Below are 72,089 nucleotides of genomic sequence, written 5' to 3' on the forward strand. Positions count from 1 at the left end.
CGTCAATCAGCAATCAGCAAGAAGACTAGAAACCCAGGGTCAGAGCACACATATTTATACCCCCCCAGAAATAGACAACACAATAGAGGAGTTTGTTGCTGATCCCATTGGTTCCCAGTGCGGGTGCATTTGTTACAGGGCATTTAACAGGTTGGTTCAAATGGACACAGAACAGCCTCTAACAGCTTGTTGCCTCCTCTATTTCCCCTACAAGCACAAAAATACATTTTGGTTCTTTATGTCTTTACGGTCCATAAGTTGCGAACGCATGTTCCGATCTTCACACCGTTGATACCGGAAAGCTGTGGATAAAGTGCGGATCAGTATAATATCAAACATGGCTTACTTATCATGTATTAAACCTTAGATACCAAAATAGTCTTCATTTCACAGCATTTGTAATAAATGAATAAAACTTGGATCTTTTACTTTATAGCTATGGAACCTTTTGTATTAGTGTGCATTATGTAAGTATTAGGGATATGGGAAAAGACGCTAGTTAGGTTTATCTGATTTGGGGCAGATGTGCATGCATGCAGCTAATAAACAGCGTTCGCATGCAGGATATTGTGCATTCGCTACTGAGCGTCATGTTAGCAGCTCAACTATGCGTAATGTGCGGTGTTTATGCATGAGATTCTATCTATGATGGACTTAACATATACACATATATATATATATATATACATACACACATATCTCATTCCTCACTCACAGTTTCAAACTGCAATGCAAATGTGTTACCCCCAGCTGTGAAGCCGGGGCCATTCTGTCTGGGTGTGGGACTAAAACCTGTTTAGGATTCAGACAAATTCAATTGTGTAGATCAATGTCTGGGTTATATTACAATTGGCACAACTATACTTGTCTATATACAGGGATTCCCAATTTGTATGTAAAACACTCACAGTATTCTGGTGTATTGTCTATTCTATTTACTTTTCTCAGGGGCTGTTTTTCTAGTTGTTTTTGGTAGATTATCAAAAACATTGCCATCTGTACTTAGCTTGTGAGTTGTAACTTAAAATGGCGCTGGTCGCAAATTGGCGTCTTGCAGATTCTTGTTTCTAAAATGGAGTCTAGCTGCCATTCGCAAGATGGCGTCGCGCACGCTAATTTTTACGCTGATTCTGTCCCAGCCACTAATCCAGCTTTGACACTGTGGTCAGAGACTTTGCAAAAACCTGTTATGTTTGCCAACAGCTGGAAATGTGGCCTACCTTGCTTGCTACTGATAAAGGCCTCATATACTGTGAAATGACTGTGCAAGTCTGGCAATTTCAATTCATCGTTTGCCACCAAGAAGATGAAGGACGAGTGTTGTGCTGAACAGCTACAGAACACTGTCATTCAGGAGTGAAGTTGTCTCACGCAGAGTGATACAAGATAAGAGACTTTCCTGAACATGTGACACAGACTGATTTGTTGATATTATGGGATGTCTGAGAGGATTCAAGCAGACAAAGACGCCCATTTTACAGACAACATGGATTATATTGGGTTTTTCTATGCTTCATACCATTCACAAAACTGACATCAGTATGATTGAATGAGTTGTTTAGGAGACAGGAATGTTATATATATATATATATATATATACATATATATACAATGTTGGGGTTTTAGAGCAGGCTGTATACACTATACAGTATATATATTTTGATAACTGGAGGGTGGTAAAAGGTTGAACTTTTAAGTAAGATGTCTGGTGCACAGACACAAACACTTATGATAAGGTTGTTGTGAAGAAATGTTTAGTAGGAAGAGAATAGAGACAGGTCTAATAGATATTTGCAGCAGGATTAGTAAATGCTTATTTTGTTTTGTTGTTATGGTATCTCACACTGTTTCTTTGTTTAAGCCAACAGGTTGCTGGTTGGAACCGGAGATGAGAGATAGTCGCTGGAGGAGTGTCTGAGATGACGATGGTCTGAGAGATTTATTTTTTATACAGGAGAGAGTCCAGGAAGACAACAGAGTTCTAAGATCTGACAGCACAACCATTACATACATCTATGTGTATTGTGTAAAACTGAACTTGTGCCTTATATTGGTTGGATCCACACTCACCAATATTCTCAAGACTTTTTCAAGATTTCATTGAACTGAACTGAACTTTACTGATATCATCTTATAAGTAACTGATATATTGATATAATCATATGTATTCTTCACTGTTTTATTAGTATATCCACATGATATAAAGGAATATATATATATATAGAGAGAGTTAGAAATGAAACAAGAGTTCAGTGATGCTTATTGACAGATTCTACAATACAGCCAGAGTGGTCAAGTCCTGAATGGAAATGTTGCTTACTGGGATTATATGTAATCATGATATTAACCTTGTTATATGATATGTTGTTACATTGTATGTAAGGACAAGTAGTGAAAGTACAATGGAGGTTTAGATTATGCAATGGGGATCATGTTCCTTATATTTGATATGTAGAAATCAAAGGGTGGAATGTAACCAGTGGTGAAATAATTAATTTCTACATAAGTATATAAGATATAAGTTGTAACACACACATATACCCCTTGCTAGGCCTCTTTGAGGTTTAGAATGAGATTGTCGTAATACAGTTGCAGTCTTTCCATAGAATGGTCAAATGACCTTTTGGGGTCAAATAAGACATAAATTGAGGCCTAGCTGGTACCTGCCACTGCTTTTAGTAGAAGTATAATGAGCCATTTATAGCCTACATGTTCTTATCAGTTATCTACAATGACCACTGTAAAGCTGTGTAGAGATGCTAAGCATTATGGGTAACTGTTAGTGATGTCCAGACTCTACACACAAAAGAGGTTTTGAAAGAGGTTCATCTCCATACATTAGGATGCATCATTGCTATATCTCTTTGTCTGAATATCTATATGCTTACGGAGCATGTGCAATAGAGATAAGCTTGGTCAATGCTACGCTGGACCAATCAGTGGATACCTAGTTTGTAACTAGTATGGGGTTAATATCTGGACAGCCAACACCCATTACTAGGGTATATAAACCAGATTTACACAAAGGCTCTTAGCTCATGCTAGGATCTAAGACTGCAGTAAGGATGCCTGCAATGTAAATTTAATTATCTGGGCGTTGTAAAATGATGGGCTCCCCAGAGAGAAGAAGATGAAGTACATCTTATGTTGGAGATGATGATTTACCGGTGTTATCTGAATACATAGACAAAAGTTGAGTATACAGTATACTTTGTATTTTGTTTGTTTATTGTTTGTTACTTGTAAATAAATAAATAAATAATAAATAAACAAATAAAGTGTGTTCATTTGTACATCACTCATATTGGTCACATGTGTGTAACTATTTCATTTCGATTAGAACGAAACCCACCGTTATGCAGCATCATCACCCTTCCGGGTGGGTAGTCATGTTAGAGGGGTGAGTGGATACCTTTTTGTTGGCAGTTGTTTAGTCACCGGTTGTTCTGCACCTTAGGCGGTTTCCGCTTGGTATACATGTCTGTGTGCTGCATGTCTGTGTGCTGCATGTCTGTGCGCTGCATGTCTGTGCGCTGCATGTCTGTGCGCTGCATGGCTGGAGTAAGCTGAATGTTGCCATCCTTTCTGTGCCACCATACTTTCGATCAGTTAGATTAATTTAATATTCACTAGATAATTTTAATAAACAGCTAACTAATTATTCTGCCAAATTTCATGTCTCCAAGTCTTTATTTCATATAATTTATTAAGAAGGTGTCTTATTACATGGTGTTACACAAGGCACCACCTCTGACGATAGAAGGTTTATTACTTACAGAGTAACATAGAGATGTTGCTGGGAATATCAGACACATGGAGGCCACAGTCACATACATTATTACATAGGCTTCTGTATACCCTCCTGTGACTGTTACTGATGTCATTGTCTATATTCCCCTCAGCCAGGTGACATGGGGCAGATGTGTTATTACCATTACCCCTGTATAGGACACCGCTATTCTGTGCTCTCCACTCAGACTATAATACAGAGAGCAGGTGTGTAATTTACCTCAGAACAACAAAAACATCTAATGATATAAATGCATGACTGAAAAGCACAGAAAACAATTAAAAAGAAAAGAAAAAAAAGGGGGTAAATGAAATAGCTTGTGCGCATCATGTGAGCTGCACTGTAATCATCAAACACAGCAGAGTCACCTGGACATGTCCCGTTCCATTAGGTACAAAACACTCTGCTTCTGGATTTCTCACCTAATGTATGATTGCAGTCACCTGTGTTGAACTAGGTAATTGATGAGACAGGTGTCTGCAATCATAAATTAAGAGGGAAGTCCAAGAGCAGAGTATTTTGTACCTAATAGAACAGGTCATGTTGGAGGGTCTGCTCATATACACATAACTGCTTGCACCTCCTAAGGTCATGAACAGCGATCAACACAGAGTACACACTGCAAAAAACTAAATAGGTTTCAGGGCTTAACATGTGTAAGCATCAGAACATCATAGCTAATTACATCCCCACCCTTGTATTTAGTAACAGTAACTGGAGGGGACACCAGCCAATGGGGGAGATGTATGAAGCCCAGAAGCGGTAACAACACACGTTATGTGCGCTGATACCGCTTCTCCCCGATGTATGATTGGGGGGTCTGGGCCATAAATGACAGGGGCACTATGCGCCCCTGTCATTATCAGCGCTGCTATTTACAAGTTAGCAGCACCGATAGCCTGGGCCATGTATGAACAGACAGATTGCCTGTTTGGCCCGCTGTTGCTGTCGTTATTGACAGCTACAGCCTGGTGCTGCCCTATACCCACAGCAGGGACAGCGCTGTCGCTGAGGTGGCTGCCGGCTCCAGGCCACACGCGGGGATCTCACGAATACTGTACTTGTGAGATCCTGCGCATGCTCAGTGTAGCTGGCCAAAACTGAGACACAGGGCATCAGTACTAGGCTGATGCGCTGTGGTCTCTAGCAGGTAGCACTGGAGGGGGGAGTTATCGCTCCCCCTCTCTGGCTGATGAGATGTTTATACAGCTCAACGGTACTGCTTCCTGCTTCACCTTGGTAAAGAGGCAAAGCAGGAAGCATTATAGCAGCACAATAAGTTATAGGTGACTGATCTTATATTATTACCTCATGAATGTATCTAGTTTCTAATCCTGACCCAGCCATCTTTCCATACCATAAAGGCAGCATGCAGGGGCTCAGTGAAGGTGGCGGTGAAGGTGTGTAAGTGTCTGATGGGGTCACACAGCTGATAGAAGGACAGACGCCCGGCCTCATAGTCCAGGTATATTCTTACTACCTGCACAGGAGACTCCAGCTGCAGTTTATTGTGCACTGAATTATGTATCACTGTGTAATCTTTACCTTCCATATGCAAACACCAGGACTTGATATTGTATCCAATTGCTGACTGCTTTCCTGTCCTTTCTATACTATAATAAGCCACTCCAACCCGCCAATACTCTGATGTGCTGACTCCCAATTCCCAGCAATGTTGTCCTGAGCTAAAACTTGTGCTGCTTAAGACCACACGATAATCTGTAAACCTCATTGTACTCTGTGGGTATTTTAGGTCTATTTTAGAGGAGGATGCAGATTTTAAATCCTCTGATACAGAGATGTAACGATTTGCCGTGTTTATATCAAGTATCATATCTGCAGCCTCAGGTATACAGGACCTTCTCTTTGCAGCAGTCAGAATATCAGATAAACCTGAGTACAAGGTCACTGAGATCAGACCCTCGTCCAGATCACCCACAGGATAAACCTCATTGTCATCACTTTCTGTTTCATTTTCCTTCTCATAAGTGTCTGATTCTCGCTCCTGTAAGACAGTTAGTGGGTCAGTCACGTTACACAGCTCCTCAATGTGACCCATCTTCCTGGACAGCTCGTCCTTCTGTGCTTCCAGCTGCTGGATCAGATCAGAGATTTGCAGACAAATCTTCTCAGTCTGTCTGGAGACCTCACTCAGGACTCTCCCCTCTAGGACGTCCAACTTCTTCCTGATGTCCATAAACATGTCAGTGACTTTCCCTTTGACAACAGCCGCTCTCTCCTTTACCTCTGTCCTGCGATCCTGCAGACTCTGCACTTCTTCCTCAGCCTCTGCTCTGTGTGTGGTCAGTTTCTCCAGGAGGTTTCTCAGCTTCTCCTGCTTGGTCTTCATGGCCTCATCCAGTGACTCCACCTGGTGTCCTTTGTGTGATCCTATTATACAGCAGGAGATACAAATATAGGCAGCGTCTTCACAGCAATGGTACTCAAGAGGTTTCTTGTGAATTTGGCATTTTCTGTTGCTCAGTGATGACGTTGGGTTAATTAAAACATGATCCACTGACTTGTTGTGTACACTCAGGTGGTCCTCACACAGGGACATCTCACACTGCACACACATCTTCACAGCCAGTACAGGAGCCTCCACGCAGTAAGTACAGAAGCTCCGGGTCTCCTCCTGCTCTGGCTGATTACATAGGAACCTTTCCACAATGTTACTCAGCTTCCTGTTCTTCTCCAGTGCTGGGCGTTCCTGATACTCTGCTCTGCATTCCGGGCAGGAATAGCCCCCAGCCCCTCCTGTGTATCCAGCACACTCACAATACAGAGCTGGCAGAAGTTGTGCCCACATCTCAGGGATACAGGGTCTGTATAAAGGCTCAGGCAGATGGGGCAGCTCAGCTCATCTCTCAGACACGCAGACGCCATTCTGGAACAAAGGAGAGAAAGTGAAACTAGTGTGTGTTAGGGGGAAGGAGGAGCAGGTGTGTGTGTGTGTTGGGGGGAGGAGGAGTATTTGTCACTGTGTCCTAACTTCCTGGCTTCTTATTATTATTAACCCTATGTTCAATCCAGCAAAGATCTAAAAGCAGATCATTATCTGCCGAAATAAATCACTAGTGCAAATCTCTATCACTAAGCCTGTCACACCTGTAACACTCGTATAATATAAAATAGTACAGTGTGAAATAATAATACAATCTCCCATCATTGCAGTGACAATAATAGCAGTAAGCTGTTACACATTAGCTCTGTAAATGAGAAGCAGAATTGTTTCCTGGAAGAAACCGGCAGCCCGAGTAATGACTGGCAGAGAGCGGCAGTATTATGCTGCCATACACCTGCACGACCAGCTAAATCAAATCCAAGGCGCTTCCCAATGGAGCAATCTAAGCACCTGTCAGGTCCAAGAGACCCTGCAGCAGATCCGAAAAACCTCCGGTGCAGGTTTAAACATACAAATAATAATACATGATAATGATCCACGCTGGGTATCTTTGTAGATATTGTATGATATCTAACATATATTATAGAGCCATATTATGAGGCCACACATATTTAATATCTAACATTACTAAACAGTAAAATACACAGTGTTATCCATAATCTAAAACTTATAGAATAAACATAGTATGAAAGGGAGGAAGGGTAGAAGAAAGCCATAAATGATACATAAATATAAACAGTAAAATAAAATTAGAAGGCCTTCTAATGTAAAAAAATTGAACACAGAAAAAAAAAGGAGATTTGCCCCCCCAGCACACTGCAGCAAAAACAATACTTAAATCCTACATGATAATAGCGATTCAGAGGTATTAGTTACATACATTTGCAAATATATGAATAAGCGCCAGGCCAATCGTCAAGGCTCCTCTATACTGGCGTCCCTAGCATTTGCAATGTAAAAAAATTGTAACAAATTGAAAGCTAAAAAAGAAGAAAAAGAAATCAATCCAAGATGTTGCAATACGTAGCAGTCAAGTCTAATTGAAAAACCTTTCTGTTTAAAAGTATCAATGTGATCCCCACAATGAAGGATTCACTGTAGAAATATAGCAGTCAGCACATAAAGTCATAGAGTGTAGCCTGGGTAATCCTGAAAACATGCAGTGTATGCCAAAAAATGGATTATGCAAGCAGGATTTAACTGAATTGTTGTTTAATAGGGAAATTCCCAACAGTCAGTACAAAGGACTTGAATATCCAATATAAGTATGCCAGCATGCATATTTATAGTCCCTCTTATGGTATAAACCGCTTGGTAAATGTGTCTGCTTCTAATGAAAATAAGGCAAGCATGCACCGCCTGGCATTAGCCGTGTGCCAACTCATGTTACTGTGGTCTTGAAATGCCTGGACCCTCCGTCTGAGCATCCTCGGAATCTGCAATAGAGGTCCTCCTGATGAATGGTCCCCGGCCGGGTGAAAGCACAATGGGAAAGTCAATGCTGCTTAGTTGTTGCCGTGATAAGATGAATTGATGTGGGAGGAGTTTCATTACAACCCACGAGACTTTTTCAAAAGGTGCACGACCAGCTAAAGATAAGATTCACATATAATTCTCCAGAGCTCCCTGGCAGTCCTGGCGGCACGATTTGTTGTTTTTCATTGCACACGATCTGTCGTACGATTGATCATGTGCCTCACGCGCTTATAAGGGAAAAGTCATTGAAATGGCAGGAATGGACACACGATGCATCGCATGCACAAAATACACGGTACGATCTGCACACGATATGATGGATAATATGGGCTGCACATCTGATCATGCGATACGTTTTAGGAGCTGCGGATCGTATCCTACAACAAAATACACGATTTCTACATGATTCATCGAGAGACTCGTCAAAAATCGGGCAATCGCCCTGAAATCATGCAGGTGTATGGCCAGCATTAGCTATATAGGTTATTGTTACGGGGATACAATAATACTGATAAGAAATGATAGACGCATGAATAAGGCGTCAATAGGGGGAATTAAAGTTGCGAGTTTTGTAAATTCATGGCAAATTCGCATTGCGAAGTATATGTGCAATTCAATTCCAAACTCCCATTTCTTTTTAAATTCGCTTGTTTTTGTGTGCACCCCCCTGAGCAGGTGATAAGGTGGGGAAAATCTTATTGTAAGCTAAAATTGTCGGGACTTGCTTCAGGACCTCCCATCCGCTAATGACTAATTAGGTATTTGTCATTTTTCAATTAGCTTAATTGGGCCAATAATTACAGTACATCTAATTTTTGGGGTAAAATGGCCTAAAATTACCCCAAAATAAGCTTTTTAGCTAAATAATGCACCCCAACATGAAAAATGATTGCTTTTTATCATTTTGTTAAAAAAAATGTACATTGTCCATTTAATTCCTTTGCAATTAAACAAAATTCTTCTGCTTTTCACATTATTTTAATAAAAAAAAAACACAAATCAGCCATTTGACACCTTTTAAACACATAGAGCACTTTCCTTCTGGCCACTGACAGTCTTCTATACAATTCTGATAACAAAGTTTTAACGTTTGAGGTCCAGGAAAGTCTCCCCACTATTTTTCCTGTTTGCTTTTGGACAAAATGTACACAGTCACTGCGAGTAGTGTGAATTGGCATTTCTAATTAGATTGTGCATATGTCAGGTGCACACATGGAGGCGAGCAGTGCGAATTATAAGGCGAAGCGTGTGAACTATAAAGGTGAGGCGTGTGAATTATAAGGCGAAGCGTGCAAATTATAAGGCGAAGCGTGCAAATTATAAGGTGAAGTGTACGAATTATAAGGTGAAGTGTGCGAATTATAAGGTGAAGCGTGCGAATTATAAGGTGAAGCGTACGAATTATAAGGTGAAGCGTGCGAATTATAAGGTGAAGTGTGCGAATTATAAGGTGAAGTGTGCGAATTATAAGGTGAAGCGTGCGAATTATAAGGTGAAGTGTGCGAATTATAAGGTGAAGTGTGCGAATTATAAGGTGAAGTGTACAAATTATAAGGTGAAGTGTATGAATTATAAGGTGAAGTGTGCGAATTATAAGGTGAAGTGTACAAATTATAAGGTGAAGTGTGTGAATTATAAGGTGAAGTGTATGAATTATAAGGTGAAGTGTACGAATTATAAGGTGAAGTGTGCGAATTATAAGGTGAAGTGTGTGAATTATAAGGTGAAGTGTACAAATTATAAGGTGAAGTGTGTGAATTATAAGGTGAAGTGTACGAATTATAAGGTGAAGTGTACGAATTATAAGGTGAAGTGTACGAATTATAAGGTGAAGTGTACGAATTATAAGGTGAAGTGTATGAATTATAAGGTGAAGTGTACGAATTATAAGGTGAAGTGTATGAATTATAAGGTGAAGTGTGTGAATTATAAGGTGAAGTGTGTGAATTATAAGGTGAAGTGTATGAATTATAAGGTGAAGTGTATGAATTATAAAGTGAAGTGTATGAATTATAAGGTGAAGTGTGTGAATTATAAGGTGAAGTGTGTGAATTATAAGGTGAAGTGTGTGAATTATAAGGTGAAGTGTACGAATTATAAGATGAAGTGTGTGAATTATAAGATGAAGTGTGCGAATTATAAGGTGAAGTGTACGAATTATAAGGTGAAGTGTACGAATTATAATGTGAAGTGTGAAGCTGCATACACACACAACAATTTTGTTACCAACGATTTTATGAACGATTTTCTGTCAGATTTTTTAAAGTGTAATGAATGATTTTTTTGAACTACAAACGATTTTTGCATATTCCCTTACTGAAAATCGTTGAGTTGACAAGTCTGACTAAACTACAAACATGAACGCGCATGAACGATAATCGTTCATCGTTTGACTCAGAAAGTGAACGATTTTTTCAAACGATTATCGTAAAACAATATTGTTTAACGATAATCGTTAAAAAAATCGTTGTGTGTGTATGCAGCTTGAGAAAATCACCTTTTGCGAACTCAGAAATAATTGAATTTCCCCTCCATCTCATTAAACCACGATAACGACAATAGGAATAAGTTTTTATATCAACATTTATTTTTATAAACAGCAGCGACATCCATGGTAAGTGGGAGGCAGCTGGGTGATATTCAAGAATGTGTCCAGAATACAAACGGGCCGTATTCAACATAGCCCTAAATGGGGTCATTTCCTTTAGAGCAGGTGGCGCACATATATTATGGGGGGGAGCACCCTTTGGGGGTGGGCAGTTTATTGGGTAAAAACAAAACCAGTGTACCATGATCCAAGGGAGCGATCACTAGGATGCTTTCTCTATTGTGCACTGGTCTGATATGGATTTTCTTATTGCCTGCTATGGATCATATAGGGCCTAATGTATTCTAAATGGTCTAAATTGTATTATAATTATGTTATAAGTAAAAGGAACATGCTGCATACTGTACATCCCAGCTTTTTAAACTGGAGAATTTGGGACAATGTGCACATGAGGGGGAATGTTCATACATCATGGGGGTGTTGTCACATCCCACCTTGGGATTGTCCAGGACTTCACCAGTGCTGAGCCACAGTCAGCCCCCCTACCCTAAATACACTCTTCAATGCCATCATTAGTGACATGTGCACATAGCATTGAATGGGACAGAACGGCTTGTTTCCAACCATGGTTTCACTGGCAGAATAGACAGGCAGAGTCTAGTGTACCCCATGGAATTCACTAGGGACACCCTCCCAGAACCCATATTGGTGGCAGAGCAGGTGGTGATGTTTTTCTCCCCTTGGTTCTTAGTCCTGCCCAGATATGCACCTCCCCCTTTAGCGATTGGCCCACCAACTGCCAATCTCTACTGCAGAGATATTCATTAATGGTGAGTGGCGGATTCAGGGGGGGGCACCAAGGCATGTGCCACCCCTGTCTGAGCAAATTGCAGCATGACAGTACTGTCCGGTACGAAGTACAATTAAGAACTTGGTGGCTGGGTACGGTGTACCGGTTGCCACCATTATGCAGGAACTGCACCACTGAGCAAAACCATGGTGCTCAGCGGCATGACAGTCCCTCCTACCTGCAGGCAGCAGGACTGCTGAGAGTGCGATGCTGACCTCGTGACATCATGTCACACTCCCTGCCACCGTAAAGAGGAGCCGCTGGCCACATGGGAGAGGACCTTACAAATGGTAAGAGAGGGGTACAGCGTCTGTACAAACAGAAGGGCAGGAGGCTGCAGAGACAAGGGGGCAGAAGGAGGTTAAAAAGATAAAGGGGAAGGAGGCTGGAAGCTCAAGTGAAATGGGGCAGGAGGTGACACAGGGATCAGGGGGCTAGAATAACATGGAGTAGTAGGCTTGAATGACACAGCGAGCTGGAGGTGAAACGGAGCTCTAGGTGACAGAGAGCAGGGGGAAGGAGAGACACAGGAGGCTGGAGTGACACATGGGCAGGAGGCCAGAAGGGACACAGGTGGTGAGTCTGGTTGAACCTCTGTTGTATGATAATAACATTAGTTATATTCCTACACAAACAGGCATCTACCGAACAATGCGATTTCCTACATAAATAGTGAATACTGAGTGAAGACACCGTCTGCCCAGGGAGGATCATATTCTTCAGAGGTTCACCATCGCATAGAAACCACCATATAGGTGAGGTCAGGTGTATTTTTATTTTGTAGTCACACGCTGTGCCAAATATACTAGAATTGCACATAGTACATGTGCCAGGATTTTGGAATTGCAGAAATAGAGTCCAATGAGCTGCAAAACGAAAGATGTGGAAAAGCAATTCCATAGAGAACATCCTTTGTGTTACAGATTATTGCTCTATTCTCTCTCTGCAATTCCAAAGCCCCAGCACATGTACTATGCAAACAGTCTAGTCACAGATATCCCCCTCCCATCCATTTCTCACTGCCCCCTTCTTACCCTGCCCAGTGCTCCCTGCCCCCACCATTTCACTGACTCCCCATCCTAGAGTCTACCTCCATGCTTCCCCAATCAGTCCACTGCCTCCATCTAACTGTCCCTCAGCAAGAACCCCCCAGCCAGTCACTGTGTCCATCCATCATTCAACCCCTTCTCCCGCCTAGCATTCCCCCCTCCCACCTCCATCTCACTGCCCTCTTTCCATCAGCCCAGTGCCCCCTATATATCACCCACTGCCTCTCCACATTATCCTCTCCCTGTCACCCACTGCCTGTCACTCTATCCCTGGCATCACCCACTACCTCTCCCTGACACCCTCTCCCTGACATCACCACTATCTCCCATCACACTCTCCCCGTCACCTTCTGTTTCACGTGGGAACTGTCAGTAGCCGGAGCCAATCAGCGGGCGCGGCCGCTGATTGGCTGACGGGACGTGCAAGCCCTGTGCAGTCCCATCAGCTGGCATTTGGGAGGGATCTGTATGTGTAGCAACACACATACAGATCCTGGGTCCATGTGGTCGTCAGACATTTGTTTGTTTTGGCATGTCCCGGGGATGCTACGGAGACCAGCGCCAGGATATAGGAGAGTATGAATTTTGTTTTGCAGGGCCATTCATTATGGATTTTCTACTGGAGAAGAGGACAGACTAGCTGGTATAGGTAAGTATGTGTGAGTGGGAAGGGGTATGCAATAAAGTTATACTAGTCACGGTGTCTGTGTTTTGTCTTTCTTTAACCATTTATTTTACAGTGAAGTTACAGGTGCCGCATGTCTGCTAGCACTTGTAGTTCTACAAGTGCAAAATGGCAGGCATGCTGGTACTTGTAGTTCCACTGTAAAATACAATAGTTTTACATTATTTGGCTCCCCATTACCCCATACCCACTGCTCCAGGGGTATGGGGAAGAGCCCCAGGCTTCAGCGTGTGGTGCTCAGGAGGGGGGGGACCCTTCTTTGGGGGGTCCCCGACTCCCCCGAGATCACTGGCTTGTGCTGCCCTACTTGGGGTACTAATGCTTTAGACCTGGAGCCCTGGTGATTGGGTCTCTGTGCTGTGGCATTACACCCCGGTCGGTTGGGTCTGGTGCTGGTCTTAAATATAGGGGGAACCCCATGTCTTTTTTTCCCCCCTATATTTAAAACCAGGTCTGGTCCCTGCAGCCTGGTGTTGGTTTCTAAATTATGGTGGAACCCTACAAATTTTGTTCCCCATATTTTTAGAAACCAGTACTGGCTGGCAAGCCTGGGGCTGGTTAGGCTTTTGGGAGGGGCGGGGCCTTATGTCTTTTTTTTTGACCAGTTTTTTTTACAGGTACAACACAACAGGAATTTTCGGGAAATATTCCAGACAACCCCCTAAAGATGTGTAGAAATGGGGGAATCATTATGGGTACCCTTCATTTTTATCTCCTGTAGGAAGTCGGGGTTTCTAATAGCCGCCGAAGGTGCATAAATATGGCTTTAACTATGCCCATCAGATTTGGGGTACATGAAAATGGGTGCAAGCATATATTTAAGTCCCTAAAATTATGTTTTCATATTCTACAAATATGCACCTGCTGCTATCACCCGCATACTTCCGACCTCCTCTGCAATCTATAGAAGTGGTTTTACATTTTATTTTATTTTTTTCACCAAAATTTTTTTTATTTTTTTTGGAGTGTCCCAATTTTTTTAAAAAAACTTTTTTTGATACAGATCATTTTACGGGGTCATTCTCAAGGGTGCAGGCTAATTTTTTTTTTTTAAGTCTGCACCCCTAAACCCCAATTCTGCATTTTTTTACATTGACTTTTCAACACCGGCAAAAAGTCAATGTATTTGAATATAAGGATAATGAAAATAGGCAAAAATTACATCATTAGCGATAAATTTTCGCCGATTCCAACTTTTTGCTTCTAATTGAATATGGCCCTATGAGTTCAGTATTGAGTGTGCAGGTTATCCAGTCAGCAGGTGTTTGTGGAGGAGCATTTGTGAAGTCACATTTGTCGTTTCAAAGCTGTCCTTCTGTAGTAGAGATTGATGATAGAATGTCTTGGTTCTGTTTTGCTGTACAGAGAATATTTGGTCCTTCACGGCAGTCCCTGTCCCAGTGGAGCTTACAATCTATATTCCATAACACACACACACCACACACCTCCCCCCCTAGGATTAATTTTTTATTTTTTTTGATGGAAATCAATTAGAGGAAACTGGAATACCTGGAGGAAACCCACGCAAGCACAGGGAGACTATACAAACTCAACACAGTTAGCACCATGGTGGGAATCGAACCCACGACCTCAGTGCTGTGAGGCAGTAATGCTGACCATTATACCGTCTGTGCTGCCCATTACGTCAAACCATAGTACCCACAGTTCACATAACACAAATGGTAATACATATATAAAATAATTACATGGCCATTTATACGCAATTTGGCTCCCAGTGCAAAAGTTAAAAATGTGCCTCCTCCCCCCCCAGACAGTTTGCAGTATTTTTCCTCCTTGTAGTAATTCCCCTTACACATTATACCACACACTGTAATGCCCATTACACATTATGCCACACACTGTAATGCCTAGTTGTCCCCCCCAGCAGTGCACCCAGTAATTGTCCCCCCAGCAGTGCCCCCAGTAGTCATCATCCCCACCTGCAGTACCCCCAGTAGTAGTTGTCCCCCCAGCAGTGCACCCAGTGGTTGTTCCCCCAGCAGTCCCCCCAGTAGTAGTCATCCCCCCCAGCAGTGCCCCCAGTAGTCATCATCCCCACCTGCAATACCCCCAGTAGTCCTCCCAGCAGTAGTCATCCCCAGCAATGCCCCCAGTAGTAGTCATCCCCCCAGCAGCGCCCCCAGTAGTTGTCCCCCCCCAGCAATGCCCCCCAGTAGTAGTCCCCCCCCACACGGCAGTATGTCAGGATTTGTTATATCAGGTGACTAAGAAGGGCGAAGATATTGTGGAACAACTAATAGTTCTCAAAGTTTACAGAAGAACAGTGTTGGATCTGGCCCATGGTCATATAACGGCAGGCCATCTAGGGGTAGAAAAAATCCACTGAGCGAATTATGCTCCATAAAGAGGTATCTGACTTTTGCGCATCCTGCCCTGAGTGTCAGTATCATGCTCCCAGACCACATTTTAAAAGTCCGCTAGTTCCACTGCCTATTATAGAGGTGCTGTTTGAAAAAATAGCTATGGATTTGGTTGGACCCTTAATGAAGTCTGCCAGGGGCCTCCAGTATATTCTGGTAATAATGGATTACGCTACCAGGTACCCGGAAGTGATCCCGTTGCGCAATACGTCAACAAAGACCATTGCCAGAGAGCTAGTTCATGTCTTTAGCAGGCTGGGTATACCTAAGGAGATACTGACTGACCAAGGTACCCCGTTTATGTCAAAAGTCATGAAAGAGTTATGCCGCCTGTTCAAAATTGAACAGTTAAGAACTTTGGTCTATCACCCCCAAACCGATGGGCTGGTCGAGAGGTTTAACAAGACGTTAAAACACATGCTTGGAAAAGTGGTCGATAAGGATGGTAGGGATTGGGATTACTTATTGCCTTATTTACTGTTGGCCATGAGAGGTTCCCAAGTCCTCCACCGGGTTTTCACATGGGAACGCTTCCGTTTGGGCAGCCACTCCCCCGGCCCACCCACCAAAGGTACGAGACCCGGAGCGACTGTTTGCCCGTTGCTATCCGAGTCTTGCGCATGCGCACAACTGAGCCAGCTCTGTCGTGTGCATGCGCACTGGGCCACCATCGACCCGCTTGTGAGCGCATAGCGCTCGAGGGTCTGAACCAGGCCCAGAGTGTTAGTGTTGGTTCCCACTGTGGAAAGTAAACTTTTGGCTAAATGGCAAGGGCCCTTTGTAATTGACCTGTACCACTTTTTCTAAGATTTCAAAGTTTACCAGCCAGGGAAAAGAAAGCCGGAACAGATATACCATATAAATCTTTTAAAGCCCTGGAAAGATAGAGCGGTACTGTTGGTCGTCCGAGCCACACCAGTAAACCCAGGACCCTTAGTTCCTGAAGTGATAGTGGCAAAAACCCTGTCGGCAATTCAACAACAAGAGGTCAAGGAGTTTCTGATCAGAAATAGGGTGCTGTTTTTTGACGTATCGGGGAAAACCTCGGTCATTAAGCATGACATAATCACTGACCCAGGGGTTAAAGTTAATCTAAAGCCCTATAGGTTACCAGAAGCACAAAGGGAATCTGTGTCGTAAGAAATTAAAAATATGCTAGAGTTGGGGGTTATTGAAGAATCACATAGTGAATGGTCAAGTCCCATTGTGTTGATTCCAAAGCCTGATGGGAGTGTGCGTTTCTGCAATGACTTCCGAAAGTTGAACAGTTAAAAAATTTGATGCCTACCCGATGCCAAGAGTGGTTGAATTGATTGCCGTCCCTAGTCTCTCAAGGTATTTAACCACTCTTGACCTAACCAAAGGACATTGGCAAGTGCCGTTAACAGAGAGCGCCAAAGAAAAGACAGCTTTTTCAGCACCAGAGGGCTTGTTTCAGTACAAGATGTTGCCCTTCGGGCTACATGGGGCACCTGCTACCTTCCAAAGAATGATGGATTGGATTCTAAGGCCACATAGACGGTATGCGGCTGCTTATCTGGATGACGTGGTCATTCATAGTCCTGATTGGCAGTCTCACTTACCCAGAGTACAAGCGGTGTTGGACTCCATCTATAAGACAGGTTTGACAGCCAACCCAAAAAAGTGTTGTCTAGGGATGGAGTAAGTAAAATATCTGGGATACACCATTGGCAGAGGCCTGATAAAGCCTCAGCTCAATAAGATTGAGGCCATACAAAACTGTCCACGGCCTCTGAATAAGAAGCAGGTGAGAGCCTTCTTGGGAATTACGGGGTACTACAGGAGGTTTATACCCAACTTTGCCACCATGGCAGTCCCACTGACTGACCTGACCAAAGTCAAACAAAAAGTCATGCTGGAATGGAGTCCTGAGGCAGAAAAAGCATTTCAGGAGTTGAAAGTAGCATTGTGTTCCCAACCAGTCCTGATGACTCCTAATTTTGACAGGTAATTTATAGTACAAACCGATGCATCAGAAGTAGGTATAGGAACAGTCCTGTCCCAGAACCAGGAGGGTGAGGAACACCCTATTTTCTATCTGAGCAGAAAGTTGAATGTACATGAGAGAAACTATGCCACAGTGGAGAAGGAGGTGTTGGCCATAAAGTTGGCGTTAGAGGCTCTCAGGTACTACTTGGTGGGAAGAAAGTTCAGATTGATCACTGACCATGCCCCTCTGAAGTGGATATCTGAAAACAAGGACAGTAATGTGAGAATAACGAGATGGTTCTTGGCGTTACAAACTTTTAAGTTTTCAGTCGAACACAGGCCAGGAAGCCAGCTGGCTAATGCAGACACGTTGTCACGCATTCATTGTTTGGGGGCTTCAGTTGTTCCGTCCCACAGGTAGAAACAAAGGGAGGAATATGCGATAGGATTACTGGTGAAGTGGTCAGTAATAGATACGTTTGCCCTAGGTTTTTGTCCTATGTGTTCTAAGCCCCCAGGAGAAAGTCTGCAATCTAGCAGACTTGAGTCTCTGCTTTTTGAAAAGCCGGTTTGGGACCTAGGAGTTGTGGGTGAGAGGAGAGGGAGGGCTCCACCCACGGCCACTCCAGCTTTTGGGCCTTTCAGCCTGGTAACAGGCTCATTAGGGCTTGTAGCTGGAGATGGCTTTGATATGCTTGGTTTGTGTGAGGCTGAGTGTCTCACCTGGGAGAGCAGGCAGGGAGTTTGCTCAGAGACACTTGAAATCCTGTAAGTGCTGTGCTTTTGTTGCTGGTCAGGGTGTTAGGCCCTACCAGGCTTTGTAGAAAGGGAAACTAAGTTGTGTAGTTAGAGCCCAGACAGGGCCAGGATTTATGTTTGTGGTTTCTTTATTTTACTACTGTTTTGCACAATAAAGACTGGCGCCGACCAGCTTATACTCTAATCCAGACTGGTGTGCTGTTTCCCGGCTGCTGTGTGTGTAAGGAAGGAGTCCATCTACCCCAGGAGAGGGACCCCTAACCAGACTGTCACAATAATTATATATATATATATTATATTATATTTGTCTATTATTGTCATCATGTTAAGTTTCCTGAAAAATACCTGATTTCTCAGAGTCCTAGGGGGGAGATGGTGAGGTACATAGTGTCTAGGGGGGAGATGGTGAGGTACATAGTGTCCTAGGGGGGAGATGGTGAGGTACATAGTGTCCTAGGGGGGAGATGGTGATGTACATAGTGTCCTAGGGGGGAGATGGTGAGGTACATAGTGTCCTAGGGGGGAGATGGTGAGGTACATAGTGTCCTAGGGGGGAGATGGTGATGTACATAGTGTCCTAGGGGGGAGATGGTGATGTACATAGTGTCCTAGGGGGGAGATGGTGATGTACATAGTGTCCTAGGGGGGAGATGGTGATGAACATAGTGTCCTAGGGGGAGATGGTGATGTACATAGTGTCCTAGGGGGGAGATGGTGATGTACATAGTGTCCTAGGGGGGAGATGGTGATGTACATAGTGTCCTAGGGGGGAGATGGTGATGTACATAGTGTTCTAGGGGGAGATGGTGATGTGGTACCATCTGTAGCGGATGAGCGGATATAACAACTACTATGACAACCACAGTCACATGACACGTTGTAATGAGCAGAAAGCTTTGGAACAAACCACTAGCCAGCAGGGGTGTATCTAGGAGTCCGTGCACCCCTGGCAGTATAAGGGACTGGTGCCCCCCTCCTTCTATTACAGTGAAGCAGCTGTGGGGTTGACGGAGCAGCCCACACTGGAGGTGTGTGGGGGGAGGGGGGTCTGGGACAGTAAAGGCAGCATACACTGCAGAGGTTGGAGAGGGGGGTTGGAGGTGGCCGCTGCAACAGTGAAGCAGCTCAAACTGCTGTGGGGTGGACAGGCTGGCAGAGCTGGAGCTGCATAGTGGCAGTGCACATATCATAGGGCGGAGCTTGTTAGAAGTGAGGAGCAGGATTGGAAATGAAGCCGCTCTGCAGTTTTGACTAGTCCGGTCCTACCTAATCCAGGCACTGCTGTTTTTACACAGCTGGCTGTGCGGGCAGCGATCGCCCCCCTTCCACGTCATCGTGCTAACAGATCAGCAGCATAGACTTGTCAGGCAGTACTGGCCGCGGGTGGCAGTACCAGCCGCGGGTCGCACCACCAGCGCCCCCCATGGCCGGGTGGCCGTGCTGAGTGCCATTCTGGCCAATAGGAAGATACGCTCCTGCTAGCCAGCAGGCTTGCTCACAGCACCGAGCAGATTGGATTTGTTTGTGGAAGACACAACCAGTTCTCGAGGACGTTAGAGATGGGGTGATAGGAAGGTAATGTACAAGCAAGCAGGCAACAGCTCATGCTGAGGGAAGAGGTGGTGCCGGCTAGAGCCATGTTTAGGTGGGTGCTATGCAGGCTAGAGGAAAGCCTGGGGATTTTGCATTTGGCACCCTGGGGAAACAATGAAATCCTCCTATAATTTACTAGGTTTGTCCAATTTCCATTTAACCAACTGCTGATTCACCTAAATTAATACGACCACATTCCTATAATAGGTTTTGCATGGAGTAAAAAGTGTGGGGGGTTTTATAGACTGATTAAAAGATGTTGTGAATGCCCCAGTTTTCTGTTTAAAAAACACAGGATTCCTACTCATATTGCAATGGAGAGCATACTGTATTGTCCCTGCATTGTCAAAGTCATATACCAAACAACAATAAACAACTTTCTGTATTTATAAATAATTTTATATACTTAAATATTGCTTTTCAATATCACGCATTGTTATATATTAGTGTTTATATCTATACGAACGTTGCACAATTAATATAACAGTGGGTAAATATTAGGGGTGTGCACCGGCCACTTTTCGTGTTTTGGTTTTGGATCTGGATCTTTCTTCGTGTTTTGGATCTGGATTGCTTTTGCCAAAACCACCCTTCCGTGTTTTGGGTTCTGGATTTTGGGTTTTGTGTTTTGGATCTGGATTTTTTTGAAAAAAAAAGCATAAAAACAGCTAAAATCACAGAATTTGTGGGTTTTTCTGCTCCTATGCTATTATTAACCTCAATAACCTTAATTTCCACTCATTTCCAGTCTATTCTGAACACCTCACAATAGTGTTTTTATGTCCAAAAGGTTGCACCGAGGTAGCTGGATGACTATGCTAAGCGACACGAGTGGGCGGCACAAACACGTGGCCCATCTAGGAGTGACACTGCAGTGGCAGACAGGATGGCAGTTTGAAAAACTAGGCCCCAAACAGTACATAATGCAAAGAAAAAAAAGAGGTGCAAGATGGAATTGTCCTTGGGCCCTCCCACCCACCCTTATGTTGTATAAACAGGACATGCACACTTTAACAAACCAATCATTACAGCGCCAGGGTCTGCCACACAACTGTGGCTGAAATGATTGGTTCGTTTGGGCCCCCACAAAACAAGCTGGCAATTAATCTGTCCCTGCACAAACTGGCTCTATGGAGGCAAGATCCTGACTAAGGAGGAAATTGACGAGGAGGGAGTTGACGGTGTGGTTTGCAGGCACTTGGATACAACAGGACAATGGGATTTAGGTGTCTCTGGACTGCTTACGGTCTTAGCCAAAGTTTCTGAACTTGACAGTAACTTTTTATGAATGCGCTGCAGGTGCCGTATAAGGGAGGATGTTCCTAGGTGGTTAACGTCCCTTCCCCTACTTATTTCACCTTTACATATGGTACATATGGCAAGACAGTTGTTGTCCGGATTTGGATAGAAATATTGCCAGACCAAAGAGGTGGAATGTTTGGTCTTCTGCCCAGGCATGACCGTGATGGGCTTTTTCATCCCACGGACAACAACTGTCTCCCCTGGAGCCTGATTTAAACAAACCACATCACCATCAGAATCCTCCTCGCCAACTTCCTCCTCAGTTGTACTTCAACAGTGACATCTTCAATTTGCATATCAGCAAGTGGACTGTGGGTGCTCCTTTCAGCACTTGCAGGGGGCGTGCATATGGTGGAAAGAACCATCTCTTCCCGTCCAGTGCTGGGAAGTTCAGGCATCGCAACCGCCACCACACTTGGACTCTCCTTGGGGATTTGTGATATCTTCTTAGAACGCAGTTCTTCGCTGTGCTTTTGCCAGCTTAACTCGTTTGATTTTTTTAGCGGAAGGAGGGCTTCCGTCGTCATGTGAAGCTGAACCACTAGTCATGAACATAGGGAAAGATCTTAGCCGTTCCTTGCCACTCCGTGTCGTAAATGGCATATTGGCAAGTTTACGTTTCTCTTCAGATGATTAAATGTTTTTTTTAAGGTCATTTTCCTAAACTTTGTCATTTGGGATTGTATGTGCCCTCTACTATGACATTGGGCATCGGCCTTGGCAGACGACGTTGATGGCATGTTATCGTCTATGTCATGACTAGTGGCAGCAGCTTCAGCACTAGGAGGAAGTGGTTCTTGATCTTTCCCTATTTTATTTTTATCGGAGAAAGTTTGGTCCTCCATTTATGTTATATTGATATATACGTGCGGCTAAGGCGCACACAAACACAGAAAATAATTTTTTATTTTTGTTGGAGACTAGTGCACTTTGTGGGTTACACCACCCTTTAAGAAATGAGCCAGCCGGCTCTTTACTTATGGGACACAGGCGCACGCTTGGCGCTGCTCCTTTGTTGATGCACGTGCAGCCACAGTGCACACAATTCACAAACACAGAAAAAATATTTATTTTTTTTGCACTTGGGGATGGACAGAGCACCCCTTGGACAACACTACAGCACCCCTTTAGGACTGGGACACTGCACAGGACTTTGGAGTGGACACAGCCCCTATGGACAACTGACTGCACAACACAGTCCAGCCAGCCCCTATGGACTTTGGAGGAGAGGACACAGCCCCTATGGACAACAGCAGCGCAACGCAATGCTACACTACACTACACTACGCTACACTACACAGCCCAGCCAGCCCTAACTCCCACCCTCCCTCTTCACTGTCCACAGCCGAGAGAGAAAATGGCACCGACACGGGTACCTTATATAGGATCCAAAACCCACAAGACCCAGAAGGTGGGATGATGACGTTTTGCCTCGATTTCAGATCCGAGTCAGGCGGGAAAAGTCGAGCCTGACTCGGATCGGCATCGGATCGGGAGGGCTCATGGGGGGTTCGGATTTCAGAAATCCGAACCCGCTCACCCCTAGTAAATATAGCACTGCAATTCTATGTATGAAAATATATTCACAGATTCTTTGATCACTTATTTTATTCAGCGTTGCTCGTAGTTACAGCGTGTTTGCTAGATGCGTAGGCTTTCCAGAAGAACCTGTTTTTAACTGTCAACTGTTACCTGGACTTTTCCACTCTGAGTGACGAGCGCCTGAGGACATGAGCGCACATGGATACGACAATGATGACAAGCAAGAGGTTACCACCACTCAAGGAGACAGTGTGACAGCCTGACCAGTTGCATTGTGTGACCTGTAATCTATTGTGTAGTGACCAGATTATCTAAACTGTAAAATGTGTTACTAAGGTTACTACTGTATTGTTTGCTGTGTATAAATTGTACCACACTGACCCTGCAAGTCTGTGTGCTCAGAATTGAAGCATTATGTTGGTGCCAACAGTGCATGCACATTATATGGGCGGTACTCTTTGTATTTCTTTATGCAAATAAATCTTTTGGACTCTGGAACTCCAAGAAGCTGAGCGGACTTCACAATTATTTTATTATTCATAGTATTGTAATGCTATATATGCAAAATGAAGGGAGTTACCAAGTAAAATTAAATGTTCTGTTAGGTAAGCAAGACATAGTATTGGGAAAAGGGAAACCATACTCCGCACAGACTAGGCAGTAAAGACAATGCGAATAAATGGTGGGTACACACTAGACAATAGGTCATCCAACCCGGCCCGACATAAGGGGCACAAGGCCTAGTACCCGCTATGTCGCTGACTATGCGCGCTCCCGTGCGTCAATGAGCGACATAGTAATCGAGGGCCATGCTGCCGAATGTCCCAGTCGGGTCGCATCACTACCTAGGTCGATATACAATAGACATCATCTAGTACAGTGGTCTCCAGCCCGTAGCAATCTTAAATTTTGGGAACTCTCCGAGCTGCAGTACTGCCAAGTCAGTAGGAGCCCACTAGGTGGAAGTAACCTCTGATGCATGCTCCCTTGTGGCATCAACACATAGGTGAAGCCACAGGGAAGAGAGTCAAGTGATTGCCATAGCTGCTGCAGTTACCTGACGTGGTTCCACCGATGGTGTCTACAACTGGACAACTCCTGCCCAGCCCTCTCGAAAAATGACTGCATCCCTGCCTATATCTTTTGCACCTCTACTGCACTTACCTCCTTGGAGCCCGTAATGAACAGTGAAATGTGCCTGTTCTTAAAGTTTATTTACAAATTGCAATGATGTCACTGTATTAATTAAATTCATTATTGTTTTCTATGAAACATTTTTTTTCAATTTTCATTAAATGACCTTCAATTGTTCTGTTATTAGGCAGAATTTTTTTTTCTATAATTTTAGCTCTTCAGGAGATTTAATTAGTCTCGAGTAGCTCACACCCCAATTAAGGTTGGTGACCACTGGTCTAGTGTGTACCAGCCTTAAGCGATGTAAAATAATTATTGACACCATTCCTTCTCCAGAAGCAATGAAAGAGATTTAGTTTAGTTCACAGGTTCTCAAACTTGGTCCTCATGACCCCAAACAGTGCATGTTTTCCAGGTCTCCTCACAGAATCACAAGCGAGATACTAGCTCCACATTTGGCTCTTTTAAATTGGGTGTCAGTGAGTAATGACTGTACCTGTGCACCTGCTGTGTGACCTGGAAAACATGACCTGTGTGGGGTCCTGAGGACAGAGTTTGAGAACCACTGGTTTAGTTAACTTGGTCAAACAATACACCACTAAATAGGGCAACCCTGTGACCGAAATTTCACAGCCATTCGAGAGAAAAAGAATAGGGAGAACACTGCCCCTGGCTTATGGCCACCTGGGGTTAGCACAGGTACAATAACTGGTAACACTCCCCCCTCCTCCTCTCTGAATACTTTACTGCCTATTACAACCATACGTTCATAATAGAAAATAGTTTCCGTGCTGGCTGGTGCTGCTCGCTCCCTTCTCTACATTCTCTCTGACTGTGAGGTGTCAGACTCAGCACTCATGCTGGGAGCAAGCAGGGACAGTCTACAAACTACTTGCCATTATACAAGTGTAATCAACAATGCTTCCATACACTTGTATAGTGGCAAATAGTTTGCAGACTGTCCCTGCTTGCTCCCAGCGACATCTTTCAGACAGGGAGAGACCTGACAGTGCAGAGGAGGAGGAGAAGCTCAGCTGTCATCAACCCCGACTTCAGGCTTGATAGTCTTATCAGTTAATCAGTCCTTCTGCCTCCGGCATCCCCCCAACTCTATCCCCGCTGTTGCAGCAGCTCCCACATCAACGTTGGCAATTCTAAAACATGATAGACACAAGGGCCAGCTCAGCACTGTTCAATATAGAAGGCAGTGGTCCTTCTGTCATAATTTACCTCTCTTCTCAATGGGTGGTCCAGTGCATACCTGGACCACCACCCTATAGGTTAGCCTATGATGGCAGGTGCAGTTTACCAGTATGACCACAACGTTCTAGGCTTGCGGCATTGCATCTGAATGCAGCCTATTGCATTGACACCTCAGTAACACCCGCATAATACGCCCACTAAATGGACCATTTCTGCAGGCACTACTAGACACGTCCCAGTCACTGCCCAGGAACGCCCGTCACTTCTCTGCCACCTTTATAATATTGTCTAAGTCGATCACAGCATCACGCAATTGGTGTAGAGCAGGCACCGTAGGGTTTTCACAAATTTACACGCATGCGCAGTTGCAAAAATCACAACTAAATCACAGTCTTAGGGCAGCTTGCTGAGGGTAGTAGCTTGATGTGGTTATGCATTAAGTGGTTAAAATCAAGTGTGCTTCCTGAACAGTTAAATAACATTTATTCTACATGAATCTCACTGAATATGGACTTATCTGTCTCTTCTCATCCCAGGTATGTGATGGTCGTTGCTGAGTACAACTGCCAGAGTTTGCATTAACCCCCATGCACCATCAGCTGTCTAGGCAATGTATTATTTGACATCCTGCAAACCACAACTCCTAATCTATAGTTGCATTAATGCAAAATTAGCTGTGTATTTAAAGTATGTGTTTAATGCTGTACATGTTTGTAATTAGTATTGTTTAAATGTCTGTGAATCTTTTATGACTTGCTAGCCATAGTCATGACCTGTGTTTGGATGGGGATCACTGAAGCATAGTTTATAGTGCCATACTGCCTGTTTACTTAAACTTAGTGCAATATATGTCCACTGATCAATCTTCATTTCAACCAGCTGACCAATTGGCTCAGATGTAAGCCGGTGTCTTAATCAGGCATACTATTTCTTAACATTCAGTCTTAGGGTAGCAGCTTGATGTGGTTATGTATTAAGTGGTTAAAATGTAACTCTTCAGAAAGCACGCTTGATAGCAGTTGAACAACATTGAAGACCAGGTAATTACAAACCCATTACTGAGAAAATTTTATTTTTTCCAAATACAAAAAAAGACAATGTATCAAAAACTTATTTTTATAAACTCACTCCATGGAATCCTCTCTAAGGGCTCTATTTACTACAATCCGCATATTGAATGCGGATTGTAGTGTGATATTACCGAGTGAATTCGCATTGCGAATTCAGGCAATATCACAGGGATTTACTATAAATCCCTTGCAGGGACAGAGCTTGCGATAAAGCTCTGTCCCTGCGGATCCCATCCGCACTCTAGTCGCGGTATTTTCGGAAAAAATACAGCGACTAAGAGCCCGCGCATGCGCCGACCCACCGTCGCTGCTACCCCCCACCGAAGCTACCCCCCTCCCTTCATTACATTTACCTGCATCCTCCTTGCCTCCGGTGATCTTCTCCGGGCTTCCCGATCAGGTGATCTCCCATACTGCACTGGGACCCGATCACCGGGCCCCAGTGTACTATGGGAGACCAGCTGACCGGAGAGGAGCCATCACCGGAGGCCCGATCACCGGTCCCTGGATTCAGGTAAGTAAAAAAAAATAATAATTTTTCATTTTTTCTTTTTTTTTATAGCAATCAGCTTGCGGTCTGCTTAGACCACATAGCTGATTACTGGTACCGGCTCCCGCCTCTGCTCTCCCCGTTAGAGCAGAGTGGGAGCCCGGTAAGGGGGGGAGACCCTGGATAACGCCACCTCCAGGTATTGTTTTACAATTTATTTTTAGTAACTCTGGTCGGATCACATTTCCCATTACAGTTATGGGAAATGCGATCTCCTTTACTAAAAATAAGTGATACTGGGGGTTGGAGTAGAATTTTACGAATTCTACTCCAATTGCCCTGTAATAACTACAGGTGAAACTAAAATAATGTGAAAAGGGTGTGAAAACACCCTTTTTCACTTTATTTTAGTAAAAATAATGTTAATAAATAGAGCCCTAAGGCTACTACATCCTTTACTCTTCCTGCAGCTCACCCTTCTGTACATATTGCTACCTCATTAATCTACTCTCCACTTATGAACACACATGAGCTTTTAACTTATCTATACACACTGAAAATAACATTTACAACCTGTCGCCATAAAAATCTTTCGGACAAATCCAACAATTATATTTATATCTCTCTCCTGCTGCTTCTATTAGCTGGTGACATATCACCAAATCCAGGCCCAACCCACATGCCACACCCACAACGAACTATAAATCCAGCTAACCTCCTAAATATTGCGTGCCTCCCTTCACCATCCAAGTCACTAAAATGTGCCTTATGGAATGCACACTCTGTCTGCAATAAGCTAACATCCATTCACGACCTTTTTATTTCAACCAACCTCAACCTACTGGCAATAACAGAAACATGGTCACACAATCAGACACTGTCTCCCCTGCTGCACTCTCACATGGTGACCTACAGTTCTCACACACCTCCAGGCCTGGTAATTGTAAAGGAGGTGGGGTAGGAATATTACTCTCCCAATCTTTCACATACACAGTTCTCCCACAGGTACCTTCACTCACATTTACATCATTTGAAGTGCATTCTATCAGGACTTTCACCTCCTCATGCCTCCAAACTACTCTCTTTAACATCCTCTCTTGGCCTTTCCCAATGGACTGACTCCTCTACTCATCAGGAGGGCCACTATCTTGATCTTGTATTCACCAGACTATGCTGTTTCTGATTTCACTAATGCTCCTTTCCCTCTCTCAGATCACAACCTTATCACCTACACACTCTCCTCCATTACATCAACATCATTGAAATCAACCAAACCTAAACCCAAAACCCGTAGAAATATTAATGCCATTAACAACTATCTACCTCTCTACAACAACTTTCACCAATTTCTACATTCACTTCTCCTGAGACTGCTGCATCACACCTAAACCAGATTCTAGAAAAAGCCCTCGATGAAGTAGCTCCAGCTACCCATCACACACCACGTAGAGTTAGACGTCAACCGTGGCATTCTAGCTTAACAAGGCATCTACAAAAACTCTTGTGTAAAGTTGAACGTCAGTGGCGAAAGTCTCATACTCCAAGTGACTTCTTCACATATAAGACTATCTACAACTCTTATCGTACTGCTCTGGACACTGCCAAACAAACATATTTCCAATCTCTGCTCAAGCTTCTAACCCCCAAGCGACTTTTTAATACATTTAAACTGCTTCTTACCCCTCCATCACCCAAACCACCTGCTACTATCTGTGCACAAGATCTTACTTCCTATTTTAGGGACAAGATTGATAAGATCTGAAATGAAATAGTAGGCTCTTCCTCAGCTAGTGACCTGCTCAATTCCCTACCTGAACCCTCTGGCACATTCTCATCATTTGATCTCACAAATGAAGATGAAGTATCTACACTCTTCTCATCCTCCTACTCTATTATCTCTCCTCTAGATCCTATACCCTCACAAATCAGTAAAGCTTTGTCTCCTGTGCTTATCCCAACCCTAACTAAAATCTGTAATCTCTCTCTCTACTGGCTACTTTCCATCACTGTTCAAGCACGCAGTGATTACTCCCATTCTGAAAAAAACTAAATTCTGACCCTAGTACTCTCTCAAATTACCGTCCTATCTGCCAGCTCCCATGCCCCTCCAAGCTACTTGAGAGACTTGTCTACAGCCGCCTCACACACTTTAACTCGCACAACTTATTGGACCCACTTCAGTCTGGCTTTCGTTCCCAACACTCCACAGAGACAGCACTGACTAATGTAGTAAATGATCTTGTCACTGCCAAGGCTAAAGGCCATTACTCACTCCTAATTCTTCTAGATCTCTCTGCTGCTTTTGACACCGTTGATCACTCTCTTCTCATACAAACACTGCAATCCCTAGGTCTTAAGGACACAGCTCTTTCTTGGTTTTCTTCCTACCTATCTGATCGCTCTTTTACTGTTAGTTTTTCTGATTCTGCCTCCTCTTCGCTACCTCTATCAGTTGGAGTACCGCAAGGCTCTGTCTTAGGTCCCCTGCTGTTCTCAATCTATACCACCTCTCTTGGCAAACTAATCCGCTCTTTTGGATTTCAGTACCATCTGTATGCTGACTATACTCAAATCTACCTATCCTCTCCAGATTTATCTCCATCTGTATTGGTCCGTGTCACTGAATGTCTTTCTGCCATTTCATCTTGGATGTCATCTCGCCACCTGAAACTTAATATTTCTAAAACAGAATTAATTATATTTCCACCGGCCAATAACAGTTACCAACCTGATCTCTATCACCTCGACCATCCACCCCGCCCCACAAGCTCGCTGCCTTGGTGTCATCCTTGACTCTGAACTGTCCTTTGTTCCCCACATTCGATCTGTCTCAAAATCATGTTACATACATTTAAACATTCAAAATTTGACCATATCCAACACAAGACACTGCAAAAACTCTAATCCATGCACTTATTATTTCCTGCATTGACTATTGCAATAGCCTCCTTACTGGTCTTCCCAAAAACAGGCTATCACCATTACAATCCATTATGAATGCAGCTGCAAGGCTTATCTTCCTTGTGTAACGTTCTTCTTCTGCTGCCCCGCTCTGTCAGTCCCTCCATTGGTTGCCGGTTTTGTACCGTATTCAATACAAAATACTGTCACTTACACATAAGGCTATTAACCAAACCACACCAACATACATCTCTTCACTCATCTCAAAATATCTCCCAACCAGACCTCTCCGCTCAGCACAAGATCTGAGTCTCTCATCCCCATGCATTACTTGCTCCAATTCACGGTTACAGGACTTTTTTCACGCTGCACCCACACTATGGAATGAACTACCTCGCACAATAAGACTTTCCTCTAGTCTCCAATCCTTCAAGTGATCCCTGAAAACTCACCTCTTCAGGCAAGCTTATCAGATTCCAGAACCTCCCACATAACCTTCATAGCTTCCATATCTAATTACATCCCCTTTTTACAGTCCACACACAACCTCACACATTGTCTTTCTTTCACATCCTCCTGACATTTGGCCAACATTCCTGTGTGACTGGATCATGCAGCCAACCAAGAAACTCTGCATTCTGGCTGGACCAAAATGCAATATATAGCACCTATCCTTGTGTATCAATGCCTATTTCCCTATAGATTGTAAGCTTGCGAGCAGGGCCTTCCTGCCTATATATCTGTGTGTTATTACCCTGTTTTGTTCTATTAATGTTTACAATTGTAAAGCGCAACGGAATATGCTGCGCTATATAAGAAACTGTTAATAAATAAACTACATGAACATCAGGATTTTGTGTGTACAATAGAGGCCAAAGTACAAGCCCATTGTGATTTTGTGACGACAGGAGGCTCTTACTTATCTTCGGCAAATAACCCATTAATGATATGGTTTGGTTGGAGTGACTACCGAGTGGAGTCAAGACAGGATAATAGTATAATTAGATGTCCCTCTTCGATTTTAGCTACTTAATGTATGGGGTTATAAGCTCAGTTGCGATGTGTACTGCTGTTTTTCTTATATGTATAAGAATATACAGTATAATGTTTGCTAGCTGAGTGTTATTGTTTTATTTATGTTTTGATCTAACCTGTCCTTAGGGCCTCTTCCCTCTCCTTCCCCATTCTTTTTGTTGATATTACTTTATTTTTATGTTTGTTTTTATTTTTATTGTATATTTAGTGGTTTGTTTTATGTATAAATGGTTTTGAAAATTAATAAAAATGTAATATTGAGAAGGATTGTGTGTCTCTGCATTAGGACCACTCTCCCTGATATGGTTTTACCACAAGATATACTATAAATATGATACATACAACAGCGGGCACAATGTGAGCACAATAACAACACATGACACGTATGTAACATGCAATTGTGTTAATTTATATTTCCGCTGTATCACCATATCTAGCATTATCAGTGGTAACCGCCTATTCCCATCACTCCCACTATTCCCAAACATACGTGTAACATGCACATTCCAACCTTATTTACACAGGAACAGAGACAGTGCTGGGAATATCAGACACATGGAGGCCACAGTCACATACATTTATTACATTGGCTTCTGTATACCCTCCTGTGACTGTCACTTATGTCATTGTATTTATTCCCCTCAACCAGATGACATGGGGCAGAGGTGTTATTACCATTACCCCTGTATAGGACACCGCTATTCTGTGCTCTCCACTCAGGCTATAATACAGAGAGCAGGCCTGTAGTTTACCTCAGGACAACAAAAACACATCTCTCCCAATGATATACTGTAAATGCATAACTGAAAAGTACAAGAAAAGAAAAAGAACAAAGGGAGCAATTGAACTAGCTTGCGAGCACAATGTGGACTGCGCTCTAATCAACAAATACAGTAGAAAAGTCTTAAATAAGTTTATGCTCACACTTCCTAAAGTCATGGGCAGAGAACAGCTTAAACACAGTGAAAAAAAAAAACTGAAATCACTTTCAGGGCTTAACATGAGAAAGCACCAGAACCTCGCAGCTAATTACATACACACCAAAGTATTTAGTAACAGTAGCAGGTAAGGATACCAGCCAATGAGTCAACAGTGACTAAAGTTGCATTATTACATTATGAACATATCTAGCTTTTAATTCTGACCCAGCCATCACTGGATACAACAAAGGCAGCATGCAGGGGCTCAGTGAAGGTGGTGGTGAAGGTGTGTAAGTGTCTGATGGGGTTACACAGCTGATAGAAGGACAGACGCCCGGCCTCATAGTCCAGGTATATTCTTACTACCTGCACAGGAGACTCCAGCTGTAGGTCACTATGCACTGAATTATGTACCACTGAGTAACCTTTATCTGTCATATACAAAGCCCAGGACTTGCCATTTTCTCCAATTAGTGACTGCTTTCCTTTCCTTTCAATACTAGAATAAGCCACTCCAACCCACCAATACTTTGATGTACTGACTCCCAATTCCCAGCAATGTTGTCCTGAGCTAAAACTTGTGCTGCTTAAAACCTGACGAAAATATGTAAACCTCATTATATTATGTGGGTAATTTAGGTCTATTTGAGATGAGGATGCAGATTTTAAGTCCCCTGATATGTGGACTTCACAACAAGCCGTGTTTATATCAAGTAACATATCTGCAGCCTCAGGTATACAGAACCCTCTCTTTGCAGCAGTCAGAATATCAGATAAACCCGAGTGCAAGGTCACTGAGATCAGACCCTCGTCCAGATCACCCACAGGATAAACCTTTTTGGCATTACTTTCTGTGTAATTTTCCTTCTCATAAGTGTCTGATTCTCGCTCCTGTAAGACAGTTAGTGGGTCAGTTGTGTAACAAAGCTCCTCAATATGACCCATCTTCCTTGACAGCTCGTCCTTCTGTGCTTCCAGCTGCTGGATCAGATCAGAGATTTGCAGAGAAATCTTCTGGGTCTGTCTGGAGACCTCACTCAGGACTCTCCCCTCTAGGACGTCCAACTTACTCCTGATGTCCATAAACAAGTCAGTGACTTTCCCTGTGATAACAGCTGCTTTCTCCTGTACCTCTGTTTTCCAATCCTGCAGACTCTGGACTCGTTCGTCAACCAATACTATGTTTGTAGTCAGTTTCACCAGGAGATTTCTCAGCTTCTTCTGCTTGGTCTTCATGGCCTCCTCCAGCAACTCCACCTGGCGCCCTTTGTATTGTCCTGTTGAACAGCAGCAGCAGGAGGCACAGGTACAGGCAGTGTCCTCACAGCAAAGGTGCGCAAGAAGTTTCTTGTGAATTTGGCATTTTCTGTTGTTCAGTGATGACGTTGGGTCAATTAAAACATGATCCACTGACTTGTTGTGTACACTCAGGTGGTCCTCACACAGGGGCATCTCACACTGCAGACACAGCTTCACAGCCAGTACAGGAGCATCCATGCAGTAAGTACAGAAGAACCAGGTCTGCTCTGGCTCTGGCTGATTACATAGGACATTTTCCACAATGTTACTCAGCTTCCTGTTCTTCTCCAGTGCTGGGCGCTCCTGATACGCTGCTCTGCATTCCGGACAGGAATAACCTCCAGTCTCTTCCTGTGTATCGAGCGCCCTCTCAATACAGACCCAGCAGAAGTTGTGCCCACATCTCAGGGATACAGGGTCTGTATAAATGCTCAGGCAGATGGAGCAGCTCAGCTCATCTTTCAGACATGCAGATGCCATTCTGGAACAAAGCAAAGAATATGAATCTAGTGTGTGTCAAGTTATAGCAGGAGTATTTTTCACTATGTACCAAATTCATGGCTCATTAACTCAATACTGGATTATTTCTAATAGTTAATTCAAACTAGCTGGGATACTTGGGGTGAAGAATGGACCTTGAAGCACATTTGCAGCCATCTTTTTTTACATTGTGGACCATCACTGGAGAGCATGGCATATGAAAATGTGCTTGGAGTAAATTAGTAACAGTCAGTGCCGGTGCAGTTTGACAGTTGATCCTCTGACTCCCTACCTCTTCCATTGGAGCTCTGCCTGCTCCCCCCCACTGGTACATAGCAGCCTGTGCTTTTAGATGAGTGCAGGTTTAGGCAATGGAAGACATCCTGAGCAAACTTGCTTAAACCAAACTTTCAATTCAGGGATGTCCTGAATTGTCAGCCAGTACCGGAAAGCGGACTTCTGTGCGTAAAATGAGAGTCCCTTGAGAGTCCAATAAGAGACAAAAGTCCCAGACAGTAAGTAACACAAAACGGTAGACGATCCGTCTCACAGTCCCTTGGAAATGAAGTCCCTTGTATTCCTTTCCTTTCCACGGCAACACGATAATTGTCTGTCAGCGGTGTGGACAGAGAGAAAAAAGGAGACCGGGGGGGGGGGGGGGGGGTTTGGGGGAGGGGAGTAGAAAGGGGGACAGAGGGACAGAGATCAGGGTATGGAAGGAAACACCAGGGAAGTAAAATAAAAATATATAGGGGGGGTAGAGAACTAAAATGGCAAACCGGGGAGGGAGAGACAAGCAGCCAATTTCAAGCAGATATCCTCCGGCCGTCACAGCCAAGTGGGGAGCAGCACACCTCCAGGCAGTCAGACCACTTCTCTCGGGTGCAGGAAAGGGGATCTCAAGAAGGTGCCAATTGCACACTCACCCGTCGATAGCCAGGGATCTACCAATGAGCCGACAATGTCAAAGGGATACAGGGAAATCTCTCCTCAGGGAACCCAGGCGATTGCGTAAGTCAGCAGCACAGCTCTGAAGACATATTCCGGCAGCCGTTGTTGCAGGCTCCTCACAGTAAACGGGCTCCAGCGGCTGCAGTAATCTTCAACGTCAGGCGCAGGTCTCAGCTCTCTCGCGCTGTGCAAACAGCTCCCCTCAGACGGAAAGACAGCCTGATACACGCGGAGTCTCAGTCAGCCGTGATCTCCTCTCCAGCCAGAACAGCAGCCCCGCTTCATAGATTCAGTTCCCGGCAGTTCTATCCCCCGCTACGATCCGTGCGTCCTCGACAGATGGGCAGGCAGTCAGAGGAAAGGACTAGTCGGCCCTGGCAACCCCCCGCAGCCAAAGCGGCAACACCAGACAGCAGTTTCCACACTACAAGCGTTGTCCACACAGGATTGAGAACTCGGCAGTCCGACCGCCGGGTGCAGATAAGGGATTCTTGTAGGATTCACAGTGGAGCCGTCACAGCAGTCAGCGCAGCTTTCCAACAGCACGGCTATAGCTCCAAGCGCAGCACTCCCTATCTCCCCACGTTCAGGACTCTGTAAATGAAGCACCAGTGTGTAATGCAGGGTATGCTTAGCAGCTTGCAGGGTAAGAGCCCGACAATTAGCTCTCTCTCCCCCCGCCGAAATTTTGCGCCAAATATATGGCGGTCATACAGGCCAGCAATTCGTGTGGCCAGACTCCGGTGGATATAAATATCCTGCAGAGACAATATAGGTCTCAATCAGCTCACCCACTGTTCAGCTAACATATATATCAGGTGTGAGGAGCCGACAAACCCTCAAAATCGCGGATTATCTCCGATAGTATATGTCCCCTGCAGGAGCAAGACTAAAAGGCGGCCATGCTTGATGCCCCGCCCACCGGAAGTCTGGTCATTTATTTTTAACAGTTTTATTTATCTCCCAGCTTTGATAAATATCCCCCTTTATCTCAGACCTTGTTATGATCTGAGGTCTCCTCATGTCTGGTCATAAAATAAAACCATTATCTTTATACAAATTGGCGGTTATGAAGGAGGTCCCTATTCATCAACACTAAATTAACGTTTTTAAGGACATTTTCCTTAAATAACGTTATTTTAGTATTCATGAAGCCACTTAGCACAGGAGATATCACTGACATCTCCTTGCTAAGTCCCCCTGCGTTAATTTCCACACTCCCCATGCATTAGTACATTATTACATTATTACATTAGTACATTAGTACATTAGTACATTAGTACATTAGTACATTAGTACATTAGTACATTAGTATATTAGTACATTAGTACATTATTACATTATTACATTAGTATATTAGTACATTAGTACATTATTACATTAGTATGGGGATGTGGAAATTATATTATTCATCAAATTCTGAAAATTATGTATTTACGGAATTTGATGGAAGTACTATCCGCTGTGAGGTGGCAAATAGCAGCTGGACAGGTCCCCCGACGTCTCCCTCCAGCACTCTGGTGCGTCCTCTGTCTCCAGAGGCTGGTCGGACACTGTGTTCTCCCAGCAGAGCACAATAAAGATTAGAAAAAAAAAAAAAAAAAAAAAAAAAATTTTTTTTTTTTCTAATCTGTACTGTGGTGTGCTGGCAGAACACAGTCTCCGACCAGCAGGGCGGGGCCGGAGACTGCTGCGCTGGCAGGTAAGTCATGGGGGGAGGTGAGCGGGGGGGGGGGAGGTGAGCGGAGGGGGGGTTGGGGGGGTACACCAAATGACCGCAGCTCTAAGTAGTGCTGCTCATGCGCTGGGTTTACGATTGTAACAGCACATGCGCAGCACAGATTCCAGCTGCGGTAAGTTAGTGTATACAGGGAAAACTATTTCCCGAAAAGCTGTTATCGCAGAAATGACAGCTTTTCACACTAGATACTGATGGAGAGGAGGAATGATGAATTCCTCCTGTAATTAGGTAGAACTCTATGTCAGTTCTAAACCTAATTACCTCCATCAAATTTTATGTGTTAATGAATAGGCCCCTGAATCTTATTTCTATCACCAGCATTTCTCTGTATATGTAACATTCTCCTCAAGAATAGAAAATAAACAAATACAATTTACAATCACCTAAACCACATCACTAGTTATTAACCAACACAATAACACTGACAGCAATTTATACAGCTTAAGGTCCATCAACACAATGGAAGTGTATAAGAACTCAGACATATAACCAGTAACACATTACACAGCTGCATAAGGGAAAACACTACACCTGGTGCACAGCACATTCATAGACCTGTATCAATAGAGAACAGTCTTATGTACTATTGGGACAGACACCAGTATTTCCTGACATAGAGCTGGAGCCCTTTATAACAGGAGATGACATAATGGCTGTAATATACCTGTCCCAGAGTCTCTCAGCACAGAGTACATCACCTCCCAGCTCTGACCCAGGCTGCTGCCCTCTGCTCTCTTATACATGTATCACACACACTGATTGTTACCTCATTGTCACCTGCAGCTCCTACCTGACACTCAGGTGTGTGGTCACATGATTACTGCAGCCTCTGCTCCTCTCATCTCTGACCCAGGGATGGGTAATGGGTTTGTGGTACACAGGTCACACTGATATTACACACCTAGTACACACTAATCACTGTACACAGGTCACACGGACATCACACACCTGATACACACTGATCACTGTACACAGGTCACACGGACATCACACACCTGATACACACTGATCACTGTACACAGGTCACACGGACATCACACACCTGATACACACTGATCACTGTACACAGGTCACACGGACATCACACACCTGATACACACTGATCACTGTACACAGGTCACACTGACATCACACACCTGATACACACTGATCACTATACACAAGTCAAACTGATATCACACACCTGATACAGACTGATCACTATACACAGGTCACACGGACATCACACACCTGATACACACTGATCACTATACGCAGGTCACACTGATATCACACACTGATCACTATACACAGGTCAAACTGATATCACACACCTAATACAGACTGATCACTATACGCAGGTCACACTGATATCACACACTAATCACTATACGCAGGTCACACTGATCACTATACGCAGGTCACACTGATGCACACTGATCACTATACGCAGGTCACACTGATCACTATATGCAGGTCACACTGATCACTATAAGCAGGTCACACTGATATCACACACCTGATACACACTGATCACTGGGCCTGATTCAGACCCGCTTGCGAGCGCTCAGTCGCTACGGATCTCGCACCAAAAGGGGGTGGCTGTTGATTTTGGTTCTATTAGAGCCGGAAGCTCACTGGGGCTTGCGATGCACGAGACCCTACCACAAGGGTCTCGTCGCAAGCCGATGGTCGCGACCATCACCTGGCTGCTCGCAAAAGCTGTGGTCACCCACAACTTAGCGAGCGGCCAGCTCACATAAATTAAAATGCTGCCCTGATTCAAAGCGAGCGCTCTGAAAGAGCATCCGGCTCTGAATCAGGGCCACTGTACGCTGGTCACACTGATGCACACTGATCACTATACGCATGTCACATTGATCACTATACGCAGGTCACACTGATCACTAGACACAGGTCACATTGATATCACACACGTGATACATACTGATATCACACACCTGATACACACTGATCACTATACACAGGTCACACCGACATCACACCTGATACACACTGATCACTATACACAGGTCACACCGATATCACACACCTGCTACACACTGATGCATACGCATGTCACATTGATCACTATACGCAGGTCACACTGATCACTATATGCAGGTCACACTGATCACTATACACAGGTCACACTGATGTACACTAATCACTATACGCAGATCACACTGATCACTATACACAGGTCACACTGATGTACACTGATCACTATACGCAGATCACACTATTGCACATTGATTATTATACGCAGATCACACTGATCACTATATGCAGGTCGCACTGATCAGTATACGCAGATCACACTATTACACTGATCATTCTACACAAGTCACACTGATCACTGAGGCACACTGATCATTATACGCAAGTCACATTGATCACTATACGCAGGTCACACTGATGCACACTGATCACTATATGCAGGTCACACTGATCACTATACGCAGGTTACACTGATCACTATATGCAGGTCACACTGATCACTAGAAGCAGGTCACGCTGATCACTATACGCAGGTCACGCTGATGCACACTGATCACTTTATGCAGGTCACACTGATCACTATACGCAGGTTACACTGATCACTATATGCAGGTCACACTGATCACTATAAGCAGGTCACGCTGATCACTATACGCAGGTCACACTGATGCACACTGTTAACTATACATCGGTCATACTGATCACTATACACAGGTAACACTGAAGCACACTGATCACTATATGCAGGTCACACTGATGCACACTGATCACTATATGCAGGTCACACTGATCACTATACGCAGGTCATACTGATGCACACTGATCACTGTAAGCAGGTCACACAGATGCACACTGATCACTATACGCAGGTCACACTGATGCACACTGATCATTATACGCAAGTCACATTGATCCCTATACGCAGGTCACACTAATGCACACTTATCACTATACGCAGGTCACACTGATGCACACTGATCACTATATGCAGATCACACTGATCACTATACGCAGGTTACACTGATCACTATATGCAGGTCACACTGATCACTATAAGCAGGTCACGCTGATCACTATACGCAGGTCACACTGATGCACACTGTTAACTATACATCGGTCATACTGATCACTATACACAGGTAACACTGAAGCACACTGATCACTATATGCAGGTCACACTGATGCACACTGATCACTATATGCAGGTCACACTGAACACTATACGCAGGTCATACTGATGCACACTGATCACTGTAAGCAGGTCACACAGATGCACACTGATCACTATACGCAGGTCACACTGATGCACACTGATCCCTATGCGCAGGTCACACTGATCAGTATACGCAGGTCACACTGATGCACACTGATCACTTTACACAGGTCACACTGATCGCTATACGCAGGTCACACTGATGCACACTGATCACTATACGCAGGTCACACTGATCACTATACGCAGGTCACACTGATGCAAATTGGTCACTATACGCAGGTCACACTGATCACTATACACAGGTTACACTGATGCCCACTGATCACTATATGCAGGTCACACTGATGCACACTGATCACTATACGCAGGTCAGACTGATGCACACTGATCACTATACGCAGCTCACACTAATAACTATACGCAGGTCACACTGATCACTATACGCAGGTCACACTGATGCAAATTGGTCACTATACGCAGGTCACACTGATCACTATACGCAGGTTACACTGATCACTATACGCAGGTCACACAGATGCACACTGATCACTATACGGAGGTCACACTGATGCACACTGATCACTATACGCAGGTCACACTGATGCACACTGATCACTATACGCAGGTCACACTGATCATTATATGCAGATCACACTGATCACTATATGCAGGTCACATTGAGGCACACTGATCACCATATGCAGGTCACACTGATCAGTATACGCAGATCACACTATTACACACTGATCATTCTACACAAGTCACACTGATCACTATATACACAGGTCACACTGAGGCACACTGATCATTATACGCAAGTCACATTGATCCCTATACGCAGGTCACACTAATGCACACTTATCACTATACGCAGGTCACACTGATGCACACTGATCTCTATATGCAGGTCACACTGATCACTATACGCAGGTTACACTGATCACTATATGCAGGTCACACTGATCATTATAAGCAGGTCACGCTGATCACTATACGCAGGTCACACTGATGCACACTGTTAACTATACATCGGTCATACTGATCACTATACACAGGTAACACCGACATCACACCTGATACACACTGATCACTATACACAGGTCACACCGACATCACACCTGATACACACTGATCACTGTACACAGGTCAAACCGATATCACACACCTGCTACACACTGATGCATACGCATGTCACATTGATCACTATACGCAGGTCACACTGATCACTATATGCAGGTCACACTGATCACTATACACAGGTCACACTGATGTACACTAATCACTATACGCAGATCACACTGATCACTATACACAGGTCACACTGATGTACACTGATCACTATACGCAGATCACACTATTGCACATTGATTATTATACGCAGATCACACTGATCACTATATGCAGGTCGCACTGATCAGTATACGCAGATCACACTATTACACTGATCATTCTACACAAGTCACACTGATCACTATATACACAGGTCACACTGAGGCACACTGATCATTATACGCAAGTCACATTGATCCCTATACGCAGGTCACACTAAAGCACACTGATCACTATATGCAGGTCACACTGATCACTATACGCAGGTTACACTGAAGCACACTGATCACTATATGCAGGTCACACTGATGCACACTGATCACTATATGCAGGTCACACTGATCACTATACGCAGGTCATACTGATGCACACTGATCACTGTAAGCAGGTCACACAGATGCACACTGATCACTATACGCAGGGCACACTGATGCACACTGATCCCTATGCGCAGGTCACACTGATCAGTATACGCAGGTCACACTGATGCACACTTATCACTATACGCAGGTCACACTGATGCACACTGATCACTATATGCAGGTCACACTGATCACTATACGCAGGTTACACTGATCACTATATGCAGGTCACACTGATCATTATAAGCAGGTCACGCTGATCACTATACGCAGGTCACACTGATGCACACTGTTAACTATACATCGGTCATACTGATCACTATACACAGGTAACACTGAAGCACACTGTTCACTATATGCAGGTCACACTGATGAACACTGATCACTATATGCAGGTCACACTGATCACTATACGCAGGTCACACTGATCAGTATACGCAGGTCACACTGATGCACACTGATCACTATACACAGGTCACACTGATCACTAAACGCAGGTCACACTGATCACTATACGCAGGTCACACTGATGCGAATTGGTCACTATACAAAGGTCACACTGATCACTATACGCAGGTTACACTGATGCACACTGATCACTATATGCAGGTCACACTGATGCACACTGATCACTATACGCAGGTCAGACTGATGCACACTGATCACTATACGCAGCTCACACTAATAACTATACGCAGGTCATACTGATGCACACTGATCACTATATGCAGGTCACACTGATGCACACTGATCACTATATGCAGGTCACACTGATCACTATACGCAGGTTACACTGACCACTATACGCAGGTCACACTGATGCACACTGTTAACTATACATCGGTCATACTGATCACTATACACAGGTAACACTGAAGCACACTGTTCACTATATGCAGGTCACACTGATGAACACTGATCACTATATGCAGGTCACACTGATCACTATACGCAGGTCATACTGATGCACACTGATCACTGTAAGCAGGTCACACAGATGCACACTGATCACTATCCGCAGGTCACACTGATGCACACTGATCCCTATGCGCAGGTCACACTGATCAGTATACGCAGGTCACACTGATGCACACTGATCACTTTACACAGGTCACACTGATCGCTATACGCAGGTCACACTGATGCACACTGATCACTATACACAGGTCACACTAATCACTATACGCAGGTCACACTGATCACTATACGCAGGTCACACTGATGCAAATTGGTCACTATACGCAGGTCACACTGATCACTATACGCAGGTTACACTGATACACACTGATCACTATATGCAGGTCACACTGATGCACACTGATCACTATACGCAGGTCAGACTGATGCAAACTGATCACTATACGCAGCTCACACTAATAACTATACGCAGGTCACACTGATCACTATACGCAGGTCACACTGATGCAAATTGGTCACTATACGCAGGTCACACTGATGCACGCTGATCACTATACGCAGGTCACACACATGCACACTGATCACTATATGCAGGTCACACTGATGCACACTGATCACTTTATGCAGGTCACACTGATGCACACTGATCACTATACGCAGGTCACACTGATGCACACTGATCATTATACGCAGATCACACTGATCACTATATGCAGGTTACACTGAGGCACACTGATCAGTATATGCAGGTCACACTGATCAGTATACGCAGATCACACTATTACACACTGATCATTCTACACAGGTCACACTGAGGCACACTGATCATTATACGCAAGTCACATTGATCCCTATACGCAGGTCACACTAATGCACACTTATCACTATACGCAGGTCACACTGATGCACACTGATCACTATATGCAGGTCACACTGATCACTATACGCAGGTTACACTGATCACTATAAGCAGGTCACGCTGATCACTATATGCAGGTCACACTGATGCACACTGTTAACTATACATCGGTCATACTGATCACTATACACAGGTAACACTGATGCACACTGATCACTATATGCAGGTCACACTGATGCACACTGATCACTATATGCAGGTCACACTGATCACTATACGCAGGTCATACTGATGCACACTGATCACTGTAAGCAGGTCACACAGATGCACACTGATCCCTATACGCAGGTCACACTGATGCACACTGATCCCTATGCGCAGGTCACACTGATCAGTATACGCAGGTCACACTGATGCACACTGATCACTTTACACAGGTCACACTGATCGCTATACGCAGGTCACACTGATGCACACTGATCACTACACGCAGGTCACACTAATCACTATATGCAGGTCACACTGATCACTATACGCAGGTCACACTGATGCAAATTGGTCACTATACGCAGGTCACACTGATCACTATACGCAGGTTACACTGATGCACACTGATCACTCTATGCAGGTCACACTGATGCACACTGATCACTCTACGCAGGTCAGCCTGATGCACACTGATCACTATACGCAGCTCACACTAATAACTATACGCAGGTCACACTGATCACTATACGCAGGTCACACTGATGCAAATTGGTCACTATACGCAGGTCACACTGATCACTATACGCAGGTTACACTGATGCACACTGATCACTATACGCAGGTCACACAGATGCACACTGATCACTATACGCAGGTCACACTGATGCACACTGATCACTATACGCAGGTCACACTGATGCACACTGATCACTATACGCAGGTCACACTGATGCACACTGATCACTATACGCAGGTCACACTGATGCACACTGATCATTATACGCAGATCACACTGATCACTATATGCAGGTCACACTGAGGCACACTGATCACCATATGCAGGTCACACTGATCAGTATACGCAGATCACACTATTACACACTGATCATTCTACACAAGTCACACTGATAACTATATACACAGGTCACACTGAGGCACACTGATCATTATACGCAAGTCACATTGATCCCTATACGCAGGTCACACTAATGCACACTTATCACTATACGCAGGTCACACTGATGCACACTGATCACTATATGCAGGTCACACTGATCACTATACGCAGGTTACACTGATCACTATATGCAGGTCACACTGATCACTATAAGCAGGTCACGCTGATCACTATACGCAGGTCACACTGATGCACACTGTTAACTATACATCGGTCATACTGATCACTATACACAGGTAACACTGATGCACACTGATCACTATATGCAGGTGACACTGATCACTATACGCAGGTCATACTGATGCACACTGATCACTGTAAGCAGGTCACACAGATGCACACTGATCACTATACGCAGGTCACACTGATGCACACTGATCCCTATGCGCAGGTCACATTGATCAGTATACGCAGGTCACACTGATGCACACTGATCACTTTACACAAGTCACACTGATCGCTATACGCAGGTCACACTGATGCAAACTGATCACTATATGCAGGTCACACTGATGCACACTGATCACTATACGCAGGTCAGACTGATACACACTGATCACTATACGCAGCTCACACTAATAACTATACGCAGGTCACACTGATCACTATACGCAGGTCACACTGATGCAAATTGGTCACTATACGCAGGTCACACTGATCACTATACGCAGGTTACACTGATGCACACTGATCACTATATGCAGGTCACACTGATGCACACTGATCACTATATGCAGGTCACACAGATCACTATACGCAGGTCATACTGATTCACACTGATCACTGTAAGCAGGTCACACAGATGCACACTGATCACTATACGCAGGTCACACTGATGCACACTGATCCCTATGCGCAGGTCACACTGAACAGTATACGCAGGTCACACTGATGCACACTGATCACTATACACAGGTCACACTGATCGCTATACGCAGGTCACACTGATGCACACTGATCACTATACGCAGGTCACACTGAACAGTATACGCAGGTCACACTGATCACTATACGCAGGTCACACTGATGCGAATTGGTCACTATACACAGGTCACACTGATCACTATACGCAGGTTACACTGATGCACACTGATCACTATATGCAGGTCACACTGATGCACACTGATCACTATACACAGGTCACACTGATCACTATACGCAGCTCACACTAATAACTATACGCAGGTCATACTGATGCACACTGATCACTATACGCAGGTCACACTGATGCACACTGATCACTATATGCAGGTCACACTGAGGCACACTGATCACCATATGCAGGTCACACTGATCAGTATACGCAGATCACACTATTACACACTGAACATTCTACACAAGTCACACTGATCACTATACGCAGGTTACACTGATCACTATATGCAGGTCACACTGATCTCTATAAGCAGGTCACGCTGATCACTATACACACTGATGCACACTGTTAACTATACTTCGGTCAAACTGATCACTATACACAGGTAACACTGAAGCACACTGTTCACTATATGCAGGTCACACTGATGAACACTGATCACTATATGCAGGTCACACTGATCACTATATGCAGGTCATACTGATGCACACTGATCACTGTAAGCAGGTCACACAGATGCACACTGATCACTATACGCAGGTCACACTGATGCACACTGATCCCTATGCGCAGGTCACACTGATCAGTATACGCAGGTCACACTGATGCACACTGATCACTTTACACAGGTCACACTGATCGCTATACACAGTTCACACTGATGCACACTGATCACTATACGCAGGTCACACTGATCACTATACGCAGGTCACACTGATGCAAATTGGTCACTATACGCAGGTTACACTGATGCACACTGATCACTATATGCAGGTCACACTGATGCACACTGATCACTATACGCAGGTCAGACTGATGCACACTGATCACTATACGCAGCTCACACTAATAACTATACGCAGGTCACACTGATCACTATATGCAGGTCACACTGATGCAAATTGGTCACTATACGCAGGTCACACTGATCACTATACGCAGGTTACACTGATGCACACTGATCACTATACGCAGGTCACACAGATGCACACTGATCACTATACGCAGGTCACACTGATCACTATACGCAGGTCACACTGATGCACACTGATCATTATACGCAGGTCACACTGAAGCACACTGGTCACTATACGCAGGTCACACTAATCACTATACGCAGGTCACACTGATCACTATACGCAGGTCACACTGATGCAAATTGGTCACTATACGCAGGTCACACTGATCACTATACGTAGGTTACACTGATGCACACTGATCACTATATGCAGGTCACACTGATGCACACTGAACACTATTCGCAGCTCACACTAATAACTATACGCAGGTCACACTGATCACTATACGCAGGTCACACTGATGCAAATTGGTCACTATACGCAGGTCACACTGATCACTATACGCAGGTTACACTGATGCACACTGATCACTATACGCAGGTCACACAGATGCACACTGATCACTATACGCAGGTCACACTGATGCACACTGATCACTATACGCAGGTCACACTGATCACTATACGCAGGTCACACTGATGCAAACTGATCATTATACGCAGATCACACTGATCACTATATGCAGGTCACACTGATCAGTATACGCAGATCACACTATTACACACTGATCATTCTACACAAGTCACACTGATCACTATATACACAGGTCACACTGAGGCACACTGATCATTATATGCAAGTCACATTGATCCCTATACGCAGGTCACACTAATGCACACTTATCACTATACGCAGTTCACACTGATGCACACTGATCACTATATGCAGGTCACACTGATCACTATACGCAGGTTACACTGATCACTATATGCAGGTCACACTGATCACTATAAGCAGGTCATGCTGATCACTATACGCAGGTCACACTGATGCACACTGTTAACTATACATCGGTCATACTGATCACTATACACAGGTAACACTGATGCACACTGATCACTATATGCAGGTCACACTGATGCACACTGATCACTATATGCAGGTGACACTGATCACTATACGCAGGTCATTCTGATGCACACTGATCACTATACGCAGGTCACACTGATGCACATCGATCCCTATGTGCAGGTCACACTGATCAGTAAACGCAGGTCACACTGATGCACACTGATCACTTTACACAGGTCACACTGATCGCTATACGCAGGTCACACTGATGCACACTGATCACTATACGCAGGTCACACTGATCACTATACGCAGGTCACACTGATGCAAATTGGTCACTATACGCAGGTCACACTGATCACTATACGCAGGTTACACTGATGCACACTGATCACTATATGCAGGTCACACTGATGCACACTGATCACTATACGCAGGTCAGACTGATGCACACTGATCACTATACGCAGCTCACACTAATAACTATACGCAGGTCACACTGATCACTATACGCAGGTCACACTGATGCAAATTGGTCACTATACACAGGTCTCACTGATCACTATACGCAGGTTACACTGATGCACACTGATCACTATATGTAGGTCACACTGATGCACACTGATCACTATATGCAGGTCACACTGATCACTATACACAGGTCATACTGATGCATACTGATCACTGTAAGCAGGTCACACAGATGCACACTGATTACTATACGCAGATCACACTGATGCACACTGATCCCTATGCGCAGGTCACACTGATCAGTATACGCAGGTCACACTGATGCACACTGATCACTATACACAGGTCACACTGATCGCTATACGCAGGTCACACTGATCACTATACGCAGGTCACACTAATCACTATACGCAGGTCACACTGATCACTATATGCAGGTCACACTGATCACTATACACAGGTCATACTGATGCATACTGATCACTGTAAGCAGGTCACACAGATGCACACTGATTACTATACGCAGATCACACTGATGCACACTGATCCCTATGCGCAGGTCACACTGATCAGTATACGCAGGTCACACTGATGCACACTGATCACTATACACAGGTCACACTGATCGCTATACGCAGGTCACACTGATCACTATACGCAGGTCACACTAATCACTATACGCAGGTCACACTGATCACTATACGCAGGTCACACTGATCACTATACGCAGGTCACACTGATGCGAATTGGTCACTATACACAGGTCACACTGATCACTATACGCAGGTTACACTGATGCACACTGATCACTATACGCAGCTCACACTAATAACTATACGCAGCTCACACTGATGCACACTGATCACTATATGCAGGTCACACTGATCACTATACGCATGTTACACTGATCACTATATGCAGGTCACACTGATCACTATAAGCAGGTCACGCTGATCACTATACGCAGGTCACACTGATGCACACTGGTAACTATACATCGGTCATACTGATCACTATACACAGGTAACACTGAAGCACACTGATCACTATATGCAGGTCACACTGATCACTATATGCAGGTCACACTGATCACTATACGCAGGTTACACTGATCACTATACGCAGGTCACACTGATCACTATACGCAGGTCACACTGATCACTATACGCAGGTCACACTGATGCAAATTGGTCACTATACGCAGGTTACACTGATGCACACTGATCACTATATGCAGGTCACACTGATGCACACTGATCACTATACGCAGGTCAGACTGATGCACACTGATCACTATACGCAGCTCACACTAATAACTATACGCAGGTCACACTGATCACTATATGCAGGTCACACTGATGCAAATTGGTCACTATACGCAGGTCACACTGATCACTATACGCAGGTTACACTGATGCACACTGATCACTATACGCAGGTCACACAGATGCACACTGATCACTATACGCAGGTCATACTGATGCACACTGATCACTATACGCAGGTCACACTGATGCACACTGATCATTATATGCAGGTCACACTGAGGCACACTGATCACCATATGCAGGTCACACTGATCAGTATACGCAGATCACACTATTACACACTGATCATTCTACACAAGTCACACTGATCACTATATACACAGGTCACACTGAGGCACACTGATCATTATACGCAAGTCACATTGATCCCTATACGCAGGTCACACTAATGCACACTTATCACTATACGCAGGTCACACTGATACACACTGATCACTATATGCAGGTCACACTGATCACTATACGCAGGTTACACTGATCACTATATGCAGGTCACACTGATCACTATAAGCAGGTCACGCTGATCACTATACGCAGGTCACACTGATGCACACTGATCACTATATGCAGGTCACACTGATGCACACTGATCACTATATGCAGGTCACACTGATGCACACTGATCACTATATGCAGGTCACACTGATCACTATACGCAGGTCATACTGATGCACACTGATCACTGTAAGCAGGTCACACAGATGCACACTGATCACTATACGCAGGTCACACTGATGCACACTGATCCCTATGCGCAGGTCACACTGATCATTATACGCAGGTCACACTGATGCACACTGATCACTATACACAGGTCACACTGATCGCTATACGCAGGTCACACTGATGCACACTGATCACTATACGCAGGTCACACTAATCACTATACGCAGGTCACACTGATGCGAATTGGTCACTATACACAGGTCACACTGATCACTATACGCAGGTTACACTGATGCACACTGATCACTATATACAGGTCACACTGATGCACACTGATCACTATACGCAGGTCAGACTGATGCACACTGATCACTATACGCAGCTCACACTAATAACTATACGCAGGTCATACTGATGCACACTGATCACTAAGCAGGTCACACAGATGCACACTGATCACTATACGCAGGTCACACTGATGCACACTGATCACTATACGCAGGTCACACTGATGCACACTGATCACTATACGCAGATCACACTGATGCACACTGATCACTATATGCAGGTCACACTGATGCATACTGATCATTATACGCAGGTCACACTGATCACTATACGTAGGTCACACTGATGCACACTGATCACTATATGCAGGTCACACTGATCACTATACGCAGGTCACACTGATGCACACTGATCACTATATGCAGGTCACACTGATCACTATACGCAGGTCACACTGATCACTATACGCAAGTTAAACTGATGCACACTGATCACTATATGCAGGTCAAACTGATGCACCCTGATCAATATACGCAGATCACACTGATCACTAAACGCAGGTCACACTGATGCACACTGATCACTATATGCAAGTCACACTGATGCACACTGATCACTATACGCAGGTCACACTGATGCACACTGATCACTCTACGCAGGTCATACTGATGCACACTGATCACTATACGCAGGTCACACTGTTCACTATACGCAGGTCACACTGATGCACACTGATCACTATACGTAGGTCATACTGATGCACACTGATCACTATACGCAGGTCACACTGTTCACTATACGCAGGTCACACTGATGCACACTGATCACTATACGCAGGTCACACTGATTCACAATTTTGTTTGTTTATCCCCATTTCCGATACTAACCATACTCACTTTGATCTAATTAGCGAGACAGACGACATTTACTCCAAAACATTATCAGGAAACTCTCCTCAATGTACTAACCAAATACATTACACACAGTCTGACACAATTCTAGGATTCACGGCCAATAGTCCTATTTTTTGTGAAAACCAAATTTTCATTATTATCCAGAGCAGTAACTGGACTCCTTTTTATAGCACATCATCACTTGATTTTCACAATTGTAAAAATCAAACTAAGTTATCAGGCCATTCATCAAGAAGGTTAAGCAGAAGATATCACAGATATCTCCTACTTACCTTAGTTTTACGGAATGACCCGCTGTCCCCATACACTAGTATCACAGATATCTCCTGCTTACCTTCCTCTCCCGGAATGTCCCGCTGTCCCCATATACTAGTATCACAGATATCTCCTGCTTACCTTTCTCTCCCGGAATGGCCCACTGTCCCCATACACTAGTATCACAGATATCTCCTACTTACCTTCCTCTGGCGGAATGGCCCGCTGTCCCCATACACTAGTATCACAGATATCTCCTACTTATCTTCCTCTGGCGGAATGGACCGCTGTCCCCATACACTAGTATCACAGATATCTCCTACTTACCTTCCTTTTGCAGAATGGCCCGCTGTCCCAATACACTAGTATGGGGACAGAATTCATCAAGCTCCGAAAATATATTATTTTAGGAGCTTGACAGGGGGAGTATTCGTCATCTTCAGATCTTCAGATGGCAAATGCCCCCATACTAACCGCTCACCCTGCTCCTTCTCTATGGGAAGGAGGTCCGGGTTGCGATGAGGGATCTTTTTGGATCCCTCTGCCCATGTCTGGCTCCTTCTGCCAGACGTCGGGGCTCTAGTGCACATGTGTGACCTGTAGGTTGCGCTTGCGCAGTCCCGTCACTGCTCCGAATGATGATTTGTGTCGGTAGCAGCGGCGAGTTAGAATGTTAATTATCTGGGTCTGTTCGGATCCCGATAATTATCATGACTAAGCCCCCAAAACACTACAACACCCATGTTAAATGTATATTCTCCATCTTTATTTCCTCTTGAGCACCAAACCAATGCAGTAGTCTCAGTGGTAACAGTCTAGTCCCGCCACACCTATAATCCCCATACATACTTGTAACGTGTACATTCTCATCTTATCATTTACAGTGCAAAATACTATAGCGACTAATGGGGTCTATCCACTAGGTGACCTGAAAGACTGAACGACTAGCGTTCAGACCTTCAGGTCGCCGAGGTGCGGTGCCCGCACTGAACGGCGTTCACTGAACGTCATTCAGTGCAGGAGTCTGACCTCCCTATCACTGAACATGCCGAACCTGACGATCGTCGTCAGGTTGACGGGCATGTTCAGTAGATAATCGGGGTCGGCAAGGACCCAGCGTGCATGCACATCACTGGTCCTTGCCGGCTATCCGTTACCCGACATTCTGTACGATGCGACCAAAATCTCCTGGTTTTGGTCAGATCGTGCCAGAAGTCGTGTAATGGATAGGCCCCTAAAGAAATCTGAGACACATGGAGGCCACATTTAGATGCATTTACTGTAATTCCTTGGTTGTGCCATCCTGCAACTTTTTCTAAATCCATTGCCCTTTTTCCCCCCACAGCAAAGTTATTAATTTCCATTGTGTCTATATATGACAGCTCTGCGCTTTGCCTGTAATCCAGAGAACAGCGCTGTATGTTATCTTAGTGCAATTAAAAAAACACATTTCTGTTTAATGATACAAATACATGAATGAAAAGCACAGTAAACTGCTAATAATAGAAAACTATTTAGAAAAGGTTGCCGGAAGGCAAATAGATATAACACCATAAATCAAAGTTGACGTAAGGCGCATTAGCTCATGAATGTATCTAGCATTTTATCCTGACCCAGCCATCCTGCCATACCAGAAAGGCAGCATGCAGGGGCTCAGTGAAGGTGGCGGTGAAGGTGTGTAAGTGTCTGATGGGGTCACACAGCTGATAGAAGGACAGACGCCCGGCCTCATAGTCCAGGTATATTCCTAATCTGCACACGGCAGACTCCGGATATATCTTGGTGGACACTGAGTTATGTATCACTAAGTGACAATTATCAGCTCTGTTCAAACACCAGGACTTGGTATTACTTCCTATCTTGGAACCGTTTCCTTTGCGGTCTATACTGGCACAGGCCATCCCTACCATCCAGTATAACGAGCTACTGGCCTCCACTTCCCAGTAATGTTGTCCTTTGGAAAAAGCATTTTTACTTAAAACCTGACAGAATGACATAAACCTCTCTGGCGTTTCCTCACGACAACTCTGTGCTTTCTTCCAAGAGGCAGATTTCAGGTCTCCTGAGACAATAACACTATTAGCGGCTGTGTTTATATCCAGTGATAGATCAGCAGCCTCTGGCACAGAGAATCTGTTTCTTGCACCCACAAATAGCTCAGAGAACCCTGTGTGTAGGATTATTCTGATCACATTGTCATCATAGTCCTTCTCATCATCACCTTGTGTGGCTGTCATTTCAATATTCCCCAAATTATCTAAATCACCTCTGTGGGATTCTCCATCTTGTAAGACAATTAGTGGGTCAGTCACGTTACACAGCTCCTCAATGTGACCCATCTCCCTGATCAGCTCGTCCTTCTGTGTTTCCAGCTGCTGGATAAGGTCAGAGATTCCTAAGGAGATCTCTTTTTCCTGCCTGGAGATCTCACTCAGGACTTGGGTCTCCAGGTCTTCCAGCTGCTTCCTGAGATCTATAAACAGGACAGTGACTCTCTCTGTGGCACCAGCCACTTTCTCCTGCACCTTTCTCCTGTGGGCCCGCAGGCTGTGGACTCTCTTCTCCATATCTCCAGTCTCTGAGGTCAGATTCTCCAGACGTTCTCTCAATTTCTTCTTTTTCACCCTGATGGCCTCATCCAGTGACTCCACCTGGTGCCCTTTGTGTGGTCCTGTCACAAAGCAGGAGACACAGATACAGGCAGCGTCCTCACAGCAACGGTACTCAAGAAGTTTCTTGTGAGTCTGACATTTTCTGTTCTCCAGGGTTGACGTTGGGTCAATGAGGACATGATCCAGGGACTTGTTGTGCACAGTCAGGTGGTCCTCACACAGGGAGGTCTCACACTGCAGGCAGGTTTTCACAGCTGGTACAGGAGCCTGGAAACAATACATGCAGGAGACCTCAGATTCATCCAAGTGCAGTGGAGGGAGGAGAAAATGCTTTGCTATGTTACTCAGCTTCCTGTTCTTCTCCAGTGCTGGGCGCTCCTGATACGCTGCTCTGCATTCCGGGCAGGAATAGCCCCCAGCCCCCTCCTGTGTATCCAGCACACTCACAATACAGAGCCGGCAGTAGCTGTGCCCACATCTCAGGGATACAGGGTCTGTATAAATGCTCAGGCAGATGGAGCAGCTCAGCTCCTCTCTCAGGTCTGCAGACGCCATTCTGGAATAAAGGAGAGAAAGTGAAACTAGTGTGTGTCAGTGTTGCCAACTCTGAAATGGAAAACAAGCAACCTATAAGTAAAAAACAAGCCCAAACCAATCCAAAAAAGACCAATTTATGGGGGTGTCTTTTTGTCCTCACTCTCTACCTGCCTAACTTCCTTTATTCCCCCTCTTCTCTAACCTAAATATGTTAGTGTATGCACAGCCTTATTATCTGCCTATATTGCTTTTCTCCCTCTACACCAGCCTCCATATTGCTACCTCCTCCCTCTTTTCATACCTCATTTCCTTGCCAGTCTTCAGCTGGGTACACACTTGCCGATGTGTGTACTCAGTGATGCGACGCCCGACCACGCAATATATATCAGGCGGTCGATACATAATGCACGATGTGGTGACCAAACGTCCGATATGTCGGGCACCAGCTTCATCCACCATGCCAGCGTCAGCATCTGGGTCGTTCCATCAGCCCTACATGCAGGCTGACGGAACAAGCGCAGGGTCACGCATAGTGGGTACACACTGGCCGATATGGACGATATGTCAGCCCAATCAGCAGGATCAGGCGACATATCATCTAGTGTGTACCCACCTTTCCTTTACCTGACTCTTCTTCTCCGCATTTCTCTCATCCTTCTTCCTTACCTCCTTCATTCCTGTCACCTGTCTAATTCCATTATCCCCTCTTTTTAACAGCCTATGGGGCCTATTCATCAACACTAAAATAACGTTTTTAAGGACATTTTCCTTAAATAACGTTATTTTGGTATTCATGTAGCCACTTAGCACAGGAGATATCACTGATATCTCCTTGCTAAGTTCCCCTGCGTTAATTTCCACACTCCCCATACATTAGTACATTATTACATTAGTATGGGGATGTGGAAATTGTGGTATTCATCAAATTCCGAAAATTATGAATTTTCGGAATTTGATGCAGTTACTATTCGCCACTGTGAGGTGGCGAATAGCAGAATCGACTCATTGTCTCTGAGGAAATGGCTGGACGTTTAAAGGCTGAGAAACGCGTTAGACCACTTCTGTTCCACACCCATTTATTGATTCCACACGACCACCTACACAGTACCATACGGCATCTATTAGAGCATTTATATGGTGACTTTGAACTATCCCGATCCAACCATCTGACGGAGGTCAGAGTGTGTCAGCACGGCCCTTTTCCATCACGGCCGTTCATCAGCTGAGACTGGGCGCATTGACCCCCTGGTTCTCCTGCACACGGAGTCCCGACAGCCGACAGCAGAAGCTACGAATAGCCATTGCCGCTCACAGGACGGGCAGAGACCAGTCCTCAGATCTTTTCATAGCGGCCTCACACCAGCGGTTACTCCGCATCCAACTTCTCCTGTCACCGCACTTAACATTCATTCACCTACATTGGTAGGAGGCCGGATCATTCCTTGGTCGGTGAGATATATACCAGAGAGCAGGGCCGAAACTAGGATATCTGTCACCCGATGCAAGGCAGCAATTTTGCGCCCCCCTCCCTTCCCGTACCTTGATTTTGTCCTTGCTCCTCCATAAGGTAGTGCATTACTCAGACGTCCCTGGTTCCATGCTCGTTGCCATGGGGTTCCATGCTCGTTTCCAGGGGGGTTTATGCTCGTTGCCAGGGGGGTTTGAAGGGAGAAGATGCAGCTTTCAGCATCCACTCCCTGCAGCGCCAGCGTTCCCGGCACTTCTGGGAACGCTGTGTGCATTGCGCTCTGCTAACAGACACTAGAGGTCCAGTAGGACCTCTAGCATCTGTCTCTTCCTTGGCGGCGGCCATTTTTTGATGGCCGTTTTCAGCAGAGTCCATGCGGATGGCTAGTCCGCATGGAATCTGCTGAAAACGGCCATCCAAAAATGGCCGCCGCCAAGGAAGAGACAGACGCTAGAGGTCCAGTAAGGACCTCTAGCATTAGTCTCCTCTTCGGCGGCGGCCATTTTCAGATGGCAGAGTCTGCATTTTCACCCCCCTGCAATTCCCTCCTGATGCACGTGCACCTCTAGCCCCCCCCTAGTTGCGGCCCTGCAGAGAGGCATTCCGGACACTGCCCTCTGTGTTTCAGTGAAGTCTCTCTAAGGTTAGCCTGTATTGTGCACAATACCAACGCTAATTTACCTTTTACAGGAGCATTCTTATTGTCTTTTTCTATATCATCCGAGACTATTATTTCATTTTGTCCCATAAGAATATTTCCATTGGTTCTATTTTATTAATTGGGTTAATTACTTCATTCTGTCTCACAGACAGAAATACAATCATTACCTACTACTTATCTGTACATTCAGTATTTCATGTGTATTCTATTTATGTATATATTTGATGCTATTAGTGTCTTTTCATAGTATATTCTGTGTTTTTATTAATTCTTTGTGATATAGTACTATTTTTTTTACCAATTTTCCATACATCACATCCTTATTATTAAATTATCTATTATTTAATTTTTATATCTCATTGCGCTTTCACATCTTTTTTATCTTTTTGGGTTACCCACCAAAGTGACTAGTCATCACTTTTTTAGAGAGCAGCAGGTAGATTGACAACATCATACATCATTTAACCACAGCGCCTTCATTTCCGATTATTGTTTTCTAGCAGAATCGACTTACCTGTATCCGCTTGTGCAGGTCCCCCGATGAGTCCCTCCGGCGCTCTGCTCCGTCCTCAGGCTCCGGAGGCTGGTCTGTCATGTGTGCTCCCCAGCAGAGCACAAGAAAGTTTAGACAAAAAAAAAAAAGTTTTTTTTTTTTTTCTAATCTGTCATGTGGTCTGCTGGGAAACCACATGACAGACCAGCAGGACGGAGCCGGAGGCTGCCGCACGGACAGGTAAGTCGGGGGGGGGGAAGGTGAGCGGAGGGGGGAGGGGGGGTACACAAACTTAACGCATCTGTAGGCAGTGCTGCGCATGTGCTGGTATTACAGATGTAACAGCGCATGTGCAGCACTGTTTCCAGATGCGATAAGGTAGTGTAGCAGGGTTGCCTACCTTTAACATTCTCTTCCCGGGAGAAGCCCGGGTAAGAGATGCAGCAGGGGGCCGACGGGGGCGGGGCTTGATGATTCGCGTCATTAAGCCCCGCCCCCTCGCGGTAAAATTGCCGCGATTGGGCACAATTTACATAGGGGGTGGGGCCAAATGCTGTGATTCATGCAGAATCACAGCTTAAGCCCCGCCCCCTTCACGGAGACCCGCGATTGCCGCGGGTATTCTCCTAATTCTGCCCACTTCACTAGGAAGTGGGCAGAATGCTGGAGAAATACCTACCCTTCCGGGGGTGCGGGGGGTTACCCGAAAAATCGGGAGCCTCCCGCGAAAACCGGGAGGGTAGGCATGTATGTAGTGTAGGCAGGGAAAAGTATCTATTTCCCGAAAAGCTGTCATCGCAAAAATGACAGCTTTTCGGAATAGATACTTATGGAGAGGTGGAATGATGAATTCCACCTATAATTAGGTAGAACTCCATGCGAGTTCTAAACCTAATTATCTCCAGAGAATTTTTAGGTTTAATGAATAGGCCCCTGAGTCATTTTAACTCACCCCCATGTACCTGCCTCATTTCTGTCATCTAGTTTACCTCTCCTTCATGCCTGCCCCCTCCAACTTCACCCTGTCCACAGCCCTCTATTCCCCAGACACAACCTTCCCCCCTCCCTCAGTCACTACCAGTGCAAATCACACACACACACTTACTTACCTCCAGGGGTGCCTTGTACACAATATAAACAAGCCCAAAAACAAGCAACAAGCAACTTGCAAAAAAACCAAGCCCAATTCTGCTTGTTATAAGAGGACTTGGCAACTATGGTGTGTGTCAGGGGGGAGGAGGAGCAGCTGTGTGTGTTTCAGGGTGAGGTGGAACAAGTGTTATATATGTCCTAACTTTCTGACTTAACTCTTTACTGCATTACATTATGAACTGAAAACTATTGCAATGCATAAGGGGAAGACTTTATGCAGAAATATATACTTAATGATAAAGAAAATCAGTAATAAAAGAAAATGTATATATATTAGGGGTGTGCACCGGCCACTTTTCGTGTTTTGGTTTTGGATCTGGATCTTTCTTCGTGTTTTGTGTTTTGGTTTTGGATCTGGATCATTCTTCGTGTTTTGGATCTGGATTGGTTTTGCCAAAACCACTCTTCCGTGTTTTGGGTTCTGGGTTTTGTGTTTTGGATCTGTATTTTTTTTTAAAAAAAGCATAAAAACAGCTAAAATCACAAAATTTGTGGGTTTTTCTGCTCCTATGCTATTATTAACCTCAATAACCTTAATTTCCAGTCTATTCTGAACACCTCACACCTCACAATAGTGTTTTTATGTCCAAAAGGTTGCACCGAGGTAGCTGGATGACTATGCTAAGCTATACGAGTGGGTGGCACAAACACGTGACCCATCTAGGCGTGATACTGCAGTGGCAGACAGGATGGCAGTTTGAAAAACTAGGCCCCAAACAGTACATAATGCAAAGAAAAAAAAGAGGTGCAAGATGGAATTGTCCTTGGGCCCTCCCACCCACCCTTATGTTGTATAAACAGGACATGCACACTTTAACAAACCAATCATTTCAGCGCCAGGGTCTGCCACACAACTGTGGCTGAAATTATTGGTTCGTTTGGGCCCCCACAAAACAAGCTGGCAATTAATCTGTCCCTGCACAAACTGGCTCTACGGAGGCAAGATGTCATCCTCATCCTCCTCATCCACCGATTCCTCACCCTCTTCAGTGTGTACATCCTCATCCTCACAGACTATTAACTCGTCCCCGCTGGAATCCACCACCACAGGTCCCTCTGTACGTTCTGAAGGTTGGTCTCCCTGGAAGAGTTGATAATTAATTTTTATGAACATCATCTTCTCCACATTTTGTGGAAGCAACCTCCTACGCCTTTCGCTGACAAGGTTCCCGGCTGCACTAAACACTCTTTCAGAGTACACACTGGAGGGAGTCAACTCAGGTAAAATAGAGCCAGTTTGTACAGGGGCCTCCAAATTGCCTCTTTTTCCTGCCAGTACAGGTACGGACTGTCTGACATGCCTACTTGGATGCTGTCACCGATGTAATCCTCCACCATTCTGTCAATGGTGACAGTATCATATGCAGTGACAGTAGACATGTCAGAAATTGTTGCCTGGTCCTTCAGTCCGGACCAGATGTCCAAACTTGGTCCTGCCTGCCCTGCATCACCGCCAGCGGGTTGCTTAGGATACCTAAGTTTTTTCCTGGCAGCCCCAGTTGCGGGAGAAAATGAAGAAGGAGCTGTTGACGTGTCACGTTCCGCTTCAGCTGACAGTGTTTTCAACAGCAGGTCTTTGCACCTCTCCAGGCTTGTGTCGGCCGGAAAGAGAGACACCACATAGGCTTTAAACCTAGGATCGAGCACAGTGGCCAAAATGTAGTGGTCTGATTTCAACAAATTGACCACCCTGGAATCCTGGCAAAGCGAATGAAGGGGTTCATCCATAAATCCCACATGCCGAGCGGAATCGCTCCATCTTAGCTCCTCCTTCACTTTCTCCAGCTGCTTCTGCAAAAGCCTGATGAGGGAATGACCTGACTCAAGCTGGCAGTGTCTGAACTGACTTCACGTGTGTCAAGTTCGAAGGTCTGGAGAACCTTGCACAACACGGAAATCATTCTCCACTGCACTTGAGTCAGGTGCATACCCCCTCCTTTGCATATGTCATAGGTGGATGTATAGGCTTGAATGGCCTTTTGCTGCTCCTCCATCCTCTGAAGCATATAGAGGGTTGAGTTCCGCCGCGTCACAACCTCTTGCTTCAGGTGATGGCGGGGCAGGTTCAAGAGTGTTTTCTGGTGCTCAAGTCTTTGGCACGCAGTCACTGAATGGCGAAAGTGGCCAGAAATTTTTCGGGCCACCCAAAGCGTCTCCTGCACGCACCTGTCGCTTTTCAGAAAATTCTGCACCACCAAGTTTATTGTGTGAGCAAAACATGGGACGTGCTGGAATTTGCCCAGATGTAATGCCCGCACAATATTGGTGGCGTTGTCAGATATCACAAATCCCCAGGAGAGTCTAAGTGGGGTAAGCCACTGGGTGATGATTTCCCTCAGTTTCTCTAAGAGGTTGAAACCGGTGATACACAGCGTAGCCTGCCTTGGAACAAGCTGGCATTTCTGAGATGCTGCTACTGGTGATGCTGCTGTTGTTGCTGCGTAAGGTGTTACATCTACCCAGTGGGCTGTCACAGTCATATAGTCCTTAGTCTGCCCTGTTCCACTTGTCCACATGTCCGTGGTTAAGTGGACATTGGGTACAACCGCATTTTTCAGGACACTGAGGACACTTTTTTGACATTTCTGTACAGTGTCGGTATCGCCTACCTAGTGAAGTGGAAGCTAGACGGGATTTGGAACCAGGGACACACTACCTCCATCAATTGTCTAAATCCCACTGCACTAATGGCGGATACCGGACGCACGTCTAACACCAACATAGCAGTCAAGGCCTCAGTTATACGTTTTGCTTCAGGATGACTGCTGTCGTACTTCATCCTCCTCGCTAAGGACTGTTGGAGGGTCAATTGTTTAGTAAAAGTAGTGGTGTTCCTACTTCCTCTCTGGGATGATGAACGACTCCCAGCAGCAACAGCAGCAGCGGCAGCAGTAGGCGTAGCAATGCAGGGTCCTCCGGAGGAATCCCGGATAGGAGAGTCAGTCATGCCAGTGACATGGCCTACAGGACTACTTCCGATCCTGACTAAGGAGGAAATTGACGAGGAGGGAGTTGTGGTTTGCAGACGCTTGGATACAACAGGACAAAGGGATTTAGGTGTCCCTGGACTGCTTACGGTCTTAGCCAAAGTTTCTGAACTTGACAGTAACTTTTTATTAACACGCTGCAGGTGCCGTATAAGGGAGGATGTTCCTAGTTGGTTAACATCCCTACCCCTACTTATTTCACCTTTACATATGGTACATATGGCAAGACAGTTGTTGTTCAGATTTGGATAGAAATATTGCCAGACCAAAGAGGTGGAATGTTTGGTCTTCTGCCCAGGCATGACCGTGATGGGCTTTTTCATCCCAAGGACAACAACTGTCTCCCCCGGAGCCTGATTTAAATGTAACCCCCCTTCAGTGTGCGGTGTGGTACATAGGTGCATTTGGAGTGATACACCTCCTATTGCCTCAGGCTAGCTCTCCAGGGTGTGGGCAATACCTGAGAAGGGGGTCCCTGCCCATGCAGGCTTTATAACAGTCACACATATAGATACAGGTATAGATAGACACATGCAACAACAGTTCTATTGAATAACTTGGGCGCCAGACCTTCTCTTATAAAAATAAACCAATTTATTTCTCTCCTCCTGCACATGACTTTACAGGACAAGAATATGGTTACAGCAGCTTCTCCTCTCCCTCCAGCTCATATACTTGGCATGTCAGATGGTATATGACAATCTTATGGATATGGTTACATTACATCACCCTCTTCTTCACCAGCACAGTCTTTAAGCATAGTCACAATGAATGCTTTGCATTTTACCCACACAGGTCCACCTGGCCCTTTGCTGGCTGGTGCCTGTAGTTCTCCACTTCATATGTGCAGGTCCAGCTAGCCCTTCGCTGGCTGGTGCCTGTAGTTCTCCACTTCATACGTGCAGGTCCACCTAGCCCTTTGCTGGCTGGTGCCTGTAGTTCTCCACTTCATATGTGCAGGTCCACCTAGCCCTTTGCTGGCTGGTGCCTGTAGTTCTCCACTTCATATGTGCAGGTCCACCTAGCCCTTTGCTGGCTGGTGCCTGTAGTTCCACAGCTTCACACACATCTCACATAACTTCTTTTGCACTCTGCCTCTCCTTTGTCTCTTCTAAGACAATATACAGAGTGTCTCATACACAGTCTGCCTCTCTCTGCTCCCCTTCTCTATCACATGGGACAGCAATATACAGACTTTGCTATTGCAGCTATCAGACTCTCAGCTGCCGTCCATCCCTATCCTACAGGAATGGCTCCTATAGCCACACTGCTACCACAGTGACCCCCCCTTTAATGGCTGCTGGGGGGCTTTTATTAGGGGTGTGCACCGGCCACTTTTCGTGTTTTGTGTTTTGGTTTTGGATCTGGATCTTTCTTCGTGTTTTGGATCTGGATTGGTTTTGCCAAAACCACCATTGCGTGTTTTGGGTTTTGGGTTTTGTGTTTTGGATCTGTATTTTTTTGAAAAAAAGCATAAAAACAGCTAAAATCACAGAATTTGTAGGTTTTTCTGCTCCTATGCTATTATTAACCTCAATAACCTTAATTTCCACTCATTTCCAGTCTATTCTGAATACCTCACACCTCACAATAGTGTTTTTATGTCCAAAAGGTTGCACCGAGGTAGCTGGATGACTATGCTAAGCGACACAAGTGGGCGGCACAAACACGTGACCCATCTAGGCGTGAAACTGCAGTGGCAGACAGGATGGCATTGAAAAACTAGGCCCCAAACTGTACATAATGCAAAGAAAAAAAAGAGGTGCAAGATGGAATTGTCCTTGGGCCCTCCCACCCACCCTTATGTTGTATAAACAGGACATGCACACTTTAACAAACCAATCATTTCAGCGCCAGGGTCTGCCACACAACTGTGGCTGAAATGATTGGTTCATTTGGGCCCCCACAAAACAAGCTGGCAAATTATCTGTCCCTGCACAAACTGGCTCTACGGAGGCAAGATGTCATCCTCATCCTCCTCATCCACCGATTCCTCACCCTCTTCAGTGTGTACATCCTCATCCTCACAGAGTATTAATTCGTCCCTGCTGGAACCACAGGTCCCTCTGTACGTTCTGGAGGCTGGTATCCCTGGAAGAGTTGATAATTCATTTTATGAACATCATCTTCTCCACATTTTGTGGAAGCAACCTCCTACGCCTTTCGCTGACAAGGTTCCCGGCTGCACTAAACACTCTTTCGGAGTACACACTGGAGGGGGGGCAACTCAGGTAAAATAGAGCCAGTTTGTACAGGGACCTCCAAATTGCTTCTTTTTCCTGCCAGTACAGGTACGGACTGTCTGACATGCCTACTTGGATGCTGTCACCGATGTAATCCTTTAACAGACAGACGCACGCTTGTCGCTGCTGCTTTGAGGATTCAAGTGCGGCTACAGCCCACACAATTCACAAAGACAGAAAAAAAAAAGAATATTTTTATTGTTTGTGGAGCACACTTTGAGGGTTACACCACCCTTTAACAGACAGACGCACGCTTGTCGCTGCTGCTTTGAGGATGCAAGTGCGGCTACAGCCCACACAATTCACAAAGACAGAAAAAAGAAGAAGAATATTTTAATTGTTTGTGTAGAACACTTTGAGGTGTCACCACCCTTTAACAGACAGACGCACGCTTGTCGCTGCTGCTTTAAGGATGCAGGTGCGGCTACAGCCCACACATTTCACAAAGACCAAAAAAAAAAGAACAATATTTTAATTGTTTGTGTAGAACACTTTGAGGTGTCACCACCCTTTAACAGACAGACGCACGCTTGTCGCTGCTGCTTTAAGGATGCAGGTGCGGCTACAGCCCACACAATTCACAAAGACAGAAAAAAAAAGAACAATATTTTAATTGTTTGTGTAGCACACTTTGAGGGTGTCACCACCCTTTAACAGACAGACGCACGCTTGTCGCTGCTGCTTTGAGGATGCAGGTGGAATCTAGACGGGATTTGGAACCGAGGACACACTACCTCCATCAATTGTCTAAATCCCACTGCACTAATGTCGGATACCGGACACACGTCTAACACCAACATAGCAGTCAAGGCCTCAGTTATACGTTTTGCTTCAGGATGACTGCTGTCGTACTTCATCCTCATCGCTAGGGACTGTTGGAGGGTCAATTGTTTAGTAAAAGTAGTGATGTTCCTACTTCCTCTCTGGGATGATGAACAACTCCCAGCAGCAGCAACAGCACTAGGAGGAAGTGGTTCTTGATCTTTCCCTATTTTATTTTTATCGGAGAAAGTTTGGTCCTCCATTTATGTTATATTGATATATATACGTGCGGCTAAAGCGCACACAAACACAGAAAATATTATTTTATTTTTGCTGGAGAGTAGTGCACTTTGTGGGTTACACCACCCTTTAAGAAATGAGCCAGCCGGCTCTTTACTTATGGGACACAGGCGCACGCTTGGCGCTGCTCCTTTGTTGATGCACGTGCAGCCACAGTGCACACAATTCACAAACACAGAAAATATTTTTTTTTTTGGTTTGGACTGGAGTGTACTTTCGGGGGTTACAGCACCCTTAACGGTCAAGCCAGCCGGCCCTTTACTTATGACACAGGCGCACGCTTGGCACTACTTTGTTGATGCACATGCGGCTACTGCGCACACATTTCACAAACACAGAAAATAATTTTTTTTTTGGTTTGGACTGGAGTGTACTTTCGGGGGTTACAGCACCCTTAACGGTCAAGCCAGCCGGCCCTTTACTTATGACACAGGCGCACGCTTGGCACTACTTTGTTGATGCACGTGCGGCTACTGCGCACACAATTCACAAACACAGAAAATAATTTTTTTTTTGGTTTGGACTGGAGTGTACTTTCGGGGGTTACAGCACCCTTAACGGTCAAGCCAGCCGGCCCTTTACTTATGACACAGGCGCACGCTTGGCACTACTTTGTTGATGCACGTGCGGCTACTGCGCACACAATTCACAAACACAGAAAATAATTTTTTTTTTGGTTTGGACTGGAGTGTACTTTCGGGGGTTACAGCACCCTTAACGGTCAAGCCAGCCGGCCCTTTACTTATGACACAGGCGCACGCTTGGCACTACTTTGTTGATGCACGTGCGGCTACTGCGCACACAATTCACAAACACAGAAAATAATTTTTTTTTTGGTTTGGACTGGAGTGTACTTTCGGGGGTTACAGCACCCTTAACGGTCAAGCCAGCCGGCCCTTTACTTATGACACAGGCGCACGCTTGGCACTACTTTGTTGATGCACGTGCGGCTACTGCGCACACAATTCACAAACACAGAAAATAATTTTTTTTTTGGTTTGGACTGGAGTGTACTTTCGGGGGTTACAGCACCCTTAACGGTCAAGCCAGCCGGCCCTTTACTTATGACACAGGCGCACGCTTGGCACTACTTTGTTGATGCACGTGCGGCTACTGCGCACACAATTCACAAACACAGAAAATATATTATTTTTTTAGCACTTGGGGGGAGCACCCCTGATGGACAGAGCACCCCCTGGACAACACTGCAGCACTCCTTTAGGACTGGGACACTGCACAGGACTTTGGAGTGGACACAGCCCCTATGGAGAACTGACTGCACAACACAGTCCAGCCAGCCCCTATGGACTTTGAAGTAGTGGACACAGCCCCTATTAACAACAGCAGCACAGCACAACACAGCCAGCCCCTATGGACTTTGAAGTAGTGGACAACAGCAGCACTACACTACACTACACTACACAGCCCTAACTCCCACCCTCCCTCTTCACTGTCCACAGCCGAGTGAGAAAATGGCGCCGACGTGGGTACCTTATATAGGATCCAAAACCCGCGAGACTCGGAAGGCTGGATGATGACGTTTTGCCTCGATTTCAGATCCGAGTCAGGCGGGAAAAGTCGAGCCTGATTCGGATCGGACTCGGATCGGGGGGGCTCGGGGGGGTTCGGATTTCAGAAATCCGAACCCGCTCACCCCTAGCTTTTATGCATAAGGGACTCCTCTGGTACCTTAACCGTAAAAGCTCCTGGGAAATTACTCTTCCCCATCTCTTCACCACATATACTTGCGTCTCTTACACCTCTCATGGGTGCTGAACACTTCACTGAGCGGCTCACACTGCAACCTTCCAGCTCTTTCTCTGTGGTCTCTCACAGACTTTATCTCAGTGGTCTCACTCCAGACCTATTTCTCCTTTGGCGTTAGATGGGCATCGTGGCAGTCACCACGGCCCCGCCAATCTCCCCCTGCCAGGGGAGCACGAGGGCTACATTTCTGCTTCCAGCTCTGAAGCTTCCCAAAGATGTCTGCTCTCTCCCAAATTCTTCTTCTCAACCCCCTTTGTTCTCTCCCCCTCCTCCCCCTGCTCTGCCAGCTACACACCCAGTCTTCCCACCCCTGCGTGTCTATCTCTCCAGCCCCTCCTTTACCTGAAAACTGATCCGGGTCTCAGGCATGTAATATCTACAACAGGAAGCAAGCTCTAACACTGAGAGGGGTGTATTTACAAATACCATCCCTTTGAGGGTGTTACATAAACAAACCACATCACCATGAGAATCCTCCTCGCCAACTTCCTCCTCAGCGCCACCTACACCAGTATCCTCATCCTGTTGTACTTCAACAGTGACATCTTCAATTTGCATATCAGCAAGTGGACTGTGGGTGCTCCTTTCAGCACTTGCAGGGGGCGTGCAAATGGTGGAAAGAGCCACCTCTTCCCGTCCAGTGCTGGGAAGGTCAGGCATCGCAACCACCACCACACTTGGACTCTCCTTGGGGATTTGTGATATCTTCTTAGAACGCACAGTTCTTCGCTGTGCTTTTGCCAGCTTAACTCGTTTGATTTTTTTAGCGGGAGGAGGGCTTCCATCGTCATGTGAAGCTGAACCACTAGTCATGAACATAGGGAAAGACCTTAGCCGTTCCTTGCCACTCCGTGTCGTAAATGGTATATTGGCAAGTTTACGTTTCTCCTCAGATGATTTAAATGTTTTTTTTTAAGGACATTTTCCTGAACTTTGTCATTTGGGATTGTATGTGCCCTCTACTATGACATTGGACATCGGCCTTGGCAGACGACGTTGATGGCATGTTATCGTCTATGTCATGACTAGTGGCAGCAGCTTCAGCACTAGGAGGAAGTGGTTCTTGATCTTTCCCTATCTTATTTTTATCGGGGAAAGTTTGGTCCTCCATTTATGTTATATTGATATATACGTGCGGCTAAGGCGCACACAAACACAGAAAATACATTTTTATTTTTGTTGGAGACTAGTGCACTTTGTGGGTTACACCACCCTTTAAGAAATGAGCCAGCCGGCTCTATACTTATGGGACACAGGCGCACACTTGGCGCTGCTCCTTTGTTGATGCACGTGCAGCTACAGTGCACACAATTCACAAAGACAGAAAAAAAATATTTTTTTATTTTTTGTGGAGCGCACTTTGAGGGTTACACCACCTTTTAACAGACAGACGCATGCTTGGCGCTGCTGCTTTGAGGATGCACGTACAGTGCAGACAATTCGCAAACACAGAAGAAAATGTTTTATTTTTGTTGGAGTGCACTTTGGGGGTTACACCACCCTTTAACAGACAGACGCACGCTTGGCGCTGCTGCTTTGAGGATGCACGCACAGTACACACAATTCACAAACACAGAAAAAAATATATATTTTTTGGAGTGCACTTTGGGGGTTACAGCGCCCTTTAATGGACGAGCCAGCCGGCCCTTCACTTATGACACAGGCGCACGCTTGGCGCTACTTTGTTATTGCACGTGCGGCTACTGCGCACACAATTCACAAACACAAAAAATATTTTTTTATTTTGTTTGGAGTGCACTTTGGGGGTTACACCATCCTTTAACAGACGAGCCAGCCGGGCCTTCACTTATGACACAGGCGCACGCTTGGCGCTACTTTGTTGTTGCACGTGCGGCTACTGCGCACACAATTCACAAACACAAAAAATAATTTTTTATTTTGTTTGGAGTGCACTTTGGGGGTTACAGCACCCTTTAATGGTCAAGCCAGCCGGCCCTTCACTTATGACACTGGCGCACGCTTGACGCTACTTTGTTGATGCACGTGCAGCTACTGCACACACAATTCACAAACACAAAAAAATATATATTTTTATTTCTTTTGGAGTGCACTTTGGGAGTTACAGCACCCTTTAATGGACAAGCCCTTTACTTATGGGACACAGGCGCACGCTTGGCGCTGCTCCTTTGTTGATGCACGTGCAGCCACAGTGCACACAATTCACAAACACAGAAAATATTTTTTTATTTTGTTTGGAGTGCACTTTGGGGGTTACACCACCCTTTAACAGATGAGCCAGCCGGCCCTTTACTTATGAGACAAAGGGGCACGCTTGGCGCTACTTCGTTGATGCACGTGCGGCTACTGCGCACACAATTCACAAACACAAAAAATAATTTTTAACATTTTTTGGGGAGTGCACTTTGGGGGTTACAGCACCCTTTAATGGACAAGCCAGCCGGCCCTTCACTTATGACACAGGCACACGCTTGACGCTACTTTGTTGATGCACGTGCGGCTACTGCGCACACAATTCACAAACACAAAAAAAAAAAAAATGTACATTTTTTTTGGAGTGCACTTTGGGGGAGCACCCCTGATGCACAGATCACCCCCTGGACAACACTACAGCACCCCTCTAGGACTACAGCCTTTATGGGACACTGCACAACACAGTCCAGCCAGCCCCTATAGACTTTGGAGTGGACACAGCCCCTATGGACAACTGACTGCACAACACAGCCCAGCCAGCCCCTATGACAGCAGGACAACACAGCCCAGCCAGCCCCTATGACAGCAGCACAACACAGCGCAGTCAGCCCCTATGGACTGAGTGGTCACAGCCCCTAAGGACAACAGCAGCACAACACAGCCCAGCCAGCCCTAGCTCCCACCCTCCCTCTTCACTGTCCACAGCCGAAGTGAGAAATGGCGCCGACGCGGGGACCTTTTATAGAATCCAAAACCCGCGAGATCCGGAAGGCGGGATGATGATGTTTTGCCTCGATTTCAGTTCCGAGTCAGGCGGGAAAAGTTGAGCCTGACTCGGATACGACTCGGATCGGGGGGGCTCGGGGGGTTTGGATTTCAGAAATCCGAACCCGCTCCTCCCTAATATATATTAGTAATAAGGTGGTTATAATTGCTCAGCTCTCTGTCATTTGCGTACACATCAAAAAATACTGGTAGTGCACCCCTGGAGTAATTGGGTATTTAGCAGAAAAGCTTTTAGGAGAAAATTAATACTCGCTGGCGGTGGCACTCTTAAAAAGATTGAATGAATGAATTAAAACTTAGCTTTTAATCCTATTCAAATATGAGTACCCACTAAAAATAGATATACACATACAAAAATAATGAATGATATCTAATCTATCAGAAATCCTTAAAGAAGCCTGGTATAATCTCTATGCTGATGTAATACAATGTTTTGAACATGGGCGTAACTACCATAGGTGCAAGGGATACATCTGCTATGGGGCCCAGAGCTAAGGGGGGCCCATCTTCCTCGCGGGCCGGCAGCCAACTAGGGGCGGCCACATGGCTCACAGACGGTGCCAAATTCAATATGTCGCCGGTCAGCGAGCCATGATTGTCTAGTGGTCAGAGACAAGGTTAAACAGGCAGCCAGTGACAGTCCCAGCGCCAGGTGCCAAAGTGGAGTGCTGGTAGGACATACCGTTTCATATCGGCACACTTTGTGCATGGGATTCTAGACAGTACTCAATTTCCTCCAGGGGAAGGGGGAATGCAGATATTGCATGCAGACCCCAATTGTGATAAACTGCCTCTGACTAGAGGGAAGACCATTGCTAGGCACCAGGGCCGGCTCGAGGCATGTTTGACCAGTACGGTCGAACAGGGGCGCCACCCCATAGAGGGTGCACCCCTCCCAACCATCCTGATTTTCAGCAGGACAGTCCCGTTTTTCGGGAACTGCCCCGCTGTTCCACCAGCTGGCCAAAGTGTCCCGCTGGTGGTCACGAGTTTGGGCACCGCAGCAGCTTTGCGGTAGTGCCGGACCCGGAGAAGAGAAATGGATGCCGGGCACATACGCACAGCATCCATTCAGTGCAGTGAGAGGGCTGGGGGCAGCCCAGCTACTGAAGGAGTGCTGGACTCGCCCCCAGCCTGACGTTAAATGGGAGGCGTGCCGTACAGACACTCCCCAAATAGCATCACTTAGGGGTGGGGCCTATAGTAATTAGACCACACACCCTTTTGGGTGCATGCAGGGTGAGGAACATCGAAGCCCCTCTCCGCACAGGGCACGGCAACACCTGGAGCCGGCCCTGCTAGGCACACTTATTCACATAATTAAAATGTGGGGGCGTGGTTCACAGCACAGCATTCCCTGCAAGGCCACGCTATTTTTTCGATAAGGTCCAGACCTGCTCTTCCAAAAAGTTGGGAGTTATGAAAAAATAAAAAGTACAATTAATTAAAGGGTTGGTAATAAAGTAATAGGATGGTGGACTTCTAAATCTGATCTTTGAGGGTTTCATCTATGCGCGTCTTTTGTTGTAATTACCAACCTACAAATTAAGCATCTAGAGATGTATGCGGAGACCCATATTTTAGATTTGGTTCTAATTCATGGTTGCATTTGGTTCTGTATTTTCTTTCAAAAATGTATGCTAAAAACACATAATTTGGGCCTGTTTTTGTTCCTACAGTATTATTAACCTCATTAACACTCATTTCAAGTAATTTCCAGTCAATTTTGACCACCTCGCAGCTCACAATATTGTTCATCTATATTGGCCAAAGGCTGGCTGGCTAAACTAAGCAATAGAGCAGCAACACAAACACATGGCAGTGTAAAACAATATAGCACATCTATGAAAATTTGGTACACAGCAGTGGCAGACAGGATGGCAGTTTAATAAACTATGTGACCCCATTGAAACAAAGAATGCTTTCATTAATCAAGTACTAGATCAGAGGCTCGAGGGCAGTACAGTGAAATGGAGGTGGAGTATGTATGAAGTGGATGTCAGGAAAATCATTGGTTGGTTGATTGATTGATTCAGAAAATTTAATTTTAGATGTGGCCTTGCTAGAACTGTTTTTCAGCAAATAAAAAGAGAAAAGGCCATAAAAGGATAGAATATTGTTGTTAATATAGCCAAGGCATAGAGTTGCAAGAGAAGCTGGCCATACTACCCTTCCCCCTTCTTAAGTGTTCCAGTCAATAGATCTACATTAAAAGGTCAATAATGTCTAGATAGACACACCACACGGTAGACCGTCAATAGGTAACAGGGACAATAGGTCAACAGGTAGAAAAGGTCGACTCACAAAAGGCCGACATGGGTGAAGAATGACAGGTATAAAAGGTCAACAGATCAACATTGAAATGGTTGACTATTTTTTTTAGGGTTGGACACTTACTGGAGGGTTAGGCTCTAGGAGGTATGGTTAGGGTTCGACACATACTAGGGTTAGGCACTTACCAGAGGGTTATGCACTAGGAGTGAAGGTTAGTGTTAGGGTTAGGCACCAGGAGGAAAGGTTAGAGATAGGCACCAAGGGGAGGGTTAGGGTGAAGTTTAGGGTAAGAAATAAAATGTTGACCATTTTTGTGTGTCGACCATATGACCCTGTCGACCTTTTGAAACTGTCTACCATGTGGGGTCTATCTAGAAATTGTTTATTTTTTTAATGTAGATCTTTTATACCAAACCCCTTCCTAATTGGGTAACAACCCATGTAGTACATTTATGAGGTTAACCAGAAAGTCTGAGTTGAGGGGTAGTAGCTCAGAGGTTCAAGGGCTGTACAGGGAAATTAAGGTGGAGTATGTAGTGGAATGCAGGTAAAGCACTGATTGATTTTTTAAGAAAATTTAATTTTGTGTGATCTGTTTTCAGAAATGGAGAAGAGAAAAGACCACAAAAGAATACAATGTTCTTATTATTATAGCCAAGGATTCCTGACAATTTGCAAGAGAAGCTGGCCATACTATCCCCCTCAGCCCTCAATGGGTAACAACCCCTGTAATACTTTTATGAGGTGCACCAGAGAGTCTGCCCTGAGTCTGAGCTAGCTCAGAAGCTCGAGGGCAGCACAGGGAAATGGAGGTGGAGCATATAGTGGAAGGCAGGTAGAAAAGAATGTTACTAAATAATACTTAATATACTCCATAATTCTTATAGTTTTTTTTTATATTTTGTGAGGCACCACATTATTTCTGGTTAAAAATGTGTTGCAAATTAGTTATGTGTTAGAGCAATAACCAATAAAAATGTTTGTATATGCAAAAAAGACTGTCACCAATGCCCCCAAACAGCCCATAGTGAAAAGAAAAGCGGTTCATGATTAAATTGTCCTTGGGCTCTCCCACCTACCCTTATGTTGTATATTAAAAAGTA

General features: G+C 45.0%; 3 protein-coding genes across 3 annotated transcripts; all 3 read right to left on the minus strand.

Moving 5' to 3' along the window:
- Positions 1-3,288: 3,288 nt before the first annotated feature.
- Positions 3,289-36,775, minus strand: LOC148506352 (tripartite motif-containing protein 14-like). The gene is made up of 2 exons (XM_088446892.1): positions 36,719-36,775; positions 3,289-6,677 (listed from the first exon to the last, which is right to left on the minus strand). Exon 2 carries the CDS (start codon positions 6,597-6,599, stop codon positions 5,112-5,114), a length of 1,488 nt encoding a protein of 495 aa, XP_088303018.1. The 5' UTR covers positions 6,600-6,677; positions 36,719-36,775; the 3' UTR covers positions 3,289-5,111.
- Positions 31,227-36,789, minus strand: LOC148506353 (E3 ubiquitin/ISG15 ligase TRIM25-like). Its single transcript, XM_088446891.1, has 2 exons — positions 36,719-36,789; positions 31,227-33,363 (listed from the first exon to the last, which is right to left on the minus strand). The coding sequence occupies exon 2, from the start codon at positions 33,360-33,362 to the stop codon at positions 31,791-31,793; it is 1,572 nt and encodes a 523-aa protein (XP_088303017.1). The 5' UTR covers position 33,363; positions 36,719-36,789; the 3' UTR covers positions 31,227-31,790.
- A 14,727-nt stretch (positions 36,790-51,516) lies between these two features.
- On the minus strand, positions 51,517-57,777 carry LOC148506354 (E3 ubiquitin/ISG15 ligase TRIM25-like). Its single transcript, XM_088446844.1, has 2 exons — positions 57,653-57,777; positions 51,517-53,940 (listed from the first exon to the last, which is right to left on the minus strand). Exon 2 carries the CDS (start codon positions 53,937-53,939, stop codon positions 52,368-52,370), a length of 1,572 nt encoding a protein of 523 aa, XP_088302970.1. The 5' UTR covers position 53,940; positions 57,653-57,777; the 3' UTR covers positions 51,517-52,367.
- Between the last annotated feature and the right edge of the window lie 14,312 nt (positions 57,778-72,089).

The sequence above is a fragment of the Taudactylus pleione genome, unplaced genomic scaffold (genome assembly GCF_031769625.1).
Source record: "Taudactylus pleione unplaced genomic scaffold, aTauple2 ptg000407l, whole genome shotgun sequence".
Lineage (NCBI taxonomy): Eukaryota > Metazoa > Chordata > Amphibia > Anura > Myobatrachidae > Taudactylus > Taudactylus pleione.

Coding starts and splice junctions, on each gene's coding strand:
- LOC148506353 (XM_088446891.1), bottom strand. CDS start 33,362: ATGGCATCTGCATGTCTGAAAGATGAGCTGAGCTGCTCCATCTGCCTG.
- LOC148506354 (XM_088446844.1), bottom strand. CDS start 53,939: ATGGCGTCTGCAGACCTGAGAGAGGAGCTGAGCTGCTCCATCTGCCTG.
- LOC148506352 (XM_088446892.1), bottom strand. CDS start 6,599: ATGTGGGCACAACTTCTGCCAGCTCTGTATTGTGAGTGTGCTGGATAC.